Raw genomic sequence first — 70,012 nt, 5'->3', positions numbered from 1 at the left:
CATGTATCAGGATCACACTCTCGGCAGAGGTTTGAGAACTCACCAAAGCCGATGTTGCTTGGGTCTCCACTAGCTGGTTAGGTTCTCTACAAGATTGCTGGTCATTAGCTTGATTACAGGACTGAAGCAAAGTGGACAACGGTTTTCTTACTTCACGACTTGCCCTGCTTATTAACATAAGAATAACACAGCAGAATTCTTCATTCTAGGAGAAAAGTTAAGTACTGATCAAATAGCAAACCTAAGTCTGTGTCTATATCTCTGGGTTTGGATTCAAAGCAAGACCTGTAGAAATAAAAATAGCCTCTTTAACTTGAGCACTAAATAGTCCACAAAAGTTAGCAGTTCACGGGTGCCACCCGGATACTGACACAGGCTACAGGTAGAGCAGTAGGACACAAAGATCAGTCCTGGACTATATTTCAATGTCCTTTTACTGATTTGCTGTTAGCGATTCTTTTCCCACTAACTCTTCACCGTGCCGCCTGTATACCAAAGCGAGGTATAGCTCCGTGGACAGGAGGCTGAGACAGTCCCTGTCTGCCATGTCTTTCCACCACCTTGCCCCTTCAGCATCTGGGTGCACACTCTGACGCCGCAGTCATCGTGATGCTTTTTATACCCAGACCCTATGTAACTCTGCCATGTAGCTGTGCCCTTCCACATGACCGTATCAACCAATTAGCAATGATCAGCATATTACATTGAAACAGGAAAACATTTTCTATTATAATCATTAGTGGTCGACACCAACCCACATACCTATCTGGCTTCAAACAAAATAAAACTTAAATAATGTAACAAAAAATGAGATACAGGAGAGGACAAGGAGATCCCCGTTTCACTGTAAGCAAGACTCACGTGATTGCCCCAATATCATATATAATTTTTTTCCCCCTTATCCTATATATCCTAAATAGAGGTATCCTTAATAATGAGTCCAAATATATATATATATATATATATATATATATATATATATATATATATATATATATAAAGGTAAAAGCCCTTACTGACTGACTTACTGACTGCCTGACTCACTGACTGACTGACTGGCCACTAATTCTCTAACTTCCCGATGTCGTAGAAACATGAAATTTGGCATAACATTCTATAGGTGCTAAATAGGAAAAGTAAAGGGGTCACAACTTGATTATTCAATGCTAAGTGCAAAAGTAAGTGCACCCCTATGTAATGTACCTAATCTAATTCTCTAACTTCCTGGTGTTGTACAAACTTGAAATTTGGTAGGACAATTCTTTAGGTTCTAATTAGGAAAATTAAAGGGGTCACAACCTGATTATACAATGCTAAGTGCAAAGGTAAGTGCACCCCTATGTAATGTAACCTCCTGGTGTCGTACAAGTGTGAAATTTGGCACAAGCATTCTTTAGGTCGTAAATATGAAAAGTAAGGGTGTCACAACTTGATTATTCAATTCTAAGTGTGAAATTAAGTGACCCCCTATATAATGTAACTAATAACGCACATCTGAACCGCACAAACATGAAATTTGCCGTGACCATTCTTTACATCCTAATAGAAAAGCAACTTCAATATTCAATTCTAAGAGTGAAAAACTGACATAGTTCTTTTCTCAGACACCATAAAGCCTAGGGAAATTATTTGTATACTGAAGAAAATCTACCTCACCCATATGTGTATATACAGAGAAAAATCTAACTGACCTCTATGTCATATACTGAAAGGCTGTAAAGTACATAACAAAAGCGGCCATGGACTGCAGGGATGGAGTATGCCTTTAAGTCTAAGAAGGGGCTGCAACCTCCAGTCTGGGGGTAAATTTTAATAAAAAGGGGTGTTACCTTTAAGGGTAAAAAGTGAAGAGAGTGGGAGGTGGAATAATACACAGAGCCAGATATTTTGCTTACATTGTTGTAACCACAATATTATTAAATAAGGCAGAGAGATGAGGTAGTTTTCTTCATAACATTTAGTGCATAATAACTGATACACAAATTGCAACAATGTAGACACCTGTGTCTCACTCATACATACACTGGGAGATTACTCTGGATTTCTTCTCTCTATCCTTCTTTGTATTTACATCTCTTTATTTCTTTATCTCTCTCTCTTCATATTTACATCTTTGATTTTATGTTTTTTATTCACTGTCAAAGCTGTCTCTCCTTCTCAGTTACTCACGGTTTCTCAGATTTCTCTCTTGTTTCTCTCTTTTCCTCTCTGTCTCTTTTCACTTCTCTCTCCTGCCTGGCACTTTCTTTTCCCCTGTCAGGCTCTTCTTTTTTCTGGCATTCTCTCTCTCTGCCTGGCAGCTCTTTTCTCACTACTCTTTACTCTCTTTACTTATTGCGTAAACTTATTCTGCCTCTACTTTCTGGCACATGCTTTGCCTGGTGTGTCTCACTCCCTGACTCCTGTGACCGTTGTCCAGCTATTTATCATCCCTGTCACCTGACCAGTTTGTCTGCAGTCAATCACAGCCTATCTGCCTGCTAGGCTACCTGCCTCATCTGAGTCTCCATGCATTTTTTCTATCTTGTGCAGCTGGATAAAAACGTCCTAACTTGTTGCTAGGTTACCTGCATCCCTTGTGTAAACTGACTCAGATTAAATCCTAATAATCCTAGTTATTATATTACTGGTCCCCATAACTAAACAGTGCTATGTAGTGCATATTTTACAGGCCACTACAGAGGGATGCCACATTCTGCAGAGGGACTGTCACATCTTACTGATGCTGGATTGGAGCTGCAGGTTTAGTAGCCAAGCTGGTCACTGGAGAGTAGTTAGAATAGCCGGGAATCTTTATGGGGAAGTCACGGTATGCAACACAAATGGATGGAAGAGTAGTCAATGGAAGCCAAAGCTCAGTAGCAGTAGCTATCGATATGCTTGTAGAGGAGCCGGAGGAAGATGAGCTTAATCAAGGCGGTAGAACACAATAATCACGCACTGAAGGAGTGGCAGGGCTAGGCTTATATAAGAAGTGCAATCAGGAACAGGGGCAGGATCAGGACCAGGAGGCATGAACTAAATAACTGAGAAATACAGAACAAGGTTGGGTTTCAGCAAGGGAACTGTCCAAGTCCTGGATTAACCTAGCGGAGAGAGAGGTTGTGGGTTCGAGCCCTCACAGGGACATCAGTACATGCAGTCTAAGGAGAATCTATCACTCCTCTATGTATATACTGTTACGGTATACTACCCTGGATACGCCAGCCTGCAACCCCTGTTCCTGCCTACTTGCCTCCACTCCTGGCTAGCTCTCAGCCTCCTGTCAGCTTTGACTGACAATTTCATTGCATCATTGAGTGTCACGGATGTGGAATGGGAAATGAGCAGATCCTTGACAGCGTCAGACAGCCCCAACAAAAACACGTCTCTAAGGGCGCCATCGTTCCTAGAGGTTTCACCTGCATACTATCTAAATTTAGAGCAATAGTCCTCTACCCACTGAGGGTGGGACATGAGATGAGACACCGCCAACCCCGCACAGTCTGGCTCATCAAAAATACCTCAGACCAAGGCGAAGGGCCTTATCCTGTTGTATACAGTTATGTTGTTGTTACCAATTGATATTTTGTTACATTTTCTACTTTTCTAATAAAAGATCTACAGCATGTAACTCCAGATTAGTAAAGGATAACTAATGTATGTGCACAGTGACTCCACTAGCAGAATAGTGAGTGGAGAAGGGTGTGTGCTAGTGAGTTCTGCTGAGATCCAGAGGGTGTGGTCATCTCAGGCACAGGAGCAGAGTTTGGCCCAGCAAGGTGTGCCCTTTCTGGGGTTTCCAGCAGCAATGGAGCCACTGACCTCCTCCCTCCGGCTTCGGTCGGGGGGAGGGAGGGTTGAATCCCTGGAGGGAAAGAGAGCTAGTCGGGCGCAGCAATGTCACCCCGACTCCCCGGGTGTTTACAGAGTCCAGGAGGACAAGAAGCCAAGCCAAAGGAAAGCAGGTCAGTGCTAAAAGAGAGCCTGTAAGTTGGGGAGAACGCCAAAAGGGAGAGTCCGTGGAGGAGCTGGCATCCCGTATCGCTACACACATGTGGGACTATGAAGAGGCTGGGAGGGAGCTTGTGAAGCAGCGCAGAGAGCTACAGGCTCCCCGCTGTGACATGGAATGAGCAGAAAGATGGCAATACGCCAGAAAATTAAAGCCTGTGAAGAGGCGATTGAAATGTTTGAGGAGGAAAGGGAGAGGATCCTGAAGACCAGTGGTCCCTTTAGGGAGAAACTGCTGAATGACATGTGGTTCTCCCAGATGGTGGCCAGGAGCTCTGGCAGCAGAGTAACTGGGGGTAAATTCCAACACAGTAGCTCAGAGGAATCGGCAGGCAGCATGCTCTGCTGAGCAGCAGTCCTCACTGCAACCGGGAACGGGCATCAGCATCCCGGCAGAGCGGGTCTGCCTGCCCTCATCATGAGAAGATTCGGACGACAATGACTATGAGAGCAGCCACAGCAGCGGACAGTGGTTTTGCTGTGCAAGTGGTAACCCGCCAAACTGGAGTAAAGAGAGTGACCGTTTTGACCCATAATGAGTCACTCACTTGTTATGACATCATGACGTGGCTCAGTCAATACGGTAAGGTAGTGGATATGCCTAAAAAGAACAGAGATGAGCATGGCATGTGGTCCAGAGCCTGGACATTCATGGTGAAACTAAAGCATTCAGGGAACTCGGTGGCCCACATACCATCTGCGGCTTTCCTTGGTAGGGATCGCATTATGGTTTTCTACCAGGGGCAACCAAAGCTCTGTCACAAGTGCGGCGACCCCACACATTTGAGTGCCGCCTGTAATGTCATCAAGTGCGCTGTGTGTGGCGAGGTAGGTTATCTTGCGGCATCTTGTACGGAGATTAGGTGTCACCTGTGTGGTGACCTCGGTTACCCATTCAGCCGCTGTCCACACTCTTTTGCCAATGCGGTCGTGGCCCCAATGGGGGAGAGCCGTGAGGTTGCCTCTGCGGGGGAAGGGACCAGCAGAGGTGGAGGAGTCCAGGAGCCAGTGAAGAACAAACATGTTGGCACCTGTTCCGGATGTGTCTCATTGGGTTGAGGCTCCAGGGAATGGCGAGTTGGATGAGGAGGTCAGAAGGATCCAGAGGGAGGAGGCTGCCGCTTCTTCAGATTCCTCCCATTATGAAAGTGTGGAAGAGGATGGCAAGGAGTGGCGACAGAAAAAGCGAAAGCAGGGCACCAGGGAAAAAAAGAAAAAAATGAGGGTAAGAAGATCTTCCCCTATACTGGCCCAGGTGCAGGAAGGTAAACCAAACCCACCTCTTGTTGAGCTCTCTAACAGGTTCCAAGCTGTCTCTTCTTCTTCTCCTTCTTCAGAGGAGGTGGAGGGTGAGGATCCTGGGGCAAGTGTGCGGCCTACAGGGGCACCGAGTCTTCCTCTTGTGAGGGTACAGTGACCTCCAAGGGGAGCCCGGTGACAAGGACGACGAGGTTGAGGAGCCCCTTGCCATGGACTTTTCACTGTCAAAAAATCGTGGCAAGGGATCTTCCTCAGACCATGAAGTGAGAAGGGGTGGTAAGAAGAAAGCCATCTAGCTCAATCATCAAAGATGGCGGCACCCGCTCCATTGACGCTGGCATCAATTAACGTTGCTAGCATTAATTCAGTATGGCAAGATTAGCGGCCTTTGATTTTCTCGGCCGTGTTGAAGCCGACATTTTGTTTTTGCAAGAGACCAGGCTGCCAAATTTGGCAGCTTTACATAAAGCAAAGAGGGAGTGGAGGTCTGGGCCATCCTACTGGTCTCTTGTGGCTGAGCCATATAGCGGAGTGGCATTTCTTTTTACCACAGCGGTTGAATGCCGACGGGTAATTGAGTTAGAAATATGGAGGTGCTTGATCTTAGATGTCTTCATGAAGAGACAAAAGCTACGGCTGGTTAACATATATGGTCCCCAAAACCCGCAGGACCGCAAGGATCTCTTTATGAGGATCAAGCAATACCTTTTTACCGGCTGTCAGGTGATCTTTGGGGGAGATTTTAATACCATCACAAGGACCCATGACAGGGGAAGCTCCCTAGATTGGCTTGCTTACAATAGCGTTGCACTTAATAGCATAGCTAGTGAAGCTCGCCTGGTAGATGTCCACATCCGGCGCACCCCAGGTCACGAGGGGCTCACCTATTATAGAGGCGAGAGCAGGTCAAGAATAGACAGGTTTTATTTGAAGGAGGAAGCCATCTCTTCACCTGTGTCCGTTGTTGAGGTTGAATTCTCCGATCACTGTTTAATATTATTTTCTCTGAATGTTGCAGAGACTCCCCGGATGGGCAGAGGCTTATGGAGGCTGAATTCGTCACTCCTGGAGGAAGCAGAGAAAAGACAGTCCTTTGAGGATTTTCTGCAGAGCCAGGTGCCATTACTGGATCTTTGTAGCAGTAAGTCAGAGTGGGGGGAGATGTTCAAGATCAGGGTGGCGAGGTTCTTCCACCAGCTCTCTAGCCTCAGGAGCCTGAGCAGGTATCACCTGTATCAGGGCCTGAGGAGGAAACTCGAACATCTTGTCTCGACTGGAGGTAACCACAAGGAGATCTCCAGAGTGAAATCTTTGCTTAAAGGGTGCCAGAATAATAGGCATGCATCTTTAGTTTTTGAGAGGGATTTCGGGAAGTACCACTCACCCGACCCCTACAGGAACTGCAAGATGTCAGTAAATCATAAGGTTGTCACGGGACTGATTGACAGTACAGGATCCCTGAACAGGTCCAGATCAGGGATTCTGGAGGCCGTCAGATCCTTTTACTCGCATCTTTTGGGCAGGAAGGATCTTGATTGGGATGTGATGTCGGCTTTCCTGGCTGAGGCTGTCCCCAAGCCAGGTGATGAAATCTCTTTTAATGTTTTGACAGAAGAGATCAGGGTAGAGGAAGTTAGACTGGCAATTGATGGGCTTCGGCTCAAAAAGTCACCAGGTCCGGATGGATTAACATCCGAGTATTATAAGACCTTCAAGGACCCCTTGAGTCCTCTCTTGACTGAGGTATTCAATGAGTGTCTTTCCTCGGGCACTCTGCCAAAGTCAATGAAGAGGTTGGCCTTGATCATTCTGTCAAAGGGTAGAGATTCGAGCCGTATTGAGAATTGGCGTCCCATAGTGCTTCTCAATATGGACAGGAAGGTTCTGGCAAAAGTGCTATTTAATCGGCTGGTGATGTTTGCACCCTGGCTCCTCTCAGGGGCCCAGCATTACTTGGTTCCAGGCCGTAGCACCTTTAGTGCAGTTCTCGGTGTATGGGGGGCAGTGGAGCAGGGTAGGGCTGGTAACTGGGAGGGGTACTTGCTGTCCCTGGATCAGGCCAAAGCATTTGATCGGGTTAACCACGAGTACCTCTGGTCTGTCCTTCTGAGATACGGCGTGCCAGTGGGGTTGGTCGATTGGCTTCGCACTTTGTACGCAGGGGCTAAGACTTTCCTGCTGGTAAATGGTTGGGTCGGCCGCCATTTTGAGGTTGGGTCTGGTGTCCGTCAGGGTTGTCCTCTGAGCCCCTAGCTATATGTATTTGCCATTGATTCTTTCCTTAGGAGGCTTGATGGCGGACCTGTGGCAGAGGTCGGGATGGATCGGGTGGTACCGGAAGCCACTCTGAGGGTGGTGGCGTACGCTGATGACGTAACTGTCTTTGTGACCTCGAGAGGGGAGGCAGGGTACATTATTGCAGAGGTGGACCACTATTTGGAAGCATCCGGATCTGACATCAACCAGGATAAGTGCAAAAGTCTCTGGCTAGGAAGGGGAGATTCTACTTTCGGTCTCCCGGACACCCTTCCAATACCCAAGATTCAGATAAAGTTCTTGGCATCGAATTTGGCTGGGGAGATTAACCCAAGCAAAATTGGGTGGCTAGGCTTCATGGTGCCACTCAGAAGGTGATCCAGTGGAAGGGTTGGTCTTTGACCCTTCGGGAAAGAGTTAATCTGATCAAAACATACCTGCTCCCATTATTCATCTACTTGGGCAGTGCATGCGTTTTGCCAGAGCCTCTCTGGACTCGGGTCTACAACCTTTTCTTCCTGATGTTGTGGGGGAATAGGTTGAACCTAATTAGGAGAGATGTTACGTACTGCACGAGGAGACTAGGGCTGTTATCTATGGTCAACCCTGTGGCGTTTCTTGTAGACACCTTTGTTAAGATCAACATAGGCAACCTCTGGCAAGAGAGGGCTCCTCCGTGGGTATTCTCCTGTCAGGGATGGCTTTGGTCTTTCTTTCAGGACTGGAAGACAGGAGGGCAAGTGAAGGACCTTTGCACGCCGCACAGGCATCTTCCAGCTTACACTACCTTGGCCCTGAAGGTGATATGCAGGTGGGGTCTGGGAATGTGGGAGATTAGGACTCTGTCAAGAAAGCTCCTTGACAAGAGGGTCCTGTTGACCCATTTTCAGAAGCCCCTGGCACTCAAAGACTGCCCAAGTCAGGACCTGGTGGTGGGGCTACATTTGTTGAACTCTGACAGGATCCCCTTGAAGTTTTGGGACTTGGCTTGGCGCTGTTTTCATGGGAGACTGTGTGTAAGGGGCAACTTGAAGTGCAGGCCTGTCAGTGATAGGGGTTGTCCCCGAGCAGACTGCGGCGATGTGCTAGAAAGCATGGAGCATTTCCTGCTTCAGTGGCCCTTTAGTACAGAGGTGTACAATCAGGTGGGAACCTCCATTGGTTGGCCTAGGCTGGGAGGCCTTTCTTATGCGGAATGGGCTTATGGAGCATTCAGAGACCTTGGTGGCAGGGACCGTTGCACGTTATTCTTAGTCAGCATAGTGGTCAGGTTTCACGTGTGGAATGCACGGTGCTTAGTGTCCACGGAGAAGAGAATCCTCCCCTTGGATGAGGTACGTAGGAACATCTTGGGTGACCTGATGAAGGTGTGCTCTCTGGATTATGAGAGGTTGGGCACAAATAGAGCCTCACTCCTATGGAGAGGGTTTAATTTTGGTAAGGGATAGTTTTCTTTTATTGTTATGGTCACTTTAGGGAAAGCGTAGGGGGAGTATTTTCTGAGGATAAGTATTAGGGAAAAGAGTAGGGAAATTTTAGGGACAGATAATTCTAGGGATAGGCTACTTCAAGTATCGGTGCCCGACTTATCATATCCAGTCCTTGTGGAGGGCTGTTTGTGGCACTAGTAGCTTTTTGTTTTAGGTCGAAGATGAAGAAGTATAGCTGCAGGTAACTGAACTTAGGCTTTCGGGCTTGTGAGAATTATGTGTTTAAAAAATGTGTGAAGTTAGGTTATTTATGCAAAGGTGTGTTATAGGTGTATACATGGTATTTGATATGTATATAGTTTCGGGGTTATAGATAGGTTGGGTGAGGGCTTGTTGGGGAGGGGGGATTTATGCCTAAGCCGTAGCTTGACACGTCCCGGACATTGAACACTAGGCACAGACTATTGGTACAGGCGTGGCCCTCAGGGCTCAGTCACACGGGCGTTTGTACGCACGTCTGACAGCTACGTTTGCAGTCTGCATCTATATAGACCCAATGCTTTGCAATGGGAGCGGTCACCTGTGCGCATTTTTCATGCGCACAAACGCATGTGGTGATAATTATAGGACAACGATTCGCAAAACGCTTGTAACTGCGTTCTGCACAAATCCATGTTCCTGTGTATGTGCTCTCAATGGGGCCGGCGGCAGCAGCGCCGGCCCCATTGAGAGCATATACTGAAGATTGTGATCCTCTGCCACAGCTGTCACAGCTGTCACAGAGGAGCACGATGTTCTCCCATTGAATTCAATGGAACCGGCAATACAGACGGCTCCATTGAAAGCAATGGGCTGCCGGCAAGCGCAGTAGTAATTTTCGGGCAAGGGCTTAAAATATAAGACCTTCCCTGAAAACCATTTTAAAAAAGTGTAAAAAATAAGAAAAAATCTATACTCACCTCTCTGCAGCAGCTGGGGCTCAGCCGCGTCCAGCCGGCTCTTCTCCTGAACTGCTCTCTGTAGTATTCAGCAGGTGGGGATTTAAACTCCCCGCCTGCTGAATGGGCTGCCTTTGATTGGCTAAGCACTGTAACCAATCAGAGGCAGCTCTCAGCTATTGAATGACAGCTGAGAGCTGCCTCTGATTGGTCCCTGCGCTCAGCCAATCAGAGGCATGAATTCATGAATGGCTGAGTGCTGCCTCTGATTGGCTGAGTGCAGGGACCAGCTATCATTCAATAGCTGAGAGCTGCCTCTGATTGGTTACAGTGCTCAGCCAATCAGAGGCAGCCCATTCAGCAGGCGGGGATTTTAAATCCCCGCCTGCTGAATACTACAGAGAGCAGTTCAGGAGAAGAGCCGTCTGGACGCGGCTGAGCCCTGGCAGCTGCAGAGAGGTGAGTATAGTTTTTTTTTTACACTTTTTTACTACAGTGCTTGCCGGCAGCCCACTGCTTTCAATGGAACCGGCTGTATTGCCGGCTCCATTGAATTCAAGGGGAGAACATCGCGCTCCTCTGTGACAGCTGTGGCAGAGGATTGTGGGCTGCTCTTTTTTTGAGCGTACAAACGCCCGTGGGACCAAGCCATTTGGGCGGATAAACGCTACTAGCAGGCTTCGGTTATGCGATTTTTTGAGCGCATCAGTTATGTGCACAAAAAATCGTGTGAAAAATCACCCTTGTGACTGAGCCCTCAGGCTGCGGTGGGCAGGGTGTGTTTGATACGGTGCAGCTTGGCCCATCTTGGACAGAGACCTTGGGCACGGACTTGGGATGCAGGCGTGGCCCCCAGGCTGCACGTTATGGGTGGAATGCTGGGTGTGTGGTGGCTGGGGATCAGCTCAGTAATAGTTTGGATAGTCATTATGATTTGATTTAATTTTATTTTGTGTGCATTTATAAAAAAAAAAAATTAAAAAACAAAAAACAAAAAAGTATATATATTTAAAAAAACAAAAAAACAGGAAGAATGATGATAGTTCAGTTACATTGATAAGGTTTCTTAAGGTTTTTTTTCCCCCTCATTTAATTTCTGTTTATTTAGGTTTGTTTTTAGTTCATTGTAATTTGGACCGAAGTCGGTCTGAATTTGGTCAGACTGGATCCTTTGAGTTATGTTGTTAAATATAGCTTTATTTTTTTTCTCCTCTCCCAAAAACGTTAGTTTAGTATCCCATTTTTCATGTTTTTTTCAGTTACAGAATTTATAGGTTGTGATGGTTTGGATTGTGTGCAGTGTGTGTTGTGTGTTAACCTGACCATAAGGACTGTTTAATTTTAATTTTAGCCTGAATTAGGACAAGTTTCGTTGACTGAGAACCGGATATTTTTATGTATTTAGTATTAGTACAGATAGTCCCCGACTTGCGAACATTCGAGTTACGAATTTCGCTAGATACGAACTATCTGTCCTGCACAGTATGATGTAATGCTACGGCATTACATCATGCTGTGCAGGGACCGGACAAGCTTCTATCAAGCCTGATAGAAGCCTGTCCGGTCACATCGCGGTTGCTGGGCAGCCGGGGGTCTTCTGAAAGGCCCCAGGGCTGTCTATGCAGAGCGCCTAGCAAGCCGTGCGCTTGATAGGCACTCTGCATAGGCAGCCCTGGGGCCTTTCAGGAGGTCCCCGGCTGCCTAGCAACCACACAGCGTCCCACGATCTCATCGTGGGACGCTGTACGGGCCCCCTGAACGTCGGGTGCAGGCTGTTTCTTACAGCGGGCACCCGGCGGCAGCAGTTCCGACGAGCTGCGCCGCTCGTCAGAACTGTTAACACTTTAAATACCGCTGTCAGAGCGGTATTTAAAGTGTTAACAGTTCTGACAAGCGGCGTGGCACGTCGGAACTGCTGCCGCCGGGTGCCCGCTGTAAGAACAGCCTGCTCCCGACGTTGTATGGAGCGGGATCCACCCGCGATCCCCTCCATACTACCATTTGTTCGACTTGCGAACAAAACGGACTTGCGAACGGGCTCCCGGAACGGAACCTGTTCGCAAGTCGGGGAGCACCTGTATTATTTTTTTGGTTATTGTCGTTATGTGAGTTATGGTTCTGTTCTGTTTTGTTGCTGTTATGTTTTTTTAAAATTTTATAATAAAAAAACATCTACAGGATGTAACTCAGGATCAGTACAGGATAATTAATGTATGTTATGAAACTGATTAAATTTGCCGACAACACAAAGCTAGGAGGGATAGCTAACACTAGGGAAGAGAGAAAGAGTATTCAAAAAGATCTAGAAAAGCTTGCACAGTGGGCAGCAACTAACAGAATGGTATTTAACTGTCAGGGAACTGGGGTCTGGGTACTGCTAGTCCCTAAAAGTTGACCGCAACCCCTGTCCCTACCTATTTGCCCCCCTGGGCTAGGCCCCAGGGCGACAATTGGGCGATGGCCTCTATACTCTCTAGGGAAGCGGGTCAAGGGGTCAGAGTTACAAACAGAAACAAACAAACACAGAGGCAAGTCAGGAAGTCCGAGTCGGCAACAGGAGAATACGCGGTACCAGGGATCAGGCGAGGTCAAAGTCGGGTCCAAAAGCAGAGTCACAATGGGGAATCGGATCAGAATAACATGGATGTAGCCTGGAGACAAACATACACTGGCAATCTTCATAAGGAACTGAGCAGTTTAAATGCTGTCAGAACTCCCTCCCCAGCAGCTGATTGGGGTGGGGAGCCTGACAGCAGCAAGACCCAGACATAAGCAGCGAGTGTAGAGACCCAGACATCCAGCAGCAAGTGCAGAGCATGCTAATCAGGGTGTAATGGCAAAGGGCACAGCATCCGCCGCATCCCCAGCACCCCGATTACCCAGGCGCCGCTCCCTAAGTATGGGAGCACGCTCCCGGAGCCGACATCCAGGACCCTGGAGGCCAAGGGAGATCACCAGCACCGGGGCTCCACTGCTCCGCACCCCAGCCGCCCGGGTGATAGGACCAGTGGTGCGGGCACGGAGGCCCCGAGAGCTGCTGGTCCTGACATTAACAAGGAGAAATGCAAAGTCCTACATCTGGGCAAGAAAAATGAAGAAAGCACATACAGAATGGGAGGAATTGAGCTAAGCAGCACAACATGTGAAAAGACTTGGGTATACTAATAGACCATAGACTGAACATGAGTCAACAATGTGATGCAGCAGTCAAAAAGGCAAACACAATTCTGGGATGTATTAAGAGAAGCATAGAGTCTAGATCATATGGGGTAATTATCCCCCTCTACTCTTCCTTAGTAAGACCTTATTTGGAATACTGTGTCCAGTTCTGGGCACCCCACTTTAAAAATGACATAGACAAACTAGGGCAAGTCCAGAGAAGAGTTACCAAGATGGTGAGCGTACTGCAAATCATGTCTTATAAGGAACGGTTAAAGGATCTGGGAATGTTTAGCCTGCAAAAAAAGAAGGCTGAGAGGAGACTTAATAGCTGTCTACAAATATCTGAAGGGCTGCCACAGTGCAGAGGGCTCAGCCCTATTCTCATTTGCACAAGGAAAGACTACAAGCAATGGGATGAAACTGAAAAGAAGGAGACACAGATTAAATATTAGAAAAATCTTTCTGACAGTGAGGGGATCAATGAGTGGAACAGGTTACCACAGGATGTGGTGAGTTCTCCTTCAATGGAAGTGTTCAAACAAAGGCTGGGCAAATATCTGTCTGGGATGATTTAGTGAATCCTGCACTGAGCAGGGGGTTGGATCCGATGACCCTGGAGGTTCGTTCCAACCATTCTATGATTCTACACAGTGACTCCACCAACAAAATAGTGAGCGCAGCTCTGGAGTATAATACAGGATGTAACTCAGGATCAATACAAAATAAGTAATGTTGGGCTGGTTTCACATCTGCATTGTAACCTCCATCCAGAGATTCAGAGATCCATCTCAAAATGCCCGAAGAAAAAGCGCTGCATGCAGTGATTTTTTTAAAATTTCAATCCAACAGCCGGGCAGAAAGCGGGGGGACCCCATTATTGTCAATAGGGTCTATCCAGCGCTGTTCGGTTTTGTCCAGAGACGGAGCTGTTCTGCCCTGGGGATTCCCTTTCCCTGCTCCATGGACGGAACAGGAAGGAGGAACACTGAGCGCAAATGTAAAACCACCTCAATACTGTATATACCGGCGTATAAGACGACTTTTGAACCCCGAAAAATCTGCTCTGCAGTCGGGGGTCGTCTTATGCGCCGGTAATACAAAAAAAAAAAAAGTGTAAAAAAAAAAATTTATTACTCACCTCCCACGGCGTTCTGTCGCGCTCCGGCAGGATGTTGCTCGCTCCGGCAGGCTGTCGCTCGCTCCTCGTCCCCGGCGCAGCATAGCTTTCTGAATGCGGGGCTTGAAATCCCCGCTTCCAGAAAGCTAATACACACGCCGGCAGCCATGACAGCATTGAATGGCTGTGATTGGCTGAAGGCGCACGTGTTAGCAATCACACCCATTCAATGATGTCATTGAATAGTGTGATTGGCTGAAGCCACGTGTGCTTTAGCCAATCACAGCCATTCAATGATGTCATGGCTGCCGGCGTGTGTATTAGCTTTCTGGAAGCGGGGATTTCAAGCCCCGCATTCAGAAAGCTATGCTGCGCCGGGGACGAGGAGCGAGCGACAGCCTGCCGGAGCGAGCGACATCCTGCCGGAGCGCGACAGAACGCCGTGGGAGGTGAGTAATGAATTTTTTTTTTTCTCCACTGTATACCGGCGTATAAGGTGACAGTTGGGGGGTCTTCGTATACGCCGGTATATACGGTATTTGTGTTGAAACAATTTAATATAATTTGATGTTTATTTTTCCTACTGTAGAAATGTGTAGCAAACACGATTTCTGTAAATCCATTGATGTTCCCCACCCGGCATGTGCGTGTAACAGATGTGCTCAGCCAGGTGTAGCGCAGTATTTCTTACTTTCTGCAGAGGAAGTGGCACACGTTCCTTGAGGGTCGTATGAAACCCACCACTAAAAGTCCTGTGGGCCAAGTATCTGGTATCTCTGCACACGCCTAACTCTGAATGTAACCACAATTTACTTCCACCCTGCAGAAGATGCCTCATTGTGAGCGCTGTGAATGCAGGATTGGTGAACTCTTGCAATAAGTGTGCCTACACCACAGCTACACTAGGGTTACATGGGAAATTAGGTGGTCTACTGTAGCACCCTTCGCTGTCTACATAAAACATTCCATGCTTCATCTCTGGTTCAATCTCTGAATGTTCTGAAAAGAACACAAAAAAATGAATAAAATTAAAAAAGGCATTTTTGTCAAACAGTGCCACTCCTGCCTGTAGGCCTTGGCTGGTATTGCAACTCAGTCCCATTCAAGTTAATGCCTGAATACCTGACAGTCTACTGCAGCTCAGCTGTATTCTGAAGTGTATGGGGCTGAGCTGCAATACCGCTAGGGCCAGGACAAGGTGATTTGGTGCCCTAGGCTGATTAAGTAAATTGTGCCCCCCTTGCAATGCCTAAAATCAGTTAAAATCTGACTTGCTCTCTAATGAAAGGAATTTAAACACATCCTAAAAGAGACAGCTACAAATACAATAAATATTTAAAGGGATTGTAGCAAGATCTAAAGTTATCCCATGACCACAGGATAGGGGATAACTTTATGATTGGTGGGGGTCCAACCATTGTGACCCCCACCGATCCTGAGAATAGGGATCCTGATGGAGTGGAGGTCATGCATGTGCGCCACCGCTCCTTTCATTTTAATGCTGAGTATTATATTTATTGCACCTTTTAGGGCTTATTTACATGACCGTATTTACGCAGGTGGTTCTACACGTTAAACACACCTAAAGCGCGTCCATGCGAAGCATTGGATTTCAATTGCTGCATTGAGACGTACATTTTTTTTCCCGTATAAAATATATGCGCCTGAAAAAATAGGACATACGTGACCGTTTTCAAGCGTGTGAAAAGATTGTTCTTGTCCTTTCTTTTGACGTGATACGCTGGAAGGTACCATAGACTTCTATGGCAGCAGGAAAAAAAGGGAGGGGGAGGGAGTTACCTGGCGTACAATGCTGGAAAAATAAGATAGCTTGCCCTAATTAGGCATTAATTGCCATTCTGAGCACTTTCTGCTGTTCATTGATTGCCATCATTTCAGCGTATTTTCTTACATTCACGCAGCAGCGCCCCGTGTGAATGGCTTGAGGTACGCAAATAAAGATTGGGACTTAATCGGGTCAAAACACATACAATCGTGTGGAGGAGGCCTTAGACACAACAAGAACTGCAGGATAATAGAGCATGCTGCATATTTTTTTTCACCACTGAATTGCGCACACCAAATACGTGCATGTGAATGAACCCATAGAAATCAATGGGTACTATATTACACATCTTGTGCACACAAATTTTCATGTGAATTTCAAGAAATGAATTGTCTTAGCATTAAAATTACACCCCCCCAACTGTGGCAAGGTGGCCACCTACCTGCTTACCCCTCGTCCCTGCCCCGAATACCACGCATGACCTGTGGACAGGTGTGCTGCTGCATTTGGAAGAAACAATTTATGTTATTCTAAGGACTTATTCAGATGAGTGTATATCAGCCGCCGCTTTCACGGCCGGCCGATATATGCTACCATCTGATCTGTCTCCCCCTTCTCTCCCCCTCACAGTCTCTCTCCTCTCCTCCGGCTGTTTGCAATAAGAGAGGGCGGGGAAGGGGAGCTAATCTCCGCACCGCCCCCTCCCATTGCTGGCTGCAGACAAGGGGTGGAAAGGAGTAGGAGCTTAACTTCGCCCCACCCCCTTCCATTGCAAACAGCTGGAGGGGAGGAGAGAGGCAGAGAGACGGTGAGGGGGAGGGAAGGGGGAGACAGCTCAGATGGTAGCGTATATCGGCCGGCAGCGAAAACGGCGACCAATATACGCTCGTCTGAATAAGCCCTAATTGTGTAGAACCCCTTTAACCTGCTGTTGACTCATGACAAGTGAGCTCCTCATGAACGCCAAGCAAGTACTGCATCACGGCGGGCACCAACCAGCCCTTTTGGACTTCATATGTACCTAAAAATGGTAGCAATAAAAACTGCAGTATGCCACACAAAAACAAGCCCTCCTGTAGCCGTGTCAACGAAAAAGTAAAAAAGTTATGGCTTTTGAAAAGTGGAGATGAAAATCCCCCCCCAAATTGTTGCGTTCTCATGGCGAAACTGTATTTGCATAGCATTTTACGCTTATTCCTTAAGCCCTAAATCTTGGTGGGAGATCTGTCAGTGACATCAGGCAGTGAAGTGCAACTGAGAAGGAAGGGAGACCCCCTAGTGGCCAGTACTTTAGAGGGCTTTTTAACCTCTTATGGATGCAGACCTTTTTTCCCCTTTTTGATTTTCCTCCTCTATTTAAAGAGTCATAACTCTTTTATTTATCCATTATTGTCGCTGTCTGAGGGCTTGTTTTTGCAGGATGAGTTGTATTTTTCAAAGGAGCTATTTAATGAACTAAAAAACTTTAAAAAAATGCTAAGAGGAGTGAAATGGAAAAAAAAAGACGAAACTCCGCCATCTTTGAGTGCGTCTTGTTTCTACGATGTACACACTGCAACACAAAATGACACGATAACTTTATTCCCAGGGTCAGTACAATTACTACGATACCAAACTTGTATGTTTTTTTTTTGCTGAACTACTTTTATTTTCTAAGGTATTCAATTTTTTTAAAGTACAGTCTAGATTTTCTGCTGCATCTTCTGACCGCCATAATTGTTTTATTTTTCCATCGACATAGCTGTGTGGAGGCTCATTTTGTGCGGGATGTCTTATAGTTTCCGTTCCTGCCATTCAGGAGTACTTACGACTTTTTGATAGCTTTTTATTACATTTTATCTTGGAGACCAGGTAACTAAAAAAGCGCTATTATGGCGTTTGTTATTTTTTTCTGACGACATTCACTGAGCGAGCTTTTATGGACATAGTGATACCAAATACATAGTATTTAATAAATTACCTGAAAGAGCTGCGGAATAAGTTGGCGCTATACAAATAAGTCCCCCCTTATTTAGATTATTTTATTATAAATATGGCAAAAGGTGTTTTTTTTTGTAACTTTTACTTTTTATTTTTTTTTAATAATTGGTAAAACTTTTTGAATCGTATTTTTACTTTTATTTTTAGTCCCCAGAGGGGACAGGAACTTGTGCTGCTTTGATCGCTCCTGCAGTATAATATAATACCATAGCATCTCATTATACCACTATCTGACAGGCAATCTATCTGTGGCATGGCTTGATAGGCACTCTGCAATGGCAGCTCTAGGGCCTTTCAGTAGACCCCTGGCTGCCATGACACTTACACGGCTCCCTGCGATCTCATCACGGGGAACCGTATGGGACCCCCAAATATCGGTTGTGGCATTTAACTGCTGCTGTCAGAAATGTTGGTGGCATTTAAGTGGTTAACAGCTCCAATGAGCGGTGTGTCTTATCAGAGCTGCTCCTGGTGGGTGTTGGCTGTAAGAAACAACTGGACCCCCGCATTGTATGGAGCGAGGTCACCCCACAATCTCCCTTCATACATACCCTGAAGCTGCAGCACATAGCTATACACCCTGCAGTGTTATGAGATTCAGCCCCAAAAATTAATTTTATGGCTTCTTCACGCCTCAGTATTTTTCATCAGTACTTTGTGAGCCAACTACATCCTGTAATAAACTCCAGAGCTGCACTCCCCATTCTGTTGGTGGTCACCTAAGATGTTTCTACATACCTTATCCATGGGGAGGATTTTTTGCTGCATCGAGATTAAACACTGTGCACTCCAGATGTGGAACCTGACCACTTGGCTAGCTAGAAATAAAGTGCAGCCATCCCTGCCACCAAGGCCTCTGAGAGCTCCATAAGCCCACTCCGCATTGGAGAGGTGTGCCAGCTGAGGCTAGCTATGGAGACCCCTACTCGTTGGTATACCTCTGAATAGAAGGGTCATTGAAGCAGGAAATGCTCCAAGCTTTCCAGCATGTCGCTGCACTCCTGACGGCAGCAACCCGAATCAATGAGATGATGCCAAATTATGAATTTTAGTTTAGCATAAAAACCATTGTTTGACTGGCCAGCTGATAGCAGGGACCACACGCTGTGATTCTCCATGGAAGTGGGTTACTAACATTGTTTTCAGCTGCAGTCCCTCAGCAGAACAAAGGAGCTGTATGCGGATAATAGACCACATGCTGTTATCTGCATACAGCTCCTTTGTATCCAGATGACCCTGGAGTTCCATTCCAACTCTACCATCTATGATTCTATGATCTGCACACAGCAAAAGGAGCCTCATTTACATGCAAATGAAGCTAATAAGCTACTAAAAGGCATTAGTGCCCATTAGCATCTATGCAAAACGATCGCTCAAACTGTCAACCAAACTATCTTTTGAAAGAATTTTGAGCGATCATCTTTGCGTGTAAATGGGGCTTCAGAGAAGAATCTCTGATAACACAAGAATTTTATCATGTTCCCCGTATATGTAGGGCTACTTGCTGACTATTTGATATAATTGCAGCGAATACAAGCTTTGCGCAAATACTGCAGTACTGTCATTTTGTCACTAGAGGGAGCGATTTCACCGTAATTTGCTTTACATTTGATTTTGTTGGAAACTGTGTTGACTATTATTTAGAGCAAGATAAATGTAATTAACAAACCTGATACATCAGAAGCGCAGAAACGTGTCCGCTGAATGTTACAACAAAAGAAGATTTAGGTCGTCTGTCCACAGGCATTGCGTTTTCCCGCAGCGGATTTCCGCCGCGGGTGAACGCTAAAGTCACCGTGATTTTCTGTGATGAACCTGCGACTGGAGCTTGAGAAAGACCCATGCATAGGGTCGATACGTAGCTGCTGCTTGCCTCACCTGTGATGTTATGCACTGAATAAAGAAGCGATCTTTTAAACGGATGCTGCCTGGATGACTTCTATTTTCTCATCTGCACTTTGCAGACAAGTCACACAGATTGTAGCCACGGTTTGTGTATACCTTTTGAATGCCATTCCCTGAAGCAGGATGTTGGCAGACTCCATCACTGCCACCTCTTGCAGACGCAGGTCACATGCCTACCCTACCACAGAGCATAGTGTTACCGCGGTGCTTTCACGCAGGCTATATTCATGAGCCATATCTGACCGCATGTGATATCGTTGGATATCGCACCTGAAAATGACCAAGTGATTTCAATGATGTTATTCACATGAATGAGTGATTTTTCTCTTGTGTAAGAATCGCCCATTCTTTCCTATGGCAGCCCAAAAGAATTGCGCCACAGTCGCATGTAAATGTGAGTTTCATGTGAGCGTGATTTTTCTATCTTTACTATTTTACGTGCATGGAAAAACACACAGGAAAATAGCATGTTACTGCGATGCAAATATATCAAACACGCAAGCAAAAATCGCAGGTTATAAAGAGCGATATCTCGGATGGATATCGCACCTGCCCGGGTAAATACAGTTTGAATGATCGATGTTGTAAAGCAGTGATGTCACTCGGTGCCCCGCGGGAGCAGCACTGACCAATATGACATCAGCATGAAGTGTCTCAGACCACCAATACACAGTGTGCGCTGGGCAGTCGGAGAAGAACTGCGGCCATCACAGTTGATGGAAGAGGGGCCCAGGAACCGAATCCACTGCAGACTGGTGCGAATGGAGGGCAGGATATTATTCCTTTTCCCTCATCTAATGTCAAATTTTGTCCAGGAAGCAGAGGGTCACTCAGTAAAGGACTCAGGATGTGACAACCTGGGGCTTTGAAAATAAAAGCGGGTTTCTGTCGCCATGAATGGATGAAGCAACTGTTAATTTAGTATTTTCAATGGAGCTGAATATTAATTAGTATTAGGAAAATTAGCTGAGAAAAAATTTCAAAAAAATGTAAAAAAAAAAAAAAAAAAGACTACTAATATTTTCTATAAGTTTTATTACATTTGTCTCATCTTTTATCAACATTAAAGGAGTTGTCCGGCCACACAGGGTAAAAATTTTTATAATGCTGCTGCTTTCCTTTCAGTAAGGATAGTAACAGACAGCATACAGGGGCTCAAACCGGCCGGCAGATCAGCTGCAATGTCAGTTTATTACCTTAGACTGTGATGTTCATTGTAGCTTTCAAAGATGGCGCCTCTGTGTGCGCGCTCCCGATGGTAGTAAGAGACATGAACAGGCAAAATTTCATGGCCTCCCTCAGCTCACGTCCTAGCCCCGCCCACGACACGCCCACCTCTATTGAACTGCTCTACAGTCTCTCCCCGCCCAGGCCCCGCCCCCTGCTGCATACTATAATCAGAGGGGGTGTGGCCAGGGGAGACTGAGTTATACACTCATGTCAGGAGGGGGGAGGGGAGGGGAGCGAGCGGCAGTGATGTATGTCTGTGCAATGTCAGGATGGATGGATGGATGTGTGCAAGTGGCTGTCAGAGGTCCAGGCGGGGGGGGGGGGGAGGGGGGAGGATGGATGGATGTGTGCAAGTGGCTGTCACTTGCACACATCCATCCATCGCCCCCCCCCCCCCCCCCCCCCCCCGGGACTTCTGACAGCCACTTGCACACATCCATCCATCCATCCTGACATTGCACAGACACACATCACTGCCGCTGCCCCCCCCCCCCCGGACCTCTGACAGCCACTTGCACACATCCATCCATTCATCCATCCATCCTCCCCCCTCCCTCCCTCCTCCCCCCCCCCCCCCCCCCCACGAGAGCCCGCCCCTCCTCTCATTCTTACCTAGGAGTTGAAGAGCCAGCAGCCACGCCTCCTCTGGCAGAACTGAGCTTCCCAGGCTGAACTTCTGCACATGCGCAGAGCTGTGCTGGAGAGGCGCGTCCCCGGTCGTCCCGACAAGAAGAGGAGAAGAGACTTGTCGGAACCAGGAACCATGGCAACCGAGGAGCAACACAGGGGGGGGCAGCCAAGAGGTAAGTGAATAACTTCTGTTTGCCTAATTTACAATGCACAATGTATATTACAAAGTGCATTGTATTGGGCAAACAGAAGTAATGAGACCTGATGTTTATGGCCGGACAACCCCTTTAAGTTTAGAGTGTTCTGGAGAAAAGGTTTACAGGAGTAGAAAGGCTGATCTACAACTATGAAAGTGCTATCAGCCTGCTCAGCACCTAAATCCTCCGTCCGGTGCCCAGTGCCACATGTAGTATATGAGCAATAACAATATGTTTCCTATCTGCTACCTGTAAATGTAATGACTGTGGTGAACCCAAATAATCCAATCCCCTCTGGCCATAGTCAAGGAGTTGCAAAAAGCTGAGATATGAGTTGCTGTTTGGCTGCGTCCTCACAGTATAGAATCATTTTCGCTGTCCCTTTTGTGTTCATACAGAGCAAAAGAAATAACAGTAAATAAAACGGAAGCAAATAAATAATAGTAAAACATACAAGTAAAAAGCTCTCTCTTTTTTACTAAAGTTTATTTGTGTGACTAACTATGGCAATCAGACTCCTACTGTACGCCGATGAACTGAAAATACCCTGAAACAGCTGTATGTACATGGAGTCTGGCTTTGCTTTTAATTCCCAGTCATTGTTACAAGGCTTGTATAAAGAGTCCAACTTTGGCTTGAAGGAATGCTGCCTTCCAATAGGTGGCGCTGTGGAGGTATTATTCCATCTCCGTTATTTACATTTAACTATAGCAACTAATAATAAACATGTTTCCTATTGTTGTACTAAGACAGGCAGAAAAAATGTGGGAATCAGAGGAAAAACATAATGAAAATTGGCAAAAAAATAATGCCTAAATGTTTTTAATATTTTTTGTTTCACCTTATATCCATCAGAAGAAATAATATACAGTTTTGAATTGCATTACAAATTTCCCACACAAAACAAGGTGTCATGGATGGAAGCATGTAAAAAAGTTCTGAGCACTAAATAGTGAAGGCTGAAAAAAAATTGCTCCAGTCCTATGACAAAAATGCTGTCCATTTTTTTTTAAAGCTCAGGAACGCTTTAATTATACGTGGGGGTCACCGCACTCTGTCATAGATGAGAGGTCAGTAATGCTCTTTGAGAGAAAATTCCTTCAGGTCTTTTGTAGTACAAAAAAATATTGTCTAAAAATATGAAATCAAACATTTAAATAAAAAACATTTTATTTAATAGAACCCACATTAACCCCTATTTGACCAAGGCCTTTGATGCCTAAATATCCACATCAACATTTCATATTTTCAGGACAAATATTCTAAGAGATATATATTTTTGTTTGATGCCTATTTTTTTCCCACTCTTTGTGCTGTATATTGGGCTTTCATATGGTACCAGGACTGGGCCAGTATCATTTAATTTTACATTTTTATATAAAGAAAAATGGGCAGAAATAGTATAAAATAAATTTTATTTTCTATTTCTAATTCAGTGTAATAAACTTAAGAAAAACAGATTTATAAAAAAAAATAAAAAAATCTTCTCAGGCTCCAGTGTATAACCATACCAAATTTGTGTCCTCTAAATTCATGAATGGGTGAGTGAGTGCTGCCTCTGATTGGCTCAGCGAAGGGACCAATCAGGGGCAGCTCTCAGCTGACATTCAATAGCGGAGAGCTGCCCCTGATTGGTCCTTGCGCTGAGCCAATCAGAGGCAGCACTCACTCACCCATTCATGAATTCATGAATGGGTGAGTAAGAGCTGCCTTTGATTGGTGAGGGCTGTAACCAATCAGAGGCAGCCCATTCAGCAGGCAGGGATTTTAAATCCCCGCCTGCTGAATACTACACAGAGCAGTTCAGGAGAACTGCCAGCCGGCCGCGGCTGAACTCCGGCTGCAGGGACAAGGTGAGTATATATTTTTATTTTTACACATTTTTAGGATGATTTTCAGGTAAGGGCTTATATTTTTAAGCCCTTCCCGAAAATTCATTCCGCGCTCGCCGGCAGCCCATTGCTTTCAATGGAGTCGGCTGTATTGCCAGCTCCATTGAATTGCAATGGGTTGGACAGCGCTCCTTTGATCGGGGCCTTTTCACCGAAAACGCTGCTAGCTGCAGATTTTTCGGAGCGATTTTTTTCAGCCCTGGTCACGTGATTTGCGGATGCGCATCCGTCATGTGATCCGCAAATCGCGGCAAAAACGCCCGTCTGACCGAGGCCTAAAATTGTATTCATAGACCTTAAAGGGGTTGTCCAGTTATAAACTATTGATGGCTTATCCTCAGGATGGGTCATCAATAGTAGATCGGTAGTGGTTAGTCACCTAGGAGTCCTGTCAATCAGCAGTCCTTTGGGCTGCTGTGCTTGTGCACCTAGTTGATTTCAGCAGGAAGCATTCAGCCCAATTCTCACTGCAGTGGCCAGACTGTGTATTACAGGACATTCAATTCAATGGGATTGTGTCCCGCAATACCAATCCAAGCCACTACTGTGAGAACGGAGCTCTCTGCTTCCTGCAGAAATGAGCTCGGTAAACAAGCACATCACGATTTTGAAGATCTTCAAGGTATAGGTCAGTAGACCAAAAAGCATCTGTAGTCATAATGGGTCAAGAGTTTGAATTAATGTATGTAAATTACCTGTTTTAATGTTTTGTTTGTTATGTTTAACATAAATAATATAGAAAAGGCAGGCTATGACAGCACATCCATGTAAAAGGAAGATATCCAACAAATTCACTGTAATGCCAAGTGTTTGTCATGACCTGTTCAATAAAGACAAAGTTAAAAAAAACAAAAACAAGCACATCAACCCAGGGAACAACTGATCAGCGAAGATCTCAGGTGACATAGCCTAGTCAATCTACTATTCATGACCTATCCTGAGATAGGCCATCGATAGTTTGCAATTGGACATCCCTTTTTAATGCTGAGGCTTAGGTATAGGGAATTTATGGATAGCACTCATACTAAGCCCTGGTGATTGAGGGGCCCAAATGTCCCTCTACTACATAAGACCCAAGCATTATAACTAGCACATGGTATTTGGGGGGTTTACAAATTTTGGGGACAAGAAGCTTCAAGTTACACCTCTGCTTAAGTGCTAACAGATTCAAACCCTCACAGTAGAAAATAGAGACTACAACAAGATAGCATATATTTACATCAATGCAAAAATACAATAGTTGAAAGCTCTGGAATGGTAAGATGTAAAAATAACAAAAAACAAAAAAATAATATATGCGTTCTAAATACAATTATAAAACAGATAAGAACAAATCATATATTTGAAAATGTACACAAAAATGTTAATAGTGAAAGGGTTAACTCTGTACGGCTTTCTAAAACTTTTTGTGTTACCATCTGCAGCCCCCCTAACTCCCGGACCACCAAGCAGCACATGACACCCGCCAGCCCTCACCACATCACAGTACCCCGGGCTGCAGGTGTTCAGCACATGCTCAGCAGCTGGAAAGAAGCTTTCATATCACCTTGGGGTTTTGTGTGTAGAATTAAAGAGTTCAAGAAAGCAAATTGTTTGGCTGGAAGCTGCCCCAGATATCGATCCTTACAGGAAGCTTTGGGCCTGAAGAAGAAACCGAATTTTGCCCATGTTAATAAAGTTTAAAAAAACCTATAATGTTTACTAATAAAATACACTGTAATATTATATACAAGTATAGAAGAGATAATTATTGTCATTACGCACAATATAGTCAAAACAACATACACATCTAATCTAATCTGTCTCTCTATTTACCTCCTATGTATCTACCCGTAATGTAATTCAATATTAAATAACACTTAATATCTATCTATCTTATATCTATGTATTTACCTCATATGTATCCATCTGTAATACATTTCAATATTAGATAACATGTTATATCTATTTATCTATCTGTAATATAGTTTAATATTGAATAATATTATGTATCTATTCCATATTTATTCATTTATTTATCTATCTATTTACCTCATATGTATATATCTGTAATATATTTCAATTTTAGAAAACATGTAATATCTATTTATCTATCTGTAATATAATTTGCTATATAATAAATATCTATCTCATATCTATCTAACCTATTTACCTCATATGTATCGATCTGTAATATCACATGCTATCTAATATTAAATTATAATACAGATAGATACATATGAGGTAAATAGATTACATAGATAGATATGAGATAGATAGATAGATATGAGATAGATAGATATGAGATTTAATATTGAATTATATTACAAATAGTTATATTACAATAGATATTACATGTTATCTAATATTATAATATATTTATCTATGGGCAAAATGATCCAATATGAAATAACATCTATCTGTGATACAATTCAATATTAATTCACATGCAATATCTTTCTATCTTATATCTATCTATCTAATTATCTATCTATCTCATATCTATCTAATATCTATCTATCTCATATCTATTTAATATCTATCTATCTCATATCTATCTATCTCATATCTATCTAATATCTATCTATCTCATATCTATTTAATATCTATCTATCTCATATCTATCTAATATCTATCTATCTCATATCTATCTATCTATCTATCTATCTATCTATCTATCTATCTATCTCATATCTATCTATCTATCTCATATCTATTTATCCATCTATCTATCTCATATCTATCTATCGATCTCATATCTATCTATCTCCTATCTATCTATCTATCTATCTATCTCCTATCTATCTATCTCCTATCTATCTATCTATCTATCTATCTCATATCTATCTATCTATTTATCTATCTCATATCTATCTATCTATTTATCTATCTCATATCTATCTTTCTATCTGTCTATCTCATATCTATCTATCTATCTATCTCATATCTATCTATCTATTTATCTATCTCATATCTATCTTTCTATCTATCTATCTCATATCTATCTATCTATCTATCTATCTATCTATCTCATATCTATCTATCTGTATTCTATCTATCTATCTATCTCATATCTATCTATCTATCTCCTATCTATCTCATATCTATCTATCTATCTATCTATCTATCTATCTATCTATCTATCTATCTATCTATCTCATATCTATCTTTCTATGTATCTCATATCTATCTATCTATCTATCTATCTATCTATCTATCTATCTATCTCATATCTATCTATTTATCTATCTCACATCTATCTGTCTATCTATTTATCTATCTCATATCTATCTTTCTATCTATCTCATATCTATCTATGTATCTATCTATCTATCTATCTATCTATCTATCTATCTATCTATCTCATATCTATGTATCTATCTATCACATATCTATCTATCTATCTATGTATCTATCTATCTATCTATCTATCTATCTATCTATCTCATATCTATGTATCTATCTATCTCATATCTATCTTTCTATTTATCTATCTATCTCATATCTATCTATCTATCTCATATCTATCTATGTATCTATCTATCTCATATCTATCTATCTATCTCATATCTATCTATCTCTCTGCAATATAATTCGATAATTCTAATGTTACCATTACTTTGGTTTTGCTGGCTCATTATGCGCAATCCTCTACATGCAATAATGTGTATAAATATTAAAGTAGATATTAAAAATGCATCACTTTTACTTTTTGCAGCTGATAGTAGAAGCTTAATTGACTCCTCTAGTTTATAAAAATAAGGTTTGGTTTCCATTCTTATAAATGACATTATTTTGGGATATGTGCAGGAAGTTTTGAAGGTAAATTTTCATTTACATTTTTTATGATTTTATATACCTTAATTTATAAATGTTTATAAACAATCAAATAAAAATAAAATAATCAAATAAGTAATAAAATAAAAAATGAAGGTAATTTTGTAAATATCTAAAAAAAAGTCCAGGTAAAATGCCTAATTTAATTGGCATGACACAATTACACCGTGAAGTAAATGCTAACAAACTTTCATAGAAATCACAGAGGCAGTAGTCTAATTCTAAATATTAGCCCTTCACAGAGTAGACTAAGAACGATAAGCCAGAATAGCTACTTTGTACAAAGCAGCCCTGCTATTCTGACTAGTACCCAGTGTTGTAATTTATAAACTGGGTATCCCTGGGGCACACCTAGGGCTTATATCCTGACATACACCTTTATGTTTGTATGGCCATATAGCAGATATCCCCAACTTTTTTGAGGGACTAACAAACTTTCATGTATTACAATGTATGACAGCTATTGTCCACCCTGCCCACTTACCTACAAGCAGGTTGATGATAGTCCAGGCTCTGCTACATTATTTTATAAATTGAGTTCTTTAAAAGTTGCCTTTTATTCATGTGACTAGTCTGATCAGCCTGGCGGAGTCTTCTTGGGGTATTCCTGTTGACATACTGTCCCCAGCCCACTCATCGCAGTCACATTGTAACTAGACAAGACAATAAAGGGTTTACTCTTAAGCATAAAATTCTCATAATGAATCATTTTCAATACAGAGAAGATACATTTTACCACAGAGAGGAAAACTCATAATAATAGAACTGCTGGGTAAGTCCTGACACTATCAGATGTCTAAAAACCTCAGGATTGCCAGAAAAATTGTGCTGCAACCCAATGGCGTACCGCTAGGGGTCACAGGGGTCAAATTTGCAAATTGGCCCCTTAGCAAACGGGGGCCCATGGGGCCCTGCCATAAACTCTATCACCATTGAAATCAACGCAAGCTGTGCCTGCAGTTACAAGCACCGGCCACTACACAGAGGTTGGTGCAGAGATCAGCTCAGCTGATTGGTCGGGGTTCCGACCACTGGACTCCAGCCGATCAACTATTGATGATTTATCCCGAGGATAGGTTATCAATAGCATTTTCCACGGAAACCCCCTAGTCTTTAGCAGTATAGTGACTCAGTCTGTGATGTTCATTTGTTTAGTGTTGCAGTCCTCGTTGCAAAATTGTTTAGTGCTGTAATCCTTGGTGTCCAGTGGTTTTGGTACTTCAGCCCCTGGACTACATTGGTGTAATGCCTCACTCAGGGCTCACTGATTTACTGTAGTGTCAGAATCCTAAGCATTTAGTGGATTAGTGTCTCAGTTTGTTGTGTCCAGTAGTTTGTGCGTTGGCTCCTGAGTCAGTGATATGAAGAAGTTTGGCGCTCCAGTCGATGATGTTAAGTGGTTCATGCTCCAGTCTCTATTGTCTAGTGGTTCTCCAGTCCTTGGTGTCCTGTTGCTTAGTCTACTCTACCTGTTATATGACTTCAGATTATTAGAAGTAAAATGCATGGCTAATAGGGTCTTCATTGAATTCATAACGTATTTGTGGTCCGGAAACTTAAGGCACTCTGAGATATCATCTCCTCTTATTAGCTTTAAATCATAAAACCAATGACTCTGAGCTGTAGAACATCAGGAAATGAACATGTATGTAGAGCACTGACCTATCACTGTATGGAAAGTTGCTGTAAATACATTTCCATTCTCCTATGCCATGATATACACACGGTACTACTAGACCTTATAAATTTCCAACGAGAAATTAGTGGAAAAAAACTCTCCAGCTGTACATTAGGATATAAGAAATCTTGGATTTCTTGACCAGTAGGAAACCCATCTGGCATTGTGCTTACTACTCATATCTCTATATTAATACATTTCATATGTATCATATGCCAGGTGAAGTGGTCATAGACTTTAAATGGCTATCGGTCGAACAGCTATTCCTTTCGATTCCCATACACATGCATGTCTTGTGAGGTGTATTTGGTATGCAATGGGTAGTGCTTACTAAAGGGGGTCCTAAAAAGGGCAATTGGTAAAGTGCAACAGGATCATGGAAGTCCAAGGCTCACTGATGTGCGTGAGGAGTGAAGACTAGCCAGTATGGTCGATCCCATGGAAGAGCTACTCTAGCAGAAATTTCTGTAAAAATTTCTGCTGGCTATAACAGAAAGGTGTCAGATCACAGAGGGCTTTGCAGTGTCCTGTGCATAGGGCCACATAGCCACAGACCAGTGAAAGTGCCCATGCTGAGCCCTCACCACCTACAGTGCCTAGAATTGGAACAGGAGCATCAGATCTGGACTGTGGGGCAATACATAACGGTGACCTGGTCTGATGAATCATATCTTCTTTTACATCTTGTGGATGGCCAGTTGTGTGTTTGTTACTTACCTAGAGAAGAGATGGCACCAGGATTCTCTATTGGAAGAAGGCAAGCCGGGGAAGACAATGTGATGCTGTCACATCCGCCGGCACACCTTGCTACAGGACGGACGCAGGAGTGATATCGCGTTCAAACAAGAAGCGGTTGCTGGAACACCAAAGGGACAGTGAACTGCATATGGGACTTATGAATAGACATAACAGAAGGACTGACAAATGACCAAAACACTCACCGTGCATACCTGCACACAAAACAGATGGAATAGCTATATAATATACGAGGTATTGGTTCATGAATAGGCTAAGTCACTTTAACCCATGAGCCCAAACTTCAAGGGTCCTCGTTGTCTCATGGGTCCCTACGCTAACAAAACAACATTCACCAGAACCCTGCCTGCAAGCAGGGCAATTGCCCCAATAAGGGCGGCCCCGCACTGAAACCTAAGGGCCTCACTAGCCCAGAGATAATAATAATCTTTATTGATATAGCGCCAACATATTCTGCAGCGCTTACAAAAACAGGGGGACAGAAAGACAAAAGTACAAAAATACAAAAACCATGGTTACATGTAGTAATTAGAGATGAGCGAACGTGCTCGGCCACGCCCCTTTTTCGCCCGAATACCGCGATTTCCGAGTACTTCCGTACTCGGGCGAAAAAATTCGGGGGGCGCCGTGGCGGCACGGGGGGTAGCAGTGGGGAGTGGGGGGGGAGAGGGAGAGAGAGAGGGCTCCCCGCTGTTCCCCGCTGCTACCCCCCGCACCGCCACGCCTCTCCCCGCCCCCCGGCGCCCCCCGAATCTTTTCACCCGAGTACTGAAGTACTCGAAAATGGCAGTACTCGGGTGCGTAAGTACTCGAAACGAGTACGTTCGCTCATCTCTAGTAGTAATTAGTTGATGGAGACAGTAGGGGTGAGGGTCCTGCTCCAATGAGCTTACATGCTACAGATAATAGGGTGATACAGAAGGTAAAGGGTCTGGAGATGTGCACGGTATGGCGAGGTGGAGAGTGAGGGATTCTATACACATGGACAATTGGTTAGACTTAGTGTGGTGGCTAAACCGGTATTACTGCAGGGGGGCAGCTGATGGCGGCTAGCAGGGATTGCAGTCACTAGGATAGGGAGCATGTTATCAGGCCGAGTACAAAGGGGTTTGGTTTAGGAGATGTGGTATGCCTCCTTGAAGAGGTGCGTTTTTAGAGCATGCTTGAAGTTTTGTGAGTCATGGATTGCCCAGATAGTTTGGGGTAGAGCGTTCCAGAGAGGACTGGTGCAGCTCTGGAGAAGTCTTGGAGGCGGGAATGAAAGGTTTGAATTTAAGGGTCACTTAGTCTGATTTCGTTAGTGGAGCGGAGGGCCAGGGCTGGGTGGTGGATTGAGATGAGGGAGGCAATTTAGGGCAGCGCGGTGCTATAGAGAGCTTTATGGATGAAGACAGTGCGTTTAAATTGAATTCTGTATTTAACGGGCAGCCAGTGCAGTGACCGGTACAGGGCAGAGGCATCCGAGTAGCGGCTGGATGGGAAGATGAGCCTGGCTGCCGCATTCAGGATGGATACAGCAGATCAGTGGAGATTGGCTGGCGGGAGAAACCCCACACCCAGCCAGCTCAATTATCCCTCACCTGTGAAGGTGTGCTCCTGGTAAGCAGTAGAACAACAGATCCCAGCAGCACAAACCTTACAGATGTTCTGATGGGTACTTGGGTGCTGACAGTCATGTAGATGTGACATGTACCACCTACCTAAACATTATACAGGCCAAGTACTCTCCTTCATGGCATAACATTAAATTTACATCTCAGGGGAGACACCTCTTCTGGGCTTGCTAAGACTCTTCTCTCAAATAAGATGAATCAACTGGTCTAATAACACAATATGACAATGACCACAGATCGGAAAAGTCAGAGAAACAAGACCCTCCGGGGGATCGTAGAGAGAGAAACTGAGTCAGACTAAGAATTATAAGTACGTTATATTTACAGCAATGGATAAAGTGTGAAACCTGCTACTCCCACCTCTGCCTTCAGCCTAACAGACAATGCACTAGAAAAAGCTGATTTCAATTAGCGGATTAAGGTGTTGACATGGAAATTGTTGTATGGTCATAAAATCTTATGCAATCAGATGGAAAGATCTCATTGTTTTCTACATGATGAGTTCCATTCACTATGTTCATGGGTAAGTTGCTCCAGGTATCACAGGACATAGGTGACGTTCCAGGTAAGTGATGCTGGTCAGGTATGGTGAGATCATGGGGGAGCATCAGTTCCCAGCAAACCTGGGGAAAGGCCTGGCCAAATGGGCCTAAGGAGTGTCCATGGATATATTGGGCTTTTCTATATATTATCAGTCACGAGAAGAAGAATTTGGCTTTTTTTCACTTTGGTCTAGAACTGCCATTTAAAGGGTCACTCCGGTGATTTTTTTATTCATGCATTATGTAGCTAGTGATCTAGTGTTACATTGGTTAGTTTTTTCTTTCTGTCTGAAACTCCTGGCCTTTATTTTTTCGTTGGTCATGTGATCTCAGTTCTGACCAGCTCAGATCTACTTGGAGATGTGTGTTCAGTTTCTAGTCAGTTTCTCAGTCTGTGTGATGCTATTACATTAACCCTACCACAGAAACTGCATAAGAGACACAGAACCCCCTAACACAGTTACTGATGATGATCATCCAGCTCCTGTCACACAGTTCTAATAGAGGAGATCACAGCTCATCCTTCTGACTGTATATTTATGGTCTGTAGCTTATTTAGGTGACTATAGAATGTAATGACAGCAGGCAGAATGGTATAACCTCAACTAATGCTGTGCTGATGCATCATGGGATTGATGTGAAACTGAAAGTAAAAAATGTCAGCCTCAAGAAGATGGCTGATAAGCATCAGACAGGGGGCTGCACTGCAGGGATGGAAAAATGCATTTTCGCCTGAGTGGCTCATTATAGCATGAAAGAATGACAGAGCGTCTGCCCATGACTCTAACGCACAAATGCAGTAACTCCTAACGCTTCTAGCATGAAAACTTCCTCTTCTTAGGGAACCCCTACATTACTACTATAAAAGGGAACACTACTCTGATATAACAGGAAGTGGATTTCAGACTACCCTACTCTACCAACAGACAATGTTGCTAGGCTAGAGTTGGAGATTATAAGTGTGGTTTAACCCCTTAATGACCAGTTTTCAGGATTTTTTTTTACATTGTTGCATTTCTCCCCCCCCCCCCCCCCCATGTACATAGCCATATGAGGGCTTGTTTTTTGTGGGACAAACTGCATTTTTTAATGGCATTATGTGGGGTACATATAATGTATTTCATAACTTTTAGTTTTATTTTTTTAGGGGGGATATGGAAAAAGGAAGAAATCTTGCCATTATTTTTATTTTAGCACTAGCTTACCCGTCGCGCATTGCTGCGATCTCAGAAGAAAGGAAATTCAAGGAAACTCCTTCTGATAACATTGCATTTACATCGTGTCATTTACATTTTTATTGAAACTTATTGATTTTCCTCTGGAAAACATTTTGAAGTGTCGTTTTAATTCTATTTATTTATTCGAGTGCTTGTGGATCCACGATATTTTTTGTTTTTCCGTCTGTTGCGTACGCAAATAAATCCGAAGGTTTTACGATGCGTGAGCTGGCGACATACAGCTGTCATTGGAACACGTGGCAACAGAACATCTTCCCCTTTGAATTTCCCATTCAAAATTGTAGCTTCGCTGACATTGTTCATCATCTTTTTCACTGGAAGTCTTGCACCCTTGCAAAGTCGTGGTGGATGGATGTTTCGGAGAAGAATGATAGGCACGCCAATTTTCAATGTTAAAATGTGGCATACCTGGAAAATCGAGTGAATTCAAGAATTCCGTTGGGTAATTGACAGCTTCATCTTGATTCCTCACAGTATCGATGGACTTATACGTTGTCGCTTCGCCTGGTATTCCGTTTTGAATGCTGAAATTGATGGCATTGACATAGTTGTTGGTAGCTGCTAATATAGCTCGTGTACTGAGCCACGGATGATTGGTGTAATTCTGCGCGATATTTGGGAACACCTTTTGAATCAATTCGTCTTTGGTTGATGTCATGTTACCAAATTTTGTTGGCAATGTGATACATTGTGTAGATCTGTCGATTGGCATCTTCCCATTCTCAATATTCAGCAATTGTTTTGCGAAACGTTCGGCAGATGCATCATTTTGTAGTTGAACACGCATATTGGTTTTCAAAGTCCATTTCTTAACATGTCGCCATAGAACTGATGGTTTGAGACACGCATTAAGTTCATCAGCGGGTGTTGAACGGGGTATAACTGGCAGAGTTTGTCGAAAATCTCCAGACAATAAAATGAGTGCTCCACCGGAGGGCTGTGCATTTCCCCTCAAATCTTGCAGGGTACGATCAAGCGCTTCCAATGCTTTTTGTGAGCCATTGTGCATTAGTCCCATATTATAAGTTCACAACATTTGAGAACTTTGCCCATTCTGGAATTTTTGATGCGTACCACCTATCGTAGGATAGATGTACTATGCCAGAAACCGTCGCAGGAGTGTACTCAACAACTTCCCAAAGTTTCATGGCGATCGGATGAATGGTGTAGTAGCGCATAAAGGACAAACAGACAGACATTCATTTTCATACATATAGATTATGGCGTTTAGCGTGCAAAATAAATAATGCGCTAACATTATTCTCTGGGTCAGCACGATTGCCGTGATACCAAGTTTATACAGTTTTTTTTAAAATGCATTGCTATTTTTATAAATTTAAAGCACTTAATAAAAAATTTGCATTTGAGTCACTGTGTTCAAAGACATGATGTTTTTAATTTTCTATGGACGGAGCTCTATGAGGGCATGTTGTGGGATGTGCTCTGGCGTTTAATGATCCCCTTTTAGGGGAACACAACATTTTGATCACTTTTTGTTCCATAATTTCTAGGGGCAAAGTTACCAGAATCTGCAATGCTGCCATGTTTTTTTTTACAACATTCTCAGTGTGATATAAATAATCAATTACTTCTGCAGACCTGTATGATTGTGTCAATATCAAATGTAGATAATTGTTTTTAATATTGTGCTGCTTTTTCACGCTTAAAAAGTTGTGTTTTTTTTGGTATTGCCGCATTCAATACCCCCATGACATTATTTTCCATCATTGGTGCTAATTAAGGGTTTTTCTTTTTCTGCAAGATGAATTGTACTTTTTAAATTGTATTACTTACTGATTCATATGCCTTTTTATCGCTTTCTATTTCATTTATTGTGAAGTGAGATCTGCAGAATTTTGCCAGGTTTTTTACATATTTTTTATGCTGTTCACCATGTGGGTTAGATAAAATGCTAACATTTTTGCATTGATCATTATCAATGTGACAATACCAAATTAGTGATATTTTTTTAACTTCTTTTCTCCGTAGTAAGTAGAGAAAGGTGGGGTTTTGACTTTTCATACATTTTTTGCATTTTAAGGGCTCATTCACACAAGCGCTGTGGGCATGCAGTGTAGCTGCGCGCAGAAAGCGCTTCAATAGGAACCAATGGTTTCCTATAGAAGTGTTCACATGAAAGAATGTTAGACGCGCTAATTTTGCGCACCTAACAAAGATAGGACATGCAACTGCAGGGTTGCATCTAAGTTTTGAGGTGCGCGCAAAGATAACACCTGACCTATCTTTGGTGCATGCTTTCCATAGACTCCCATAGAAAAAAGCACACACCACGCACCTCGGATCGTGTGAATGGGTTAATGCAAGTAGCTGAAATTAACCCGTTCACACGATCTTTAGAGCAGTATAGCTGTGATCTTTGCATGCGGCTATACTGCGAACCTACAGCGCTCTACTATAATACTGCCCCCCTATTTACAAGAATATAACTACTATAATACTGCGCCCTATGTACAAGAATATAACTAGTATAATACTGTCCCCTATGTACAAGAATATAACTAGTATAATACTGCCTCCTACATACAAGAATATAACTACTATAATACTGCTCCTATATACAAGAATATAACTACTATAATACTGCTCCTATGTACAAGAATATAACTAAAATAATACTGTGCCCTATGTACAAGAATATAACTAGTATAATACTTCCTCCTATGTACAAGAATATAACTACTATAATACTGCCCCCTATATACAAGAATATAACTGCTATAATACTGCCCACTATGTACAAGAATATAACTACTATAATACTGCTCCCTATGTACAAGAATAGAACTACTATAATACTGCTCCTATGTGCAAGAATATAACTACTATAATACTGCACCCTATGTACAAGAATATAACTAGTATAATACTGCCTCCTACATACAAGAATATAACTACTATAATACTGCCTCCTATGTACAAGAATATAACTAGTATAATACTTCCTCCTATGTACAAGAATATAACTACTATAATACTGCCCCCTATATACAAGAATATAACTGCTATAATACTGCCCACTATGTACAAGAATATAACTACTATAATACTGCTCCCTATGTACAAGAATAGAACTACTATAATACTGCTCCTATGTGCAAGAATATAACTACTATAATACTGCACCCTATGTACAAGAATATAACTAGTATAATACTGCCTCCTACATACAAGAATATAACTACTATAATACTGCCTCCTATGTACAAGAATATAACTAAAATAATACTGTGCCCTATGTACAAGAATATAACTAGTATAATACTGCCTCCTATGTACAAGAATAGAACTACTATTATACTGCTCCCTATGTACAAGAATATAACTACTATAATACTGCTCCTATGTACAGGAATATAACTACTATAATACTGCCTCCTATGTACAAGAATATAACTACTATAATACTGTCCCCTATGTACAAGAATATAACTACTATAATACTACCACATATGTACAAGAATATAACTACTATAATACTGCCCCCTATGTACAAGAATATAACTACTATAATACTGCCCCCTATGTACAAGAATATAACTACTACAATACTGCCCCCTATGTACAAGAATATAACTACTATAATACTATCCCCAATGTACAAGAATATAACTACTATAATACTGCCTCCGATGTACAAGAATATAACTACTATAATACTGCCCCCTATGTACAAGAATATAACTACTATAATACTACCACATATGTACAAGAATATAACTACTATAATACTGCCCCATATGTACAAGAATATAACTACTATAATACTGCCCCCTATGTAGAATATAACTACTATAATACTGCCCCCTATGTACAAGAATATAACTACTATAATACTGCCTCCTATGTACAAGAATATGACTACTATAATACTGCCCCTATGTACAAGAATATAACTACTATAATACTACCACAAATGTACAAGAATATAACTACTATAATACTGCCCCTATGTACAAGAATATAACTACTATAATACTGCTCCCTATGTACAAGAATATAACTACTATAATACTGCCCCCTATGTACAAGAATATAACTACTATAATACTGCCCCCTATGTACAAGAATATAACTACTACAATACTGCCCCCTATGTACAAGAATATAACTACTATAATACTGCTCCTATGTACAAGAATATAACTACTATAATACTGCCCCTTATGTACAAGAATATAACTACTACAATACTACCACATATGTACAAGAATATAACTACTATATTACTGCCCCATATGTACAAGAATATAACTACTATAATACTGCCCCCTATGTAGAATATAACTACTATAATACTGCCCCCTATGTACAAGAATATAACTACTATAATACTGCCTCCTATGTACAAGAATATGACTACTATAATACTGCATCCTATGTACAAGAATATAACTACTATAATACTGCTCCTATGTACAAGAATATAACTACTATAATACTGCTCCCTATGTACAAGAATATAACTACTATAATACTACCACATATGTACAAGAATATAACTACTATAATACTGCTCCCTATGTACAAGAATATAACTACTATAATACTGCCCCTATGTACAAGAATATAACTACTATAATACTGCCCCCTATGTACAAGAATATAACTACTACAATACTGCACCCTATGTACAAGAATATAACTACTATAATACTATCCCCAATGTACAAGTATATAACTACTATAATACTGCCTCCTATGTACAAGAATATAACTACTATAATACTGCCCCCTATGTACAAGAATATAACTACTACAATACTGCCCCCTATGTACAAGAATATAACTACTATAATACTATCCCCAATGTACAAGAATATAACTACTATAATACTGCCCCCTATGTACAAGAATATAACTACTAGAATACTACCACATATGTACAAGAATGTAACTACTATAATACTGCCCCTATGTACAATATAACTACTATAATACTGCTCCCTATGTACAAGAATATAAGTACCATGTTTCCCCGAAAATAAGGCACCCCCTGAAATTTGCAGAAGTCCCAAATATAAGGCACCCCCCCCCCCCGATAGTACCGCATAGTAAAGTGTGCAGGCAAGTCAAGAGGCCTGTCCCCTGCTGCCATCCCCGTTGTCTTCTACCTCCAGATGTATAGGTAGATCTGCAGACAGTCTGCTGTTATCCTGTCCCTGCTGTGCTGTACGAGTGTGCTGTTGTGAGCTTCCCTTGCTGGCTTGAAAAGTCCATACTGTACGTTCTGTTCCTGCTGTACATGTCCGCTGTGATGAGCTCCCCCTGGTGGCCGGTAGCTGCAATACCATCCCTGCTTACAAGTGGTACAGGAACTTCTGTCTGCAGATAGGTACGTTACTTTACAGCCCTTATTTTTTATGGCTCTGTGTGTGAGTCAGGCACCCTGTGTGATTCTTAAGGCTGGGTTCTCACAGAGCGTATTTCCAGCGGAAATCTCGCAGTTTGGCCACAGCGATAAACAGCGAGATTTCCACCGGAAAGGGCTGCTTCAAAACCCACGGCACTCAGCCGCTTGTTTTGAAGCGACCTGGCTGCACGCTTTTCCGTTTCTGTGGCCGGTGAATCTGCACCACAACACCGGATTCTCCCAGCTTTGCCGTGACAGATTTGCTGTTCTATGTGGACGAGATTTCTGAGAAATTTCGTCCACAAAGCTGGCCAATTGAGGGATTAGCGGCCACAGACGGATTTGCCGCGGCAAAATAAGACACCCCCTGAAAATAAGACGTAGCGCATATTTGGGAGCAAAAATTAATATAAGACGCGTCTTATTTTCGGGGAATCAGGGTACTATAATACTGCCTCCTATGTACAAGAATATAACTACTATAATACTGCCTCCTATGTACAAGAATATAACTACTATAATACTGCCCACTATGTACAAGAATATAACTACTATAATACTGCCCCCTATGTACAAGAATATAACTACTATAACACTGCCCCTTATGTACAAGAATATAACAACTATAATACTGCCCCCTATGTACAAGAATATAACTACTATAATACTGCTCCTATGTACAAGAATATAACTACTATAATACTGCGCCCTATGTACAAGAATATAACTACTATAATACTGCCCCCTATGTACAAGAATACAACTACTATAATACTGCTCCTATGTACAAGAATATAACTACTATAATACTGCCCCCTATGTACAAGAATATAACTACTATAATACTGCCCCTATGTACAAAAATATAACTACTATAATACTGCCTCTATGTACAAGAATATAACTACTATAATACTGCCTCCTATGTACAAGAATATAACTACTATAATACTGCCCCCTATGTACAAGAATATAACTACTATAATACTGCTCCTATGTACAAGAATATAACTACTATAATACTGCTCCTATATACAAGAATATTACTACTATAATACTGCCCCTATGTACAAGAATATAACTACTATAGTACTGCCTCCTATGTACAAGAATATAACTACTATAACACTGCCCCCTATGTACAAGAATATAACTACTATAATACTGCCTCCTATGTACAAGAATATAACTACTATAATACTGCCCCCTATGTACAAGAATATAACTACTATAATACTGTCCCCTATGTACAAGAATATAACTACTATAATACTGCCCTCTATGTACAAGAATATAACTACTATAATACTGCCCCCTATGTACAAGAATATAACTACTATAATACTGCTCCTATGTACAAGAATATAACTACTATAATACTGCCCTCTATGTACAAGAATATAACTACTATAATACTGCCCCCTATGTACAAGAATATAACTACTATAATACTGCTCCTATGTACAAGAATATAACTACTATAATACTGCTCCTATGTACAAGAATATAACTACTATAATACTGCCCTCTATGTACAAGAATATAACTACTATAATACTGCTCCTATGTACAAGAATATAACTACGATAATACTGCTCCTATGTACAAGAATATAACTACTATAATACTGCCCCCTATGTACAAGAATATAACTACTATAATACTGCTCCCTATGTACAAGAATATAACTACTATAATACTGCCCCCTATGTACAAGAATATAACTACTATAATACCATGCTTAACGTGACCTCTGCTGGGAAAATGGTCTGCTGACAACTTATTGTCAATGGTCTTGAAAGAATATCTCTCATTAACAGGACTGTCTGAGGTGGTCCCCTTTTTTAGTAATGATTTTACACATATAAAGCACAGATTATATACAGAAGCATGCGGTATTCATATAACATTCGTCTGAAAGTATCTGATTTTACAATTTTATTTGCTTCTTTAAATAAAACCACAACAAATATACAATATAACAATTATCCTGCTTCGGTCCTGTAAATGGGTCCATCAACAAATCACATCATTAAATGTCAATAACATGGAGCTATAAATCCTGGAAATGAAATGCTGAATTTGTTTTTGCAGAAATTAAACTTGGGATATTAATTGGCTTCTAACCTCTAAAACATAGATCCAATGTTTCCAAATGTTAACATATATTTATAATATACTTGCTTATTTTCCTCTGACTTAAAATTGCTTTAGAGCTTCTCTGTCCTTCCTCGTTGCTTCTGAGTAGGACATGTGACTGCTACAACCAATCAGGGCCACAGCATTGACCGTCTGTAGTCAGTGATTGGTTGCAGCAGTCACATGTCCTGTTCAGCAGCTAGGAAGGACAGAACGGTTGAGAAGCAACTTTAAATCACGGGACAAACCCCCTTAAAGGAATTCTCCACATTGGATAATCTCTATTTTTTAGAAGGGTTAATTGACAACAAGCTGACCAAATATTGTCTGTCTGCTGGGATTCAGCTTTTATTTGTGGGGAAACCAGACAGTTCAAGTTGCACATTTCCAGCATGGAAAAATTAAGCATTACTCAGTCCCCTTTCAAATGAGTGGGTAGTCTGTGTAATGCAAGTCAGGACAGGTCCTCCATAAACAGATGTTCTTCGTAACTACTTTCTCTCTGGCCAAGAGATGAGGATCCTAAATAGACGATCCATTCCCCTGTATTAACTCAGAATTCCCTAATTGGATGTATAAAAATGGGCTCTCTAAATAGACAGCATATTCACTACGATCCCTGTTTACTGGCTCTGTGCCATTTCTTGTTGTCATGTCATACTGATGATGTGTTGTTCATAATGACATCACCAACGTGACCAGTGATTGGCCACCAAAGTCACGTGGCACCGTACAATGACAACAATAAAAGAGACTGAACCTGGTGGCTGACAGTGCTGAATTTAAAAGGTCAGAATTAGAGATGAGCGAGTATACTCACTAAGGCAGATTACTCGAGTGAGTAGTGCCTTAGCCGAGTATCTCCCCGCTAGTCTCTAAAGATTCGGGGAGGGGGCGGGGAGCGGCGGGGGAGAGCGGGGAGGAATGGAGGGGAGATCTCTCTCTCCCTCTCTCCCCCCCTGCTCCCCGCCGCAACTCACCTGTGACCCGCGCCGGCCCCCGAATCTTTAGAGACGAGCGGGGAGATACTCGGCTAAGGCACTACTCGCTCGAGTAATGTGCCTTAGCGAGTATACTCACTCATCTCTAGTCAGAATATAAGAATTTTTTGTAACAGTCGGAGACATTTTTTTAGGAGTACAAAAAGGAAGTTAAAAAAAAAGATAAGAATTGCTAACGACACCACATACATCCTCAAATAGATACACAATGGGGGTAAATAGATGGTTTCAGTGGCACAGACCAAGGATTTTTGTAAGATGCCTTTATTGAATGAGAACTGAGATGTTGATTGGCCATCTGTCAAATGAATAGTAATTTCCAGCAGCACACAATTAATCCCCATAACATACCTTCCTTGGGAAGGGGAAAAAAGTTTTTGCTTTATTTCATTTCACGTTGATATGGACACCTTCGGGGTCATGAACCTGCAACCCCTATCAATAATTTTACGAAAAAACTTGAGAGGTGGCAGCATGAAAGGTGCATAGAACAATCCTTGTATTAAATGGACATTTATAATGTTTCATTATTAGGTAAAAGGCAACGTTTCGACCACATTGGTCTTTCTCAAGCCGCTAACTGATGAAACAGAGCAATATGTCCATGATCTGGAGCATATAAATGTCCATTTACTACAAGGATTGTTCTATGCACCTTTCATGCTGCCACTTCTCAAGTTTTCTCGTTAAGTAATTAAAGATTGGCCATCTGGATGTTTCCGAATTGGTTCCTCTGTTCAAGTCATCATCATTCATCAAGTTGCCAATGTTAATGTTAAAAGCTTTATTCTACATGTGTCCCCATGAGTGGATAGCTAAACTAAAGAATATCAGTCCGGAAGAGTCCATGGATCCATCGATTGGAAAGAGCAAGATGAGAAGATTATAAGGACTTCAGATAGGAAGATTGTCTCTGATTTACAAAAAGTTCCACATATTTACATATATTTACATATCATTATCCTCTCTGGGGTCCATATTGTGACAATTGTCTTCTTTACATCTTCGTGATTTATGGTGCATTCAATGTTTTTTTTACTTCGGAGAACTGTGAAGACATGAAGAATAAGGAATTAATCAACTAAACAATTAGCTATGCAAATTTTTGTTTTCAACGGGCCTCTTACATTGATCAGTATAAGTACTTGTCTCCCTGTAAAGGCCCATTTATATGCAACGATTATTGCTCAAATTTCGTTCAAACGACTGCAAATGAGGGATAATCGTTGCATGTAAATGCTACCATCGTGTCGTTTTTGTCTGAACAATGATTTTAAGGTGAGCTTAAAATCTATGGTTCAGCTGCAGAGAGATAAAGTATCTCTCAACAGACCGCATGCTGTGTTTTTCATGGGAGTCTGGAGATTACATTGTATTCTGCTGGCAGCCCCAACAAGAACAATGCAGCTGTGTGCAAAGCTCAGCCCACATGCTGGGCTCTGCAAACAGCTCCCACAGTTGTATGTGCAGGTTTAAAGCCTATCAGTAAGGCCAGTAAAAAGGCGTATTGGCCGTCACTAAGGGGTTAAAAAATGCTTTTCTTAAGTTTAGTTTTTAAGATGTCTTCACTATTTGGTTTAAAATAATGGTTCTATTTATTTTTAAGCATAATGTATACTGCGAGCGTATTTGCGCATGCGCTGGTCTGTCTGAGACCTAAGGGTGAGATGTGTTAGAAGATTTAGCATATATTGAGGGGGAATTGGAAAAAAAAATAATAATTGCAGTCTACAAAAAACGAGGCAGAATGTCTTCCTTTTCCTCCCCTTAACCATCCTTTCACATAAGAAAGAAAAATCTACTTTGTGGCAAGGAAGTCTGCTTTCTGATAAGATCTGTGGGTTCAGGGCAGGTCCCTCCCGCGGCAGGTAGATGAGACATGGCGAGTGCCAGCGATATATGTGGTTACTTTATACTATGAGTCGCCTGAGAAGAAGCTTCTAGGAACCAATCCAGAGCCGTAGCGGCTGCCGTAGCCGGCGCCAATTATGATGAGTTTCATGTTTTATACAGAGTTCTAGTTCCGCAGAATAGATAACTTACGTGCGAAATTATCTAGCGCAGCACGTTAGCGACAATCCGAAAACCCAACACAGGACACTGATCAATTATGTATATTCAATGTGAAAGAAATGTTAATGTAATATAGACCCCCTAAGACTGTGGCTCTTGTCCGTAGGGCGCCTGCACACTGGTGATAAAATCACACAGTTTTCGCGCGATGCGAGAGAGAGTGAATACGCAGGATTATGAAACCCATGCTTTACAATGGTTTCCTTCGCATTTGCAATGTTTTCACTCATGCAATGTTGCGAGAATAAAAAAATCGTGGCATGCTCTATCTTTCTATGTTTTGCGTTTTTTCCCTCCCAAATCGCAGGAAAAAAAGTTCCCATTTTCTTGCGGCGATATTGCGATTCCCAGCTTGAAGAAGCCTCTCATGGGCGACAGCGATATCCCCGTGAGAAAATTGCAGCGATATCGCGATTTCTTGTGGTTACAAAGTCGCACAGCTTTGAAGCGCTCTTTTGCTGGGATTTTTTTGGGAGGGGTTGAAATATAAGCCATACCCTGAAAATAAGCCCTAGTTGCATAAATCCCACCCCCAAAAATACATCACCTAACAGGCACTGTCCTCTCCGCTGCACTTCATCTCCGTGGCTCCGGCACACTTGTTTTTTGCCTTCAGCCAGCGCTTTCTGTTCAGGGATTTCAAAAAGCGCTGGCTCTGACTGGTTCTCAAGCGCTGCGGTCAGCCAATCACTGCAGCACACGATGAACCAATCACAGCTATTCAATGAGATGTCCAAGCAGTGTGTCTTAGGCCTCTTTCACACGAACCTCATTTTAACACTCCATTTAAACGTGACTTTATCATCCATTCACATGCCTGGCTGCGGTGAAATAACGTCACAGCCGCCAAACTCCTCAGTTGGCAGAACTATTTAAATAACATTTAAATGCCTCAACTAGAAGCACCTGTCATTGCTAAGCTGCGCTCCCCGTTTGCTAAACTTCCTCCCCCTCCTTTTGCTGGCCGGCTCCCATAGACTCCCATAGGAGTCTACAGAGTCTCCTGCATTGTGTTGTCAGCAGATAGGACAAGTCCTATCTTTTGACGCAAAGAAATATTGGCAATTTTTTTGGCATATCAAAAATCATTTGTCTAATGGACCCCGTAGGAAACCGCTGGTTCTTTTAGACACGATTTTCTGACGCGTCTATTTTGAGTTAAAATGATGTCCGTGTGAAGGAGGCCTTACGCTGTTTCTGCATCTCCCATAGAAGTGTATGGGAGTTACGGAAACAGCGCCGCACAGTTACACTTGTTTCCACACTCCTGGCGTCCTCGTAAGAGAGGCATTCCCACTGCCGCCACCTTTGGCCAATTTGGGAATAACCCTTTTAAGGACAGGGATTTTTTTTTCACCTTTTAATCTCCACATGAAAGCCATACCTTTTTAATCTGCCCTTCGATGTAGCGGTACGCCGACTTGGTTTTTTTCACAGGACAAGTTGTAATTTTCCTTGCCACAACTTTGTGATACTTATTGCTGAACTTATTGATGAGCTCTTGGGTGGGCATGGAAAAAAACAGCACTCCCACAATATTTTTTTAACGTTTTAAACTCTGTGCCGTGTGGCATAAACACATGTTAGCGTCATTCTGGGGTCCGTACAATTATGGCGATACTAAAGCTCTATAGATTTTTTAATGTTCAACTACTTTTGCCCAATAACACGCCTTCCTACCCTGTTTCCCTGAAAATAAGACATACCCTGAAAATAGGACATAGCATGATTTTCCAGAATTTTTGAGGATGCAAAATGATTTTTCAGGCTTTTTGAGGATGCTTGAAATATAAGCCCTACTCCAAAACTAAGCCCTGCTAACAGTTAATTAAAAAAGTCAATTTAAATAGTGTCCAGGCAGCTATACATGTAAAAAGGTTAAATCTTTTTGAACAAAAATTAATATAAGACACTGTCTTATTTTCGGGGGAAACGCGGTAGAAACTGAAGTGCCTCGTGCCTCGTGCCTCTGCCTTCCAAGACCTGTATGATTTGTATTTTTCAGTCCGCTGAGCTGTGCCAGGGCTTGTTAGATGCAGGGCGAGTTCTATTGATACCATTTTAGGGTACATCTGACTTTTTTTTATCACTTCTTGTTCCATTTTGTGGAAGCTAGGATGAACAAAATACAGCAATTCGGTTATTGGTTTTTCTTGTTTGTTCATCATGTAGGATACATATTTATTTTGCTTGTATTTACACATTATGTTTTCATTATTCTACATCATTTTAGGGTGTTTTCACATCAGGGAATCAGGCAAGGGCAATCCTCGTGGCTGAACGGTTCCATCTCATGAATGAAACTGCGCCGAACGGACCTCATTGGCTATAAGCTGATCTATATAAGAATATTGTATGGTTTCCTGGGTTATAGCGAAATAAGTGCCTTAACTAATAAAATGAAATATGGAATACCCTTTAATTCCAGGATGATCACAGAGAAATACGAGGATTGTGTGTGGGGACCCCAATGATCTGATACCAGAGAGCAGATGATATCAGTACCCCATGTAACGCAGCAGGTTGTATACGAGGTGTTTGTTGTCGCTGTTGTGTGGTCTCCTGTGGTTTTGTACACAGTTATCAGATCTACTGTATCTCCCTACAAGTTGTCACCACAAACACAGAGACACTTACTGCTTTCTGAAGTACATGTATGTCCTCCTGTACACACCTGCAACACAGAATATAGGTGTTATTAGAGAGTCACACAATCAATAAGGCATATATATTTATACCGCCCAACTGTACACCAGTATGTCACTTCAATTGCTAGATACCAGTACTATAGCGCCCCCTGGCTATGAGGCCTAGTACATACAAAGCAATAATTATTTTGGAATGAAGAATCCCCAGATTCTCAGCATGAATGCTGTGCAGGGCCATCTATGTGTAAAGATGATATATATGTAATTCTGCATCACCTCTTTCCATATTTCCTTCCACAAGCTACATGCGTAGAGTTTAGCCAGACCCACATAGCATCCATGTAAATAATATTACCCAGGTCTATGGCAATGGGTAAATGGGGTTAATGCATTTTTCCTAGTGGTCTAGGGCAGTGCAGGGGTTAAGGGTGACATCTCTAGTGGTCTATGGCAACAAAGAGATATCTTCAAGCATTGCTAGTGGTCTAGATCAGTGAAAGGGTTATTGTCAGTATACCTGGTGATCTATGGAAGTGAAGGGAATAATGTCAGCATGCCTAGTAGTTTAGGAAAGTGAAGGGGATGATGTTAGGCACACTGGTGGTTTGGGACAGTACAGGGGTTTATGTCAGTATATCTCGTAGTTTAAGGTACTTAAAAGTCAGGGTCCATTGGGGTTTGGGGCAGGGAAGGGGATTATGTTGGTGTCTCAGATGGTCTAGATGAGCAGAAGGGTTGATGTCAGGATCTTCGGTGGTTTAGAGCAGTGAAAGGGTTAATTTTAGAACATCTGGTGATCAAAGGAGAGCTCAGGGGCTTTACATGAGAGCAGAATTGGGGGCTGCTTCTGCCCCGTGTGGCTGAAGGGAGTCAGTTACTATATGTGGATTAAATATGGATCCAATATAGGGTTGAAAATAGAGGCACAACATTCTTACCTGTTACAGTCACATTAAATGGTACACAAGCATAATGGTTACGGTCTCTAGAAAAAGTACACAACTTGATGGTTGCTCTCACACTTAGTGGGAACAGTCTCTCTAACAGAGGAACAGTTGCAGTTTGTACAGTCTCTTTTAAAGCCTAATGGGCAGGTTGCACCCAAGATGGCTGACTGCTTTTACCCAAACCTTCCGTGCTGCTATGGGTTTAAGGGAGGAGTCTCCCTGTCAAACTATGCCGCACCTAGGGGTTGTTCACAGGGTTGTGCCAGCTTCTTTTCAATGACACCCTGGCATCTCTGTAGCTCTCTATGGCACATAAGCCACTACCTGTTTGCAGAGTTACCTTGCCCAGCCCTAAAACTTGCACATCAACAACACTTGCCATTACACAGAATGTGGTCCCTTTTAACACAGTTCCAGTCTACAATTCACACAATCTACAAAAATGGATGCATCTTGGACCACCATCAACTCAATGTGAGGTATAATATAATGGCCCCCGTTGACTGCCACCTCGTCCTCTTGCAAGATGACAACTATGAACAATGTCAGCAACCAGCACAGGAATGGTGACACTCTTGAGACAATGGTACATCAGCCAATTGTACTACAGCATGCCAGGGGTGCCCGTCTGCATGGGTTTATGGCAAAAGTAGTACAGTACAATGCTATACATCATCATCTGTCCTCATAGTACTTTACAGTGCAACACTAACTTTGCAGGTGAGCAAGTGAGTCTCTTCCAGTTTCACCCCGTTTACAGTGTTACATAGTCACGTATGGCTGAATGTGAGCTTGTATCTTCATAGGTGGAGCCCCCAGTGGTCACTTTTGCATTTAAGCCCTAGGATCTTCAAATGGTGGGGATTTCAGTATGTGATCAGTGATACATTTCTATGCATATTGCATGGATATGGACAGAGGATACCTACGGTATGTATGAGAGGCCAGCAGGTATAAGCCTATCAGGAGAAGGAGGGCCAATCCTGCGAGAGGGGCCCAGATCACCGGGCTGCAGTTCACACCTAGACACAAGGAAAAAATTAATTATGGTGATTACGGTAAATGATACAGTAAAATATGCAAAGACGCAAATAAAAATGCAACACCCTTCGCGCACATATGCAGTGCAAATGTGTGCATAAATATGCAATGTGAAGTTGGCCTAATACGCAGCAAATACCCATGAATCATGAATATTCACAGTGTATTTTCCGCACCCATATACTATAAGGGCTTCGACAGATGAACGAGTTTCGCATTACACTCGCTCCTGCGCATTTTTTGTGGAGAGAATGTGTGTATTTTGTATGTGGGCCTCCAAAATAGTATTTGCGCAGACACCGCTCATTCACACAGGCAAGGGAATCACCCCGCCCTGATTTAAATGGCTAGTTAGCCTAACAAGATGTCGATGATCGCGGGTGTGCACAGCGTTTAGTACATACCCACGTGTGCGGATTTGGGTGTTTGCGCACCTCCCGTAGACCTCTATGGGGCTCTTTGGTGACCAAGTACGTTAAAAAAAGGAGCAGGTCCTACCTTTTTGCGCCCACGGGCTCTATTCTCCGCAAGATTTTTCCGTGCAAAAACGAGAAAAAACATGCACATCTGTAGAAGCCCCGAAGGGCATATTACATGTGTCATATGCACCAAAATAGGACATACTACATTTTTGAATACTGATCCTCCTAGTATTCTACATATGGCTTAGGCCTCTTTCACAGGACCGTATTTTTCTGTTTGGCCACACGTGCTGAAAAATTGCATAAATGAAGAATAGCCACGATCGAGTCCTGGTCTTTAGCCATGTATTTTCTGCCGCTCAGACGGGTGGCAGCAGCATATCAGCAAAAAAATATGCTGCAGTACGGAAATCCCTCGATTGGCAGAAATCCTCGGAATGACTAATGATGCTTAAATAGAGGCAGCCATCTTCTTTTCCCAGCGTTGGACGCAGCTCAACTCCCTCACCCTCACTTTTTTTTCAACTTCCATTGAAGTCTATGAAAACAGCCAGCATATCTTGGCAAAAGATAGGACAAGATATTTTTGTATGGCAGCGTATAATATCGGCGACCGAAAACGGTCATCAATGTACTATTTTTGCCGGAGCGTTTTTTTACACTGCCCAAAATTGCTCATCTAAATGAATGCATTGGAATCCAAGGCTTCAGATTGTTGAGTTTTTTGCCCAATTTTTGGACGCAGCTTAATAGCTGAATATATACAATCGTGTGAATGAGGCCTTATTGTAATGGTATATGATGCCGCAACGGGACAAAAGCACTAGTGGAACAAGAGCGACATAAGGGCTTGGATGGCACTGGGAATATCCTGCAGGGGTCATTTTCCATTTTGCCGGTAGGACATGTAGAACACTGATTGCCAGGGTCCCCACAAACACCAAGAAAGGGACGTATTTGGAACACCCACTGGGCACTTTCATCATTGACCGGTGGCTGCAGAAGCAAAATACAAGCAAGAGTATCCTCTGTCTATTCAGTTATATCATTTACCTGGTAAAGATGTCTTTGGAATTTTCAGTTTCTTGCATTTACATGGCGGCTTCGTTGTTGTTGGCTTCACAGTTGTAGGTAGAGAGTCAACTGCAGGATAAACCAAAATACAGTTAAGAAATTGTGACTGTGCTGGCAGGGTACAAATACAGGCAAAGGGACTTGGGAAGATACTATCATATGACCGTGTCACAGAAAACCACTGAGGAAAGATAGATAGACAGATAGATAGATAGATAGATAGATAGATAGATAGATAGATAGATAGGAGATAGAGAGATAGATAGATAGATAGATAGATAGATAGATAGGAGATAGATAGATAGATAGATATGAGATAGATAGATAGATAGACAGATAGATAGATAGATAGATAGATAGGAGATAGATAGATAGATAGATAGATAGATAGATAGATAGATAGATAGATAGATAGATAGATAGATAGGAGATAGATAGATAGATAGATAGGAGATAGATAGATAGATAGGAGATAGATAGATAGATAGATAGATAGATAGATAGATATGAGATAGATAGATAGATACATAGATAGATATGAGATATATAGATAGATATGAGATAGACATGAGATGGATAGATAGATAGATAGATAGATAGATAGATATGAGATGGATAGATATAGATAGATATGAGATGGATAGATAGATAGATAGATATGAGAGTGATAGATAGATAGATAGATAGATAGATAGATAGATAGATAGATAGATATGGGATAGATAGATAGATAGATAGATATGAGATAGATAGATAGATATGAGATAGATAGATAGATAGATAGATAGATAGGAGATAGATAGATAGATATGAGAGTGATTGATAGATAGATAGATATGGGATAGATAGATAGATATGAGATAGATAGATAGATAGATAGATAGATATGAGATAGATAGATAGATAGATAGATATGACATAGATAGATATGGGATAGATAGATAGATATGACATAGATAGATAGATAGTTAAATACGAAATATATATGGGGTAGACTGAAATATAGCTAGATATATTTAACACCATATATGCAGTGATTGCAATATTTTAAAATGTCAAACAGATAGGGGGTTCTCTCTGCCACTTTATCGACATCCTTGCGATGTAATAGTTGGATGTCAATAGGTTGCAGTGGTGTCTAACAAAGGCCCCCAGGTCTGCCATGGCTCTCTATTAGGGCCTCCATGAACCTTCAACAACTGTCGGACGAATGATCCTTCATCAACAGCTGTTTCCCCCGACTCACCCGGCTCAACTTGAACGTTTGACAAAGGTTTAAATTCATTGTCCTTGACCTTCTTTGCCTCTACCTTATCTTCGGCAAAAAGTTGAACCTCTCCCCATACACATCAGAGAGTCGTCCGGTTTCATTGTTGTTGCCAGGTTCAGATGACCCAACTCTAATGTGTATGGGGGCTTTTGGGCCATGCCTGGTTGACAGGCATAATACATTGCAATTCATTATATAAGTGATTAAAAGATATTGGAGCCTCCAAATATGTAGATGAAGTTTCTTTTAAGAAAATGTCCTAAACTCTGTTCTGTTCTGCATTACACAGACAATCCACTGATTTGAATGTGCACTATGTAATTCTTAATTTCTCCTGTGGTGGTTCTGCAGGGAAATTGAATACTAACTGCCAGGTTGCCCCAAAGATCAAAGCTGATCACTAGGGGTCCCAGAAGGGAGACATTTAGTGATCAACTACGTTAAGGGACTCTTCTAACAAGTCCGGACTGTTCAAAGTGAAGAACCTCTGTAAGAGTTAGAGGTCTGGGGACCTATCAATGCAGCACTGATGCTTGGACAATTCCAACTATTAATGATCTGATCTATCAACAGATCTGTCTGGGCCTCAACACTATAAAACACTCACCGACAGTTAGTTTTGTCCCATTTCCAAATGCGAACTTGAGTGATTCTCCTACCATGCAGTAGTAGATGCCATTGTCGGAATGATCCAGGTTGGTTATATTCAGGATAAAGTCACCTTTGAAGGCAACTCTTTTTATTGTGAACTTCTTCTGGATTATGTTGGTGCCATAGAAAAATTTTTCAATTTGGCCCGTTGAACTAATAATAAACTCTGTGTCTTCATTCTTCTCGGTCTTTCTATACCAGTAAAGTCTCAGTTTATCCATGGAGACGTCCTTGATAGTACAAGAAATTTCTACCGTTTGATCAATTAATTGGATCATAGATGCTGGAGCCTGGCTTAACTTCACGGAGAATGCATTAGCCCCTACATGAAGAGAGAAGACATAAAGAACATGAAGGACAAGCCAAGTGTAATGGTCCATACACTGCTAACTCGGCACAGACACTAATGGTCATCTGACACGAATACTTGTTCAAGCATCTACCCATCCTCAAACCATAGGTAGCACTAGCGAAACTTCATAATTGTAGCTGGGGGCATATGAGTAGTGAGCAACATCCTTGTTTTAGTTCTTCAGATGCTAAACCAAGGTTCCCAATCTGTAGTACATTTAAGGTGGATGTATGAGAAGATGTTGTCCAAATAAGGCAAGTCCTTTAAGACTCATGACTCACCCGGCCCATTACCGGAGGGCATCAAGTATGGCGACTGGAAAGACTAGTTGGTCTAATGCACTAAGGACCCTTTAACATGGGCTGACAAATCGTTTGGACTCCTGTGATCAGCAAGAATCTGAACAATTGTCATTCAGTGTAAAAACAGGCACAGACTGAATGCTGAATGATGAACGATAATTCATTCAGTTTATATTGCCTAAAAAATGAACCACGAATGGTCCTATGTAAAAAGGCAGTTGTTCATCTATGAATGATGGCCTGTTTACTATGAATGAAGGTGGGTGGGCCGGAATGATCCCTGGCTCACCTCGCCTCAATTCACAGGAATGATCCTTTGTAGAAGCACCCTACTGTCCAAATTCCTACTCTACCATTGCTAGGACAATGCAGCCATGTAACAATATGGCACCACAGACTTTTTTTTCATTTGTTATTTTTTTATTTCATTTTTTTATTCTGTTTTATTTTATTTATTGGAATTTATATTAAAATTATTACCTGCGTGATCAGAATATTTTTATCGTACTTTATGTTTTTTCTCATCAAAACATGCTGTAGCCACTATTCTGAGGAGCCGTAAGAAAAAAATAATAAAATACAAATAAAGGCATAAAGTATCTTAGAGGCCCTTCACATAACATAGGTGGTTGTCAAAGGAAGGTGTCATCAGAAAATAACCTATTGTATTAATTGTTTTTATGTTAAACATATTTTTTAAAGGTTTTTGGTGTTTTTTCAAATGTCGATGCCACAATGTATATTTCGAAAAACTCTAATATCCTGCTTTTTTTTTACGCTGACCACTAAGCTTAATAATAGTCTAATATTTCCTGTTCTGTGGAGTAAACTTTACATCAAACATCTCATTATCATTACAGGCAAAATGCAATATAAACACATATATGGATAACACAAGATCCAGTATTCACAATAGATGATGTCACAGCTAACCTCCTCTCCCTCCCTGCACAGTGACCTATACATAGGTCACAGCACATGCTTAGAACAGTCTCCTATACAAGTCAATGGGTCAAGTCCTGTCCACTGTGTCTATAGTCTGAGGCTGCTGTAAAGCATCTCTAAATGCTGTTAAATGGCCCGCTCCATAGTCATATACAGATATAGCATAAAAACAAATCTACAAGCAGAAAATAAAAGCAGAATAGAAATGTTTCACTGTCTGCTTTTAATTAGTAATATATATACCGTAAGTGTTACATTCCCTTTAAGATGTTAATATAATGAAATTGAAATAAACCTTGATGACAATTACAGAAAGTGAGAGCTCAGTGCTCGGTGTTAGTCATTGCTGTGGGGAGATCTGTGTTCCCTCTGACTCCCACTTGGATGGAAGCCCCAAGTTCTGCTTCAAGTATGTCATGTAATATATATGACTCATGGTGAATAATAGCGAGGGTTCCCTGTGAAGACCCAGCTATGCATTCTGTCTTCTGTCATGATCTAGGAGATTAGCCTTGTCGTATAAAAATAGTTAAAGACTTTCTGTCACAGAACCAGCCTCGAACAGTCTGCCAAACAGATCAAGGGGGCAGCTCCTGTCCATTGTGTGAATGGCCCATGAAGCTGCTGTAAAGCTTGTCTGAATATCTCTAAATGCTGCTTAATGCAGATCAGGCAAGATGGCAGCTGCCACAGTCATGTACAGACAACAGTCAGAAAATAAAAACAAATTAGAGAAATGTAACTTGTTTCTCTAAGGGGTTTAAATTAATTTAAAAAATGGTGATATAGCCCCTTTAAGCAGCCATCTTTACTGCATGCTAGATCCATATTACCATTATATACTCTGGGCCTTTTATGACAGAGACATAGCTGGGCTTATCTTCACCTAGGGCAAAAAATCAGTTTGTGCCCTCACTAACGTCCAGCACCTGGGGCACATGCCCCACCAGCTCCCCTCCTTACTGTGTTACTGTTTAATATAAACAATATGGACTAAATAGAGGGTCACTGGGCCTTTAATGTACCTCTGTATGCCTTTGATTTTACTCGGAGGCTTCGTGGATATGGAGGTATTCTATCCTGGAAGCATTCCTCCTATGTGAGAATGACTCCATACATGAAGCTTGGTATGACAGCATTCAGTGTGCCTGTGGCTTCTTAGTACAGAGCTACATGGGCCTCTGTGTGCCATTGTACAGCTTCCTGCACTTGATGCATTGATGTTATAGATTGAACACTGAAGAAATATCTGGAAATCTAGTAACTGATTGCCTCTGGTACTATTTCTACAGTTACACGATACTGCCGTATGGTATTGGGGTCCAACTGCGCTTCACATAGTTTCATCTTATTATTATAACAAAGCCAGGGTCTCCTGCAACTTTGAAGCCCATTGTACATGTTTATTGGTGAATGGAATTCGACACTTGATAAGCGAACCTGTGGTTTATTTATTTATTTTTTTTTGGGGGGGGGGGGGGGGCTGTTCACTACTCCTTTGTGAAGTAAGCTGTAATGTCACCTGCCTCAGGTGCTGTTTTGTGGATCCTTGGAACCGCTATCAGATGGGTGACTACAGAGTGTCCAGGAGCACAGACAGTCAGACAAGGCTTGGTGGTGATGCAGCAGAGCCAGGCACGTAGAAGACGATGTAGCAGAGCCAGGAAAGTAGCAGAATGATGTAGCATGGCTGTGCAGGTAAGAGGCCAGATAAAGCTGGGTAATAGAAGGCCACCTGGTTTAGCAGTTTACAGGACCAGACCTAGGAACAACTTCATCGATACTCAGGTAAGATATGACTGAAGTCCCAAAATTCAAATAAAGCAGTTAATAAGTTCATTAGATAGCACTGTGGCAACAGAGACTGAAAACCAAGGAGAGTTAACCACTGCATTGCCACAGTGAACCATACTGTCAAAACATGCATGTCCTGGCCAAGAACCAAGCGGTGTGTACGGAGGACCTAGCAACATGGCACAACCTCAGCAGAGATGCAGACGGACAGCACTAATAAGGTCAGCAGCAAACAGCCATATGATTGCCGCAGTACACCACATAAGTTGTGCTTTTGTAACAATTTATTCCTATATTCCACCATCACCATCCTCACCTGTGAGCGCTGGAATATGAAGCCTTTTACGCTCTACATTGCTCTGTGATCAAAGTCAACAAGGACTTTTGCAGTGGACCAAAGCGCTCTGCATTGTGGATGTCCCTTGGTGAACGGAATGAACAATTGATTTATTAGTGATGGTTCAAGGCCCTCCAGGACTATAGGTGTGACAGTTTGTCCTTATTTGGCAGACCGATCCCACCAGGTGAGTCCCCCATATTTTTTTGGGGGGATGTTTACTGTAGTCCTTTACGACGGAGTGCTGTCATCTATCAGACTTTTGATTTTCTCTTAACGCATTAAGATTTAAACTCAATTTGGTGGCATCTGTAGATTATTAATTAAATGGCATGGGAGGTTTCCCTTACAATAAGACACCTTGGGGGGGGGGGGGGGGGGAATGTATAGACATTTAGAAATATTTGTGGTGAGTACAAAGAACTGGTTCATGATTTATTTTTGTAGAAAGGTTTAGAGGACATTCTTTATGAGTGGAAAAAAGGCAATCAGCCATCAATAAAGGAAAGGGTTCTTTCTAGTTACAGTAATCACCTACGCCAAGAAGTGTGTTGGCAAATCCCGCTGATTGTGACAAGACCTGTTAACAATCAAATATTTAAGGCCTTTTCAATGGGGACAGCAAGAATTAGACCCCTTGGAGTTTTTATCCCCAATGAGCCTCAGAAGGGTCCACCATGTATCTCCTGAGCTGTATTACAGTAATATGCAGGTTGGACAAGAAACTGGTGGAATTGGGGCATTTAACTGTTGATCTATTTTAAGATGTCTTGTTGAACCTTCACTTTAGGTTATACGAGTTAGCCATCACCTAGAGAAGAATAATTATACGGAGAGAACACGCTCAGGGACTAACTATCAAAAGTCCTAGATCCTTCCAATATCTAAAAAAAATTGCCGGTTGTTCCAAGTGTGACCATGTGCAATATAAAATCACTAAAACCAACTTTGGACTTCTTCACACCAGTATCGGTAAGCATGTTCAGTGTATACGGAACAACTCCATAGAACCTTATAGACCTGTTGGATTCCATAAAAACTACTTTTTGGCATCCTCATGACAATTATACGCCTGCTAAGCTTTCTTATACAGTCCGCCTATATGGTATACAGTGTTATACATTGGGATTTATATTGGCCAGTGTATGCACTGAAAGAAACAGCACAACATGATGTGAACAGAGCTTCACTGGGCTCAGAGCGATGAAGCCCCAGTATATTAGGTCCTGGAAAGAGGTAGAGCTCTGTTTGATGCATTTAGCAGTGCTGATTATTGCTGTTCATATGCATACTGTATATGGTCATTGGCATTGGCCAAGGTCAATTTAGGTTTGTTTATTGCAATATTTCTCTCCTTTTCGATCTACTTCCATTTTGTTTTTCTTATATTCTATTTCCAATATTTTTATAGGCCTTCTATGATTGGTCATCAGAAACGTTTATTCTAAACATGTATCACTCGGTTTGCTCTCTAACTTAATACACTTGTATGTTATTAGGCCCTAAATTGAAACATAACAATAAAAAACAATATATGGTATGAACGTTGGTTGCCCAATGTGGTAGTTTGTTCTGGTCATGGTCTGAGTGTTGGTGGTGGGCCAAGAATTGGCAAACACTGCTGTTGTTTGTTTTTTTTAACTCTTTTTTTGTTGTCTTTTTCATCAGATCAAAAAACATGCAGACAGAGATATTTCAACATTTTTGTATAATTGGTTTACACACAGGAATATTGCCTGTGCCTCAAATACAATGGTAAAACTTTCATATAAAACTCCCCATTCTTTAAGTGGACTCATGTGTGGTGCAAAGTGTTAAGGCAGCAGAATGAAGTCCTAAGCTCTCACTCACAACCTCAAGGTTACACTTTTAATCACTGCATGGTTCAGTTAGCCGGCTCAAGGTTGACTCAGCCTTCCATCCTTCCGAGTAGTCAGTAAAATGAGAACCCAGCTTGATAATAAACATGTATTGTCTTCATAGTATATTACAGGCATATTGATGTATGTTATATATAGATGGAGAAATAGAAAAAGGTCCCATATAAGTCAATTGTCATTTCTATATATATATGTATATTAACAATCATAACTCATCAACATCTAAACCAAAAACATTACTGTATTGGTTTAGACTCCAGAGTAATCTTTGGATAGACTTTCTCCTGAATGGTCATGATTATTTTTAATCTCCCCAGACGATTCGCGTCATCATATAATACCACGTAGTGTTGCTGAATGGACACATACATTCAATGATCTAATTTGAGTCCAGAAACTCTTCTATAAAAACATTGCTGTTGCTTTAATAAGTATGTTGCTAAAAAACATCAGGCCAGGACTTTACTACAAGGTCTGAACATTCTGCAAAAAGACTGTCGTCTTTTTCCAATAAAATACAACTGGAGTTTAATGTGTGCGTTTTTTTTTTAATTGAACATAATGTTCTATCAGACTTAGCTGAGGCTGCATGAGTGCGACTTTCCAACTAGTTGAAGTTCACAAGAATATTGTGTTGCCCGTGACTCCGGTGGACTGCAGCTATCACTCATTAGTCACTGGAACGCTACGCTACAAAAAGTCTCCATGTACCTTAAGCCAAGTTTCATACAGCCATATGTGAGTTGCGTCCTAGAAACCCTAGAGGAACTGGCACGGGAGAGAACACGGACATCTCGTCTGTTGTTGTGGGATCTTCATGGCCACCGGACGTTGCATGTCCTACTCTTGTCCATAAAAATCGGCAAAAATAGGACTTGCAGTGACCAATGGTCTTGTGAAAATTGTTCATTTAAAGGTTATTATGGTGCCGTGTGCTGTTTATTGTATACATGGTCAGCACAAGTCGCTATATACGGCCATGTGAATTGGCCCTTTGGCTGTTTTCACACAAGCGTACTACGGGTGCAGGTATCGTGCCCCATGCAGGACTACTGATCCGAGCTCACAGTGATAGCTCTCCTTTAAATTGGGATGGACCAGCCCTGGTATTGGTGGGTGGTGAGTCTGTAAAACCTATATACTGTTATGCATGCACTTTATCAGAAACTCCTTGTTATATTAGGTTGCTTTCACGTCTGTGCTGGAACCTCCGTTCAGAGGTTCCGTCGCAGATCAGACAGAAAAGGTCTATTTGTGTGCAATCATTGTCGAATGTTACAGGTTAAACATTTGTTCATATCATCCTACTTGGATAAATGATTGATATATCCTCCCTGCCTGCTTAATGTTTATTATATTCCCTGATTGATCTGTAAATATCTACAGGGGAAACAAGTTAGAAGATGATATCTTGATAGGTGTTAGTTTATTAGCGGGAAGGATATTACAGCTTTTCTGTTTGTGTACTCTTTGTTTTTCTGTGCTACAACCAGTCAGAGATACTACCCCCTTTCTGATATTTCTTCCTTTCTAGAAAAAGGTACTTGACCAGGGTCGCTTTTATCAGGGCGGGTGCTCCATATAGGCAGCTTGGGATCTAGGGTCAATGTAGTTTCCCACTTTGGGCTAATTTGTTTATATTGGTGAAATAAAAGTTACGTTTTAGGCCTCAGTCAGACGGGCGTTTTTTCGCGCTTTTTGCGCATCGCATGTCGGATGCGCATGCGCAAATCGCGTGACCGGAGGCGAAAAATCGCGGGAAAAATCTGCACCTACCCGCGTTTATCGTCGCTGCAAAACGCCCGTCTGACTGGATAAAAATCGCCGTGCGCATCAAAATGCGCATGAAACTTCGTCTGACCGGCGAAAAAAATGATTTTGGTGCGCACATAAAACGGCGAACGCAGATAGGCGCGATTTGCGAATCGTCGTGTCCTATAATTTTTCGCAAAAGCGGACATGTGACCGATATCATAGCGAACTATTGGTTCTATATACGCGTGAAACGCATGCGCATGCGCAAAACGCGCGAAAAAACGCCCGTCTGACTGAGGCCTTATTATGCTATCGTCAAACAAGGGTTTCTTGGTATATGTTATCGGGATCCGAGCTCAGAGTATCAGAAGAATCTATGATGCTGTAAGTTTGAGTCAGTAGACCCGTGGTTGGACTGGGACACGGATCCATTACATGAACACATAAATGTGCATGTAATATGCTCGTGTGAAACTGGCTGTATGCTCTTAATTAGTGATGAGCGAGCATACTCGCTAAGGGCAATTGTTTGAGCGAGCATTGCCCTTACCGAGTACCTACCCGCTCGAGAGAAAAGGTTCGGCTGCCGGCGGCGGGCAGGGAGCGGCGGGGGAGAGCAGGGAGGAACGGAGGGGAGATCTCTCTCTCCCTCTGCCCCCCCCCCCCGCTCCCCCTGCTCACTGCCGCAACTCACCTGTCACCCACGACGGCAGCCGAACCTTTTCTCTCAAGCGGGCAGGTACCTGCTAAGGGCAATGCTCGCTCGAGGAATTGCCCTTAGCGAGTATGGTCGCTCATCTCTAGTCTTAATATTCCTTTTTTAATTGCCCTTTACAGCATGTATACCATTTTAAATCAAGTAAAAATTGTTCCAGTGTGAAAATGTCTTTTAAATATCTTAAATGCACAAAAACTTAAATTCCAGGACAGAATTTCCCAAATTTCTGGAACTATAAAAATGGCATTTTTGAAAAATAAGTTCCTCTTAATTACATATTTATAGATGCCGTCTGCAGCCGATGACAAACCATATCTGGGTGGAAATGTCCTTTAGGCCTCGGTCAGACAAGGGATTTTTTTAGTGCACAAATAGGTGTGCTTAAAATAATTGTGCATCGCGTGTAGAAAAATTGCGTGAAAGTGTGAATTTGCACTCGCATGTCCTACCTTTTACAGGTGTGATTATTTAGCGCCTCTAAAAAACATACATGGGAATGCTTTTATTGGAAAGCATTGGTTCTAATAGAGATGCCTTTTAAGCACGCCTATTCATGCGCTGAAAAGAAATTGCTTGTCTGACCGAGGGCTTGGGGGGGAATTGATATGGGTGATGTTCCTGTGTGAGTTTTGTCCGATTCCAAGATGGATAGAAGTTGCACAGAAAAGAACCCATTCAATTGAATAAGTTTATTCACGCATGCAATTTTTCACTCGGACTGATATCTAATACACTTGCCGCAATGAAGTAGATTTGCGCATAAACAATGGTTGCGCGCAGTGTCACACCCATCCCCTTGTTTTTTTTTTTAGCCTGCCTTAGACTTACTTCTATGACAGCTTGCTGTGTAACATACAGGTCATGAGAATGAGCCCTTTGAAATCAATGGGTTTACTTTGCTTGCAGGCGTGAGTTTCACGCTTGAAAAAATGTGCGCAAACATGTTCGTCTGTTTAAGCCCTGAGTTTAAAAAAGTGCTGCCTGCCCTATCTTTGGGCCGTTGGTGTTCAAGAATCACCCATTAATTTTTCATGGGTGTTTACCAAAAACAGATCGCACTGGCATGCCAAGCGAGTAGCATGCGAGTGTGATCCATTTTTAAAGCGTTTTACTATTGGAACTACAAGCCAGAAGTGGATCCATCAGGGGGAGAAGTCTTTACTTTGTTTCCCTTTACTTTGGAATTCCCTTCTGGCTTAAAAACCTACATGAAAAGCGACCATATGAATGCGTTACCACATGCGGAGACTTTCCCATCAAAGTGAATGCAAGTAAAGCAAATCCCGTTCACATGTAGAGGGGAAACAGCGCTGGAGATTGCGGGTGTAATTGTGCCGTAACTCTAACCTCTGGATCCGCTGCAGCATTTCTGCAATGTGTGAATGCACCATAAAGAAAACAGCTGTGCAGGAAATCACCCTAAATAGCCAAAATGAACCTAAACTGATAAAGGAATAACTCCACCGGTTTTCATAAAATTATCAAGAACTAAATATAAAATGCTGAGTGAGCGTGGAGATATAATGTATATGTTGTACTTCTGCCTGCTGGTTGATGCCGATCTTCTCCCATCAGGTATCCTCATTTTCACCACAGCTGTTTCTTTGCGCTTTTGTTATGTGTTTACTGCAGTTTTCATTTTGCTTTTTTTGATCTTTTGTTACAGAGTTACTTCTGACCCAGATTGGTTGTCATCTGTCCACAGAAGGAGCATCTGCTCTGCTTACCCCCTTTACTCGAACTCCATTCCCTTATTAAATCTCATGCATATTATGGATCCCTCCTCGATGACCCTGGAGATCCCGTCCAACTCTACCATATAATGAGTTTTACAGATTCTTAAACAGACATCTGACATGTTCTGTTGCATGTCAGATGTATTTCCCTTTCAAAGGCACCATATGGCGGTACATGTAGTGCCTATTACAGAACTTTGGGAATCTGTGCCCTTGCAGAGGGTCCTTGCTTTGCAGTATGCAAGGCTGTTTTTTGCTGCAGCTTTCCTACCATTTTTGCAGTTTCTTTTGTAAATATGAATATTTTCTTATTTTTGCAAAGTAACACCACAAACTGTTGCAAAAATGGAACCTGCCAAGTACTGTTAAAGCAAACATCTGTAGAGCTGTACAATTAGTCCATGTTCAATCAGTATAAATGGAGTCCTATCCAGAGGTCTTCTCTACTATATTAATGTCATCTGTTGAGCTCTTCTCTGGGATCTGCTCTGATTTTGCCAATTTATATGAATTAACAAGTCCCATCCACAGGCTACAGAAACAATCTCAGTAAAATCTGCAGCTGAATAGACCCGCAGTGCAAATTTGAAATCCATAGCGTGCCAATTTGATGCTGTAGAGTTTCACCACGGAGTCCACCCCTTAGAACAAGTGGGGTGAATTTTGTGCAAGTCTGAGCCAAAATCTGCAACAAATAGTAACGTAGTATGTAAGGCCGAAAAAAGACATATGTCCATCCAGTTCAGCCTATTACCCCCAATGTTAATCCAGAGGAAGGCAACTCCCCCCCCCCCTTCCTCGCCATAGGGTAGAAGCCACTGCGAAAATGTCACTCCCTGTGTCTGTCCCCCGAATGTGCCCTAAGACTATGGTCTCTCATGGCAGGATTTAGCTATTCAACATTTCCAAGGCTTCTCTGCTTTCCTTGTCATTGACTGTGTATGCAAGCATCCAGTACTGCAATACACAGAGTCCTACACTTTCATACTTTGGAGCCATAGGTACTCTATATGCTGTCATAAACTGCCTCCATGCACCAATATATTCTCCCCTAGAAGCCTCTGGAAGAGAATATTACCGTAATATGAAATGGAAGACGCTACACGGACCTCTGTATATATGTTATAAATTAGTGTTAGGCCGGTTTCAGACGAGTTTATCCGTATTAGCGACAAGTCATAGATGATATTACAACCGTATTTTCCTCAGTATTTGCTTCCATATATTTTATTTGTGTGCTGGACTAATACTGGATCGTATTTGACCAATAAAGAACAATAGACATATAGAGGCAAAAATGGAAAAAATAGGTCAAGCGACATTTTTAAAGAATCGCGGTGAAAAATATGACCATGTGCCTAGATACATAGATTCACATTAGCTCCATATTACAGTCTGTGAAACAAGGACCAAATCTGGAGATAAAACATGTTTGTATGAAAGCGGCCTTAGAGCGAATATCTGGATAGAATCCGAAGATTTTTCCCATGACAAATTGTAGCAAAATTTTGTAGGGATTTATAAGTAAGTTGCCCAATATCATACTTTTTAGCCAAATATTGATATTTGCCATGATAGTATAAACATAAAATTATATCACCACTGAGCTATAGGTTTGTCATGATAGACAAGCTCATGATTGATATAAGTGCTCGCTATTAGTCGCTCACATTGTTTGGGTCACAACAAGCTCGAAAGGCCCTACTAAAAATGGTTCAGCTCCTTCTGGGCCACCGTACTGTCAAATGATGGAAGAAAACAGAAATGTCAAGATAAAAAAGAGCTCCCAAACAGTTACATTAAGAATGGCACATTTATATCTATGTTTCCTAATCATGTAGTCTACATTATATCTAAAGTTACATTAAAAATATCACTTGCCCAGTTATGGTTGGTATTGTGGCTAAACAGAAAAAAGGACATATTTTATGCTACATTTTTGCTCCAAACTTTTGACAAATATTAAAGAAGCGATGCAGAGGATTGTGACGTAAGACGCGGGGTGCTGGGATCATTTATTGCACTCTTTCTATCATTTTATTTATTAATTTACAGATTTTGTAAATTGTTTTCATTATTACTGAATATTAGTTATAAATATATATTAGTTTTTTAGTATGTTATTAGTAAATAGCATTAAATATGTGTGTGGGAGGGGTGGAAGGGCTATATCAATTAATTACTTACATTCTAAAATACATAAATACCTAATAACAAAATCCTTAAAATATCGGAGTATTTATGTTAAAGTTTTTATTAAAAGCTACATTTATTTTCATTATTTAAACAATTTTGAAGATGCGGCTCTGAAGGCCACAAGAAGGCACCAATTCTTTCCAAGGAATTTCAGAATGAGGCTAGCCCAATTCCATTAGGAAGGCCTATTGTAGGAGGCGATGGGCTCTAATGACATGATGCCATGAATCTGCTTTATTTTTTTTGCTTGAAAATTTAAAAAACTGGTATTAATTATTAAGATAAAAAACACGAAATATTTCTTTCCTCCCTGATGAATAGAAGAGGTAACTAACGAGCTCATGTCTACAATTCAATTTCTGTTTCATTTTACAAACAGATGCGAAAACAAGATTAAATTTCCTTCCCAATTCTAGAGCACTTCTGATGCAGCACATTCTCTATAGTTAACTAAAAATTATTTTTAAAAATCTAGAAATTCTGCACATCTTTCTTATTTAACATTTTTTTTTATTTTGACAAATTAATAAAATATTTGAGATTTTTTCTATAAACTGTCAGTAACCAATACATTGCCACCCTTCACCAGGATACACATGGTAAACAGTTCTAATTCCTTGTCTACGGCTTCTCTGACATAATTGTAAAGCGGTTGATATTCTTTCGAATTTCAAAAATATCTCTCATATATCTATGATTAGAATATATGTTCTTCTAGCAGTAAGAGAACGTGAGTGACATCTATATAATTTAGTTTTATAAGTCCGGTATTGACGATGAACAAACTAATTAAAATTATCAGCTCCTGTCCGATGACAAGACACAGGTCTGAAGTTATGGCAAAAACGGCAAGTATCATTTTGGTTAAGAAAATGTAAAATTAAAAGTGCAAATATAGTATGTCGAAATGACAGGATCGATCGATCGATCTATCTACAAACAGATAGATATGTAGAAGTGAAATAGCGTTGTCTGACTACCCCAAATTGCAGGGCAAATGTCTTTTAGAGGATTAGCTCTCTCAAAAAATAGAACCAATATACAGAAAATCTGGGAAAGTTGTAAATTCATTGAAAAAAAAAGTCAGCTCAGATGGGGATTGGTTTTCTCAAAAAATGATTTTTAGATAGATATATAGAAAGATAGATAGTCTACAACTAAATGGTCACTAAGACTTGTGCCCATCTTTAGGCCATCATCACTGTACAATTCTCACCAGTGAAGTGATTGCCCAGAGTTCTTGCTGTCCTAACACAACAAGACCATCAGTCCCCTTGATCCCATTAAGAAAACAAAAGGATTGTACTTATCATGTAGAAACTATATACACCAAGTGAAATGGTTGTTTAATCGCTATGAGGGTTGATTAGACAAGAATCCAGACTTGTAAGATAGAGAAAATAAGCACCATCAATTGTCTCCGAAGTCTCCTATGACCCCTTTTTATGACCCGTTTTTGCCCAGCAATACCATTTGTGATCATTATTACAATATAACTTGTATATTAGTTATATATCATGTTCTATCATATAGTTCTATGTAGAAATGGTTTAACTCAAACCTTGCATGAGTCAGTAGAATAAGTGATATCACAATTCCGTCCTAGATTTCTTATCATCTTATCTCCCCTCCGCCACCTGCTTACCTGTGACATAAAAACTGATGAGAAAGAAGCAACGTGTTATGCAGGACCCTGTCAATCCTAGCTGCTTCATCTTTGCAGAACACTTGGGTGTAAGCTGCCTGCAGCTGATTCCGTGTAAATCATGTACAACATCCTGCTATAGTCACACGTGTACTGGCCGGCAACCAATCACACTGTATCATCTAGAAACCTCAACAAGTCATCATGTTACCAAGACATCAAGACATCCTGTATGGGTCTACTCAATGGTGACCATACTGATAAGTTTTGAAGACCTCATTTATGGATATTAACAAAGATCCACTGATGGCTCCTACCACCTCATGAAGTCACGTTCCATCATATGTGGTGACATTATACCTTATAGAATTTATCCGTTATGTTTTAGACTTGTGGACTACCAAACCAAAGAAAATAATGGCCTGTGGCTACAACCACTACACTACCTATTGCTATGCCATTATTGACATGTATGACATTCCCCCTATTGCATACATCATAGCTATTCTCACTCAAGACTCTTAAATGACTTCACAGAATCACAGAATGGTAAAGTTGGAAGGGACCTCCAGGGTCATCGGGTCCAACCCCCTGCTCAGTGCAGGATCACTAAATCATCCCAGACAGATGTCTGTCCAGCCTCTGTTTGAAAACTTCCATTGAAGGAGAACTCACCACCTCCCGTGGCAACTTGTTCCACTCATTGATCACTCTCACTATCAGAAAGTTGATCTATCTATCAATCAACTAAAAGTCGATTCAACATTTTTAATAAATGAAATATGCAGGAAAAATGTAATAACATGACTTAAAAAAATGATGCTATATAATGGTGTGATATGGGCCATAAAGGTTGACCTCTCCAAAAGGCCACCTCCAATCTATACCACATGTCAATGTATATTGACCCTGTACTTTAAAAAGGCCATTTTTCTAGAAAATAATTTTTTTCGTGACAATTCTGGGTGATTGGATCAAAGCCGAGTGGAAGAGTTCTAGATTACTTCGGTGTCATATTTAGGCCGAGAGATATTTAAGAGAAGAAAGACCTGTTGAGGGCAGAAAGGGTAAATCTCTCTGCTTCATGTGCGTATATACATAAGAGTAGAAAATATAACAAGAGTAAAAGAGGCTAGACCTGGTTCCATACTCATGTTGCATTGCTATTAGTACGTAATATATCCGTCTCCTGCGATCGAACATTGGGGCATACTATATCCCACACTTGCACATGCCGCACTTGTAACATTTTTAGCAACACTCACATTTTTGACAGCTTTCTTCTCATCTAAACAACACAAACTGCTGTAATTTATACAACAATTTTTGTATCTTCCACAAAGATCTTTAGAACGTACTCAAGGATTTTTGAAACTTTCAAAAGGCTGTTTGTAACCAGCGGCGTTGCTACAGAAGGTGCAGAGGCAGCGCTTGCATCTGGGTCTGAGGGGGCTTGAAAGCCCCCAGTATTACAAGCTGCACATGGTAGGTGCAGGCTCTGCTAGATATTTTGCATTGGGCCGGCAGCATCACGTTGCGCCTCTGTTTGTACCTTACATAAGGCTCTCTAACATCTATAATATCCGTTTTAATTTGGATAAGGATTTCTGGAATTTGTATCATTTTACTTTAAATTCCGCCGGGATTTTTGTAATTTATAGAATAATCTTTGAAATTTACATAAAGGACTTTTGTAACTTACACAAAGATTTTGTTAATGCAAAGTAGAAATCCTCCCAGTAGCCGATACTGAATAACATGAAGCCTCTGAAGATTAAAGAGAAAATAACAAAAACTGATTACAATGAAGTAAGATATTCTGGAGAAAGTGAGGAAAGGAGTTTCTGCGTTAGCGGTTTTTGTAGTTATTTTGCACAGATGTATCCAGCACTGCGCATTATTACAACTTGTCTACGGCTTCTCTGACATAATTGTAAAGTGGTTGACATCATTCTTTGACATCATCATTTATTAATGTAGGAGGATACATGTAGTATGTATGTGTGCAAATACAGACATAACTGGCAACTCGGCTCTGCTACATCCATCTAAATTATAGATATGTTACCTTGGTGCCCATTCACTGGGGCGTATTTTTTAACAATATTACATCCAATGTTTTTACAGACTTGATATGGGCAGCATATATCCCCATTGATTTGCATTGATATATTCATACATACGTTTTTTTACAAGCATAAGATACGTACATAAAAAACGCAACACGTCCTATTTTTGTATATATTTACAGACCAAAATGACCCATCAAGGTCAATGGAATTGTGTAAAAACACAGCTAATATGCAGTTGCTTGTGTATTCATTGCATGTTTTACAAATGGGCCTTTTTGCATTTTTTTTGTACGTGTGCAATATGGAGTTAAAAAATATGCATATGCACTAAAAACGTACATATACACGCAGTGAGAACAGTGCGCATTTCAAGGACTGAAATTGCATACTCACATGTGAATGGACCCTTATTATCAAATCTCTTTATGATAACGCTGGTCTGCTTAACATAAATGTCATTTCCTCGTGTATTCTGGTAGTGAATGTGGGCCTGGGCTCTAAATGTCTCCATCACCCCCCGGTCTTAAGAAATTACATTGTTGAGTAAATACAGAAAGCTGAGCTGCCTCAAGACGTAACATTTTTGTGGGCTTTCCTTAACATATAATACCAGTATATATAATATTCGATATCATATTATCCTATAATCATCACACTTCCAAAAGGTATTGAGTGCAATGTCCATATATTTAGGTGAAAAACAGAGTTTCAACTTTAATACAAGTCGATGTAAATTTCCATTTTTCTATAAGATACTGGAATAGAGCGGCTGCTAGGCATTAATTTTGGCATATTAAAAGCTAAAAAAATGACTTGATTACTAGTGCTCGTTACTTGAGTCGAACTTTCCGCGATGCTCGAGGGTTCATTTCGAGTAACGAACCCCATTGAAGTCAATGGGCGACTCGAGCATTTTTCTAGGTGACCCATGCTCTGCATTGTTTTTAACGCACAATTTTAGTCCAAAATCTCAATTCAAACCACAAAATTATACACTGCAGTGACTAGAAGAATCAGTAGGCAGTAGACAAACAACTACCCCTTGCAAAAAATTATATCTGCTAGCCCAGGATATCATGCATCTTATTTATGTATATGAGCATACATATACATAAAGAATTGGCCAGTCTTAAATTGCACCAAATTTACAAAAGTGGTGCATGGCACACAATTTACAGTGCACCAAAAATGCACCAATTTTTGCATAGCAGAGATTGGGGTGCCAAAAATATGCCAATATGTATTCTGAAATATGTTGTACAAATATAAAAAATATAAAAAAATGAGTCCGCAGTCTAAATACCAATTTTACCATGCTAAATGGGCACAAAAACATGAAAAAAAACTGCCTATGTAGTTTGTTTTATGCCACAAAACGCACCAGTTTGCATTCAAAAAGGTTTTGCTCTAAAAAATTCATTCCACTAATATAAAATAATTAGTCAATAGTCAAGATAATGATGAAAAGGGGTCAAAAATCAAGAACCCCCCCCCCCCCAAGACTATCCATGTAATTGAATTTGCACCAAAAGAAATGTGCACCAAATGCCTCTTCATTTCCACCAACTGTCATTAGGCTTTATTAGCGCTACTTTTTACTGACCCTTTCTTATAATAATGCTTCATAAATAAGCTGAAAAGATGAAGCTGGCCACGCCTACTTCTGGGGGAAAAAAAATGGACAAGCTTGTTTGAGCTTTTTCTACGATTTATGGTGCAAATTATTTGTAAATTTGCGTAAAACTTTGTTCACCTTAATTCTGGCACAGATCTGCGAGAAACACATTCATAAACGGGGGCCCGTGTTGTGATCATTTATCACGTCTCGTTATTTGAGGACTCCCCTCTCAGAGCACCAGATTACAAGAATCTACCTCCCCTGCTCTAGCTGGAAGCAAGCTTTTAGTAATCAGGAAACTTAATTCTGACTTTCTAGTTTATCTTGCATCCTACTTCAGCTTTCTGGCTGACTAACAAAACCTAAACCCTAAAATTGCAGGAATCCCCACATTGCGCTCACATCCAGAGCAAAGACCAGTGGTGAGAATACATAGGAGGTAATATAACTGTGAGATCTATACGATACATCACTGGAGGGGTAGAAAAATAAATATAAATATGTGACAGACAGACAGACAGATAGATAGATCGATAGATAGATGGATATGAGATAGATAGATAGATAGATAGATAGATAGATAAATGAGATAGATCGATAGATAGA

General features: G+C 41.5%; 1 protein-coding gene across 1 annotated transcript; it reads right to left on the bottom strand.

The window, feature by feature from the left end:
• Positions 1–42,642: 42,642 nt before the first annotated feature.
• Positions 42,643–65,786, bottom strand: CD8B (CD8 subunit beta). The gene is made up of 6 exons (XM_066574781.1): positions 65,717–65,786; positions 52,013–52,378; positions 50,115–50,204; positions 48,528–48,620; positions 46,641–46,677; positions 42,643–42,978 (listed from the first exon to the last, which is right to left on the bottom strand). Exons 1-6 carry the CDS (start codon positions 65,784–65,786, stop codon positions 42,966–42,968), a joined length of 669 nt encoding a protein of 222 aa, XP_066430878.1. The 3' UTR covers positions 42,643–42,965.
• Between the last annotated feature and the right edge of the window lie 4,226 nt (positions 65,787–70,012).

Source organism: Eleutherodactylus coqui, chromosome 7, assembly GCF_035609145.1.
Source record: "Eleutherodactylus coqui strain aEleCoq1 chromosome 7, aEleCoq1.hap1, whole genome shotgun sequence".
Lineage (NCBI taxonomy): Eukaryota > Metazoa > Chordata > Amphibia > Anura > Eleutherodactylidae > Eleutherodactylus > Eleutherodactylus coqui.
Note: the sequence above shows the minus strand (reverse complement) of the source record. Positions and strands in the feature narration are given on the sequence as shown.

What these genes read in the sequence shown, in the direction of transcription:
- CD8B (XM_066574781.1), bottom strand. Translation starts at nt 65,786, where the DNA reads ATGAAGCAGCTAGGATTGACAGGGTCCTGCATAACACGTTGCTTCTTT. An exon ending in CATCAGTTTTTATGTCACAG is followed by an intron (nt 52,379 to 65,716) that starts GTAAGCAGGTGG and finishes CTCTTCATGTAG; the next exon opens with GGGCTAATGCATTCTCCGTG. An exon ending in TCCAAAGACATCTTTACCAG is followed by an intron (nt 48,621 to 50,114) that starts GTAAATGATATA and finishes CCTTGTGTCTAG; the next exon opens with GTGTGAACTGCAGCCCGGTG.